The sequence below is a fragment of the Ambystoma mexicanum genome, chromosome 3p, assembly GCF_040938575.1.
Source record: "Ambystoma mexicanum isolate Mex_15411 chromosome 3p, UKY_AmexF1_1, whole genome shotgun sequence".
Classification (NCBI taxonomy): domain Eukaryota; kingdom Metazoa; phylum Chordata; class Amphibia; order Caudata; family Ambystomatidae; genus Ambystoma; species Ambystoma mexicanum.
Window position 1 is genome coordinate 762,046,144 of NC_090925.1, and position 72,089 is coordinate 762,118,232.

At 46.4% G+C, this 72,089-nt stretch overlaps 1 protein-coding gene across 1 annotated transcript; it reads left to right on the forward strand.

Annotated features, from left to right (window-relative positions):
- Positions 1–35,588: 35,588 nt before the first annotated feature.
- On the forward strand, positions 35,589–41,595 carry LOC138580825 (claudin-9-like). The gene has a single exon (XM_069651677.1). The coding sequence runs from the start codon at positions 37,926–37,928 to the stop codon at positions 38,580–38,582; it is 657 nt and encodes a 218-aa protein (XP_069507778.1). The 5' UTR covers positions 35,589–37,925; the 3' UTR covers positions 38,583–41,595.
- The last annotated feature ends 30,494 nt before the right edge of the window (positions 41,596–72,089 follow it).

Genomic DNA, 72,089 nt, shown 5'->3' on the forward strand with positions numbered 1-72,089 from the left:
ATATAGGTGAGAAAAAATGACCAAGGTGGAAAAAGTTGCTAATAGGGTGCTGGGCAATTTGTATTGGGCTATAGCCACATGCTGAAAGAGAATCGGTCTGCTGCCTTACATCACTTCTGTGGGATGCTACTGGCTTTCAGATGCTGCCCAGCAAATAACAGGGGTACACATTTCCTATTGCAAGCTGGTACAGGGTACAACATCGCTGGGAGCTGTTCAGCTTCTGCTTGCAGCCTGTGAGAGCATGGTTAGCTTTACAGTAGCAGCTACTTTTGGCACTCACCGGCCAGCTGGTGCATACAAACCGTATACCTACATTTCACTGAATGCAATTTTACCTAAGGAGATTTAACTGAATCGAATTCACCGAAAATGGTAGGTAAAGTGGTATATATTTAGTGCATAATTGGTGGGGTTCGGGTAAGGGTATAAGTTAGGGTAGAGAGAGGTGAAGGGGGCTGCAGTGGGTCTCCCCCGCATTACATTTAAAAAAGTAGAAAAGGTAAAATGTTAATTTCATTTTTCAGTGAAATAAATTTGGTTGAAATCTCCCTTAGGTCAAATATTTTTGAATGAATCAAATACATACCATACAAACAAACCTATGTGATATTTACTCACCTTTTTTTCTGTCCCCTTTATAGAGTTTTGTAATAATAGAAAAAACAAACAAAAAATAATCCCGTAACCGGAATAAATACGATAAGGTATTAGTAAGACATCTTGTCAGCGTGCACAAAGATAATATTTGTAATCCTTGATAGATAAGAAACATTCACCAGAGTGCTTGCATTTTACCCCTTTACTTTTAGGTTTCTTGAATCCCTCGCATTATTTCTTCAATGGTTGCCTCTTGATGGGCCATTACTACTTCAGTATTGTAGGTTTTGTTTGTTGAAGGCCTGCACATATATTTGGCAGCTGTTAGGATGCCAGAATGTTGCCGTGTGGACTGGAGAGCTGCTGTACCCGCCTACCGATTTAACTGCAACTTAGTCACCTGGTATCTTAGAATTGAATTATATTTAATCTAATATATTTATTTATCCCACGTATTATTTATTCTGTTCTCTTCTGTCTGCAGCTTCCACTTCTACCCCTCAATGCACTTTCCCCCTTTCTCCCTTTTCTTGCACTTGTGCGTTCTTAATGTCACCTGGCCTAGTAAGATCGTATTTTTGTTCTCCCCTGTTCCCCTCCCTTTGCTTGGTCGCGCTCTGAAACACTTGTGTATGAGCGCGATATAAATAAAATATCATATCATATCACATAAGGGCCAAGCACTACTCTGCCCAGGGCCGGGATTTATAATGTAAAACAAGAACATGTCCTGACAGGAAATTGATTTCTAGAAGGAGATAGGTTCCTGGTAGTTTATTCAATGTAGGTTGTTAGAGAGTGCTCTAAGGTGTATACGTATTCCTAGTAGTTGGAATCAAAATTTAGGGTATTGCATTCTTGCAGAAAGATCACATCTGACCATTTATTGATCGTTTTCACCTTGCACATTGCAAATTATTTATTCTGCATTTATTCTTGCAAGATTGTTAAATGTATTTCTAAAACTTAAACATATTTGTGTGTATTGCTTTGCGTATGGAACAAAAATGTTAAAGCAGTATACAGAAAAATTCTACACAAACATAAAAAATCACATATAATTATCATTTACATCAAACAAAAGATTGTTAAATGCCACAGGAAGGAATCTTGTACGGTCACCTAAACATGAAAGAAGCATGTAGACACAGCATTTAACACCTAAAAACCTGCCACATGGCTGCATTCCTTCCTGTGTCATTTAACACTGTCTCAGTGATCGTTGAGGCCTAGGCTGAGGTCCCCAAGAACTAAGATGTTTGAGTTGGGTTAATGGAGGAGTTGGTGCTTTGAAGTAGTTTGTCCTCGGAGGCAAGGCTGGGGCCAAGAGGGCGGTGGATAGATGAGGAGGATGGTGATGGAACTGGTGGCGGACGTGGAGAGCTTGGCGAGTAGGGATTCACAATTGGGGATGGCGTTGGTGTTCGTGGCTCTGATGGTGAGAGTGTTTTTGAAAATTAGATGTTTTGGAATAAGGTGGAGAGCGTGTGTGTGTGTGTGTGTTTGTGTGTGTTTCAGTTAATGTGACTGGCGTAATATGTTTGAGTGTATTTGTGACAATTGGAGTTGGCGGCTAACAGTAAAATCGTCTGTATTTGGCAAATACCATTGATTTTACTGCCCACTCAGTTCAGGGTTTGATGAAATACTATTTATGGTACTCCAGGGGAATACCGGCGGTGGTATTTTAGGCAGGCCTTTTGCATAAAATTAACCTATTTTTACCTCCACCTTGAAGTTTGATGTAAAAAATCCAAACTGACCCCAAATGTTTGAAATCTTTCATTTTGCTGTACAGATCGGAAGCACAGGTGCTTCCTTTCAATAGAGTGAAAAATGTTTTTACAAATGGCCAAGTTTAGGGGTGAAAAAGGTGAGTATCTCCTGACTGACTTCTGTCACCACCGGACCCATGTAATGCATAAAATAGCCAAATTGACCCCTTTGTGCATAAAGAAAATCAACATTAGTAATATGAGCCACTATTGTAGATAATCCATTCCTCCCTTCACATTCTGCTGAAAAATAAAACAACGTTTTTACATCACTGCCATTGGAGGTGGTATCATTGAAATAGCACTAGGGGCCTTCCAGAAATACCACCTCTGCTGGTGGTAAACTTTGAGTAGGGTGGATTTTCCAAAATAACACTGGTAGAGCTGGTAACTTTCTTCAGTAGTATTAAAAATCCACCCAACAGTGAATGCCCGCCTTAGTCTGCAGTCATTTAATTTAAGAATATGTGAATAAGTACACCTTTCTTATGCGCGTTTTTCAAGTGTGCCCACAAACGGTCCAGAAGCCATTTCTAAAACCACTACGTAAGTAGCACCCATGTGTGCTATTCAGGGTGTCATTAAACTATTCTTTTGTATTAACAAACTGGTGATCATGAAGATTATCAGAACATAGACGGAGCATTCGTACAGAATAAACCGAGGACAAACTGGAAGAAGAAATGGACCTTTACTTCCTTGGCAAGTAGGCGCCGTGATACGCTGCTGTGGCGTGTTACATACCAATGGTGAATGGGGGGCAGTGCTGCCAACATTACCGTTCAGGGTCCCAGAACCTGACAATTAAATACATACTGGGCAGTGTGAACATGCCCCCACAGCCTGGACTCCTCTCACTCACTGTGGAGACCCACGCGTGGGGGCCATCCAGGCACATGTGCAACATTGCTGAACTCAAGATGAATGCCTGGCCCCCTTTACACAGAATCTGCGCAGGCGTCGCAGCACTCACTTCCTTGGTGGCAGGCTAGATAGGATTTCGTCTTTTGTAATTATTATTTTTACATGTTGGAGCTCTGGCCCAGGGAGCAAAAGCCCAGCCAGCGGGGGGGGGGGGGGGGGCAATTGCCCCTTTGCCCCCCTTGCCAGTCCACCCCTGCCACCTTTCAGCAACAGCTGATCTCGCACTGAGCTTACTTCATTGTACAGCTGTGGGTCACACAGTGCAAACCATTCAGGTGTGCCATGTCCGTACTGTAGCGAGCCTTCTACGCCCTCCTAAACAGGCACGCCGCTAAGGAGGACCCAGGGAAAGGAGCCTTTTCCAATGGGGTTTTGCCATTATAAAACGTTTCTGTGAATTAGGCCCCAACTCTGCAAAATGTGCCCTTCTTCTAGGTAACAGGAATGACTGGATTGCCCCCCTAAACAGAAGTCAAGGAATTACGAAGACCATTAACCCTGAGGCTCATGCAGCAAGCGTCCCTTCAACAAAGCAGTGTTGTTTGTGCAAGTTGAACTGCGTTTGCATTTTGACAGTTGCTGCGAGGGGCTGTTTTGCAGCAGATGTGAGCCTGCAGGGCCGGGAAGAGGTTGAGCACTCTGACTAGGGCAGGAAGCAGAGACTGGCACTCAAGAGGCGCCCACACTCCACATGCAGAACTCGTTCAGCTGCTCTGTTGGAACGGTCTAAATATGAGAGCGATTGGACACCTTTAAAATAAAGGATTGCATGTCGGCAGCCAGCTTGTAATGAACGGCTGCAGCCCATCTCACACCACTCATTTCATTTTCTGAGATAGATTATTTCAATATATAATATCATTGTTCTTGTCTGCCCTGACCCCAATATTTGTGTTGTAGTGTCTGTGCGTATAGTTTATTACAACCTTTACACATTTTAAAAACATTATTTTTCCTAAATTACACAAATTACTTCTGAGGTACAAAAAGACTAGAATATACAGCTTTACAATACTAAGGGCCTCATCACGAGTTGGGCGGTATCCCGACTGGGATACTGGCCAACAGTATTTGCATTCCCACCTGTTCAGCGGTATTACCCCCAGATCATGGGTTGAGCGGTAAATGTAATTCCCCATTCCCCATTCTGTCCATTGAATCCAATGGGGAATTTTTGGCGCATTTACGACTGGCGGTATTACCGTGTGGTAATTGTGCTGGAAATCAGCATTTTCCTGGCATGTTTACACACAGCTCTGAGCTGGGGGTAAACACGCCATACTCTTGTTTGGGCGGACCCTTAAATGTGGCAGTATTAGCGTTTCCGCCGCATTATTGAACTACCGCCCAACTCGTGATGAGGCCCCAAGTAATTTACAATTCATAACACCTTACATCAACTAAGCGACAAGTAAAAAGGGTAATAGGATGTAAATATAACTAATATATTTCTAAAACTACCCAGGAGTCTTGCTTAATAGTTTCTCTTAAAAGTAGAGTCATAAACATTTTCGCCTAATGCCTGGTGAATCACAATTAAACCTAATTACTTCATCCTTCAAATTGTAGCTCACCAAGGCCTGGCGCAGTTCTTCGAATCAGATTCCAGAGGTTTCTCCAGGAACTGAGGGGGGATATAAACTTCCCACCTTCACCCTCTACCCACCAAAGTACTAAGACAGCAGATCAGAGGGGAATCGCTTCACCTCTTTCCCATTGGAGGCATCCATTGTTGCGCAGATGCAAGCACTGCTGCGCACATTGCTCGAGGCCAGGGGTGGACTGGGAACCAAAAGAGGCCCTGGAAATATTGTTCAAAGTGGCCCCATGTGAGACATTTTCACAAGCCCAATGCTTTTCCTATGAGAACATTTGGAAATACCACACAAAAGAGGCCCAGGGAGCAGAGGCCCACCGGGAAGACAGAGTTAATGATTTGTTATTTATATAGCGCTTTTGCTAAAGGGCTGTACATGGAACATATTTACATACAATTGTCACCCAACCGAAACTGGTAATCATTGATCAACCTCAGAAGGATGAAAGGCTGAGTAGGCCTTTCTGGGATTCAAACCTGTGACCTGCATATCACATACAGATTGCGGCAGCGAGTGCTCAATGGACTGAGCTACCTTCCTACATCCTACAAAGGTCAGTACACTGAGGTATAATAATCACAGTGCCTCGAAGTTGGACAAACTATGTATGAAGCTCTACATAAAGAAGTTAAATACCCATCTGTATTATCACTGCAGAGACAGGTTTTGCTGGGTTTATATTTCAATGACACATGTAACTGTTTTTACAGGTCATGTTTTGGATATTTTAATTGTAGTCTTGAGGATTTGACAGAGCCTGTGACTCCTGTGATTGGTGTAATACCAATCGCTCACCCTTGAGCAAGGACTATGCTGCCACTGACCATATAAAGTAATTGACCCCATTGACTGCAAGTTAAGGTTGAATGGATGTAAACTAAGACCTTGCATATTCATCACTGTACACACCGTTTTTCAAATTATAGTGTAAATTAAATTATAAAGTAAAAATTATTTGCCTCCATAAGAGTGTAACAAGTATGCAAAAGGCAATCAAAACATGACAAAACCTGAAAATGAATAGGACCTTTCGAAACAAAACAGTTGTTCAGCAAAGATGTCTGGTTTCAAACTATTTATTACATTTGTGGAAACCTTCCTACACAATAATGTGTATGAACACACCATGTGCATCTTGATGATAAAGTAATACAGCACAGGAATTCTGAAAAATACTTGTGGGCAATACTGGTTTGCCTTCACAGCAAAAAAGCATCACTTGTTACAAAAGAGAGTTTTCAGTTGTAACTCCATTTTCCATCTCATTAATGATATGATTACCATGAGCATCTAGACACAAAACACAGCAGAAGCTGAACAGATAGAAACCATTCCTTATATCATTGTGTGCGGTTTCTTTCTGAAAGGTTTCATAGAAAAAATGGTCTATTTCAGAGGCTTTTCTCCATGGCCTGCAATTACATCCATGCAGATCAAAATCAAAATCAGCGTTCTGGTTTCTGTCAAGTAACCTGACCGTTACACTGTCCTGTTCTCTAAATTGGTGTGTACGCAGGAAAATAATAAAGATTTCATATTTATAGGTAGCCTGCTTGGCACTTCTCACAGGCGTAGCCAGGATTCTCGAAAAAGTGGGGCCTGAACGTAATGTAGTTGGGCCCACTGCAGTAACATTAACATTTGTAAATGCCCACATAGCCCTGCTGAGTGGGCATTTACAGATTGTGGGTGGGCCTTGCCCGCTCAGGCCCTACCCTGTCTACACCTCTGCCCGCTTCCCTTAGGGAAATGAGTCAAGCCCCTATTCTGCTGCCTCCTCTCATCTGCCAGTTCCACGATCCTTGCTGCACACGGTGTACAATGTATGGTTTAAGAGACTGAATGCAGGAGGGAGACATAATTTAACAGTCGCAACACGCGAAAGCAAAATAGGAGTTGTGTGCATAAGGCAGTGGTAGGAGTGCAGGGAGACCAGATTGTTGTGACTTGGTAGACCTTTTCATGCTTTGCTATGATTTCCGATGCTTTCTTATGCCTTTCATCCCTTGTTATTCCTTTATCATGTCTTGGCATGCCATGTTAGGCCTTAGCATGTGTGGCTTGATTGTTTGTTATTCGTGCCAACTTTACTGACCTACTCACCCTTCCACACTGCTCCCAGATGTCTCACTGTGATTTTACCCACCAGGGATTGATCCCAATGCATCTCACTGAAATTTTACACCTATGTGTCCCGCTGTGATTTTGCTCTTTGGTGTCCCACTGTAATTGTACCCCTCTGGGGTTTTCCTCTGAGGGGTCCAACTGTAATTGTGCCCTCTGTGTCTTTGTTCCAAGGTGTCCCCATAAAATGTTGCCCTGCTGTGTTTATACTCCCAGTTGCCCCACTGTCGTTCTGCTTCTAGTTTTCCGTAAGGGGTTTTTCCCTGGAGTTACTTGTTCCACTCCTGCCTACCCTAGGATGTCTTCTACCATTGTGATGTGGGACCACGCCACACACACAGTCCCGCACTGGGAATGCCAGCCCATCTCAGGTTGCCTCAGGACTTCATATCACACTTAACATAGCAGAACTTAACCACTATGGTGGTATTTCACTACCGGCTAGCATGGACACACTGGATACATTCCTGCACTAACATTGAGAGTAGCCCGCCCTCCTCCAACACACCACCCAAATACTATACAATACGTAAGAAGTACTCACATACAACAAACAACCCCAGACACTGGACCTTACCCCTATGGATACAACAAGCCAGTGCGCACAGCTGCAGCCTTATATACCAGCCAATCTAAACATAAAACACGCAGACACAACCCAACATAACATTCACATAGAACAAACAACCCAACCATTGGGTCTCACCCACATGAATACAACAAGCCAGTGCATGCAACTAGCCATCTGCAACCCAAAACACAAAGACGCCAGTTTCTCCTGGTTCTGGACCTATCCTATCACTCTACCCTCACTAACCATCCTTGTTCTCCTTCTTTCAGAGCTATGTGAGCGCCTGGAGACCGCAGTGAGTGGTATAAGTCAGCATAACATGCTCAATTTGTACGTTCCAACACACAATACTGTACCAGCTTAGTTACCCAAAGATGCCAAATGAGCACCCCTCCCAATAGACATCCAACATCAGAATGCTACAGCTCACCAACCAACTTCACATCACTGTCCCACCCAATACGTCCTTGCAGTATGAGCACATGAGGCTCTCTTAGGACACCAGCACCTCACATACTCTTGACACAGAGCATACACCTACAAAAGAGCAGCATAGAGAGCTTGAGGTACTTCGGCTCTTCACTCATCAATGCAACAGCAAAACCCTCTCGCCCCCTAGCCTAACCCACACCCCTCTCATGTACTTCCACCAGCGCACAGAGAGTCTAAAAATAGCCCTGAAGCACAAAATAAATCCCAGTATACAACATCACATGACACAAGTTATTTAGTTAGGAACCCATTTGCTGTCGTCTCAGATTGTGAAAGTAACAAACATTCATTAATAAATGACTGTCCTACTTCTCCATTGTCTTTGTAACACCAACGTCGGTGAGAATTACCACATTACACTAACCAACCACACTAAAAAACTCATCCCTCTGCTTACACCTCTCAAACTCTAAACAAAACACAACCTACCTATACAGCACAACAAACTGCATGCACTTCACTACTAGACTACATCAACAAAACAAACCACACATTGCCTCGCACAAGAGCATATGACAACTACCTGTGCTTTAGCACCTGGAGCGTTTCAAGTGCCAAATGGAATTATCAATAAAGATCTCAGACCCAAATAACTGGACAGACTCAAAGAATATGGCAAAACACTACTTTATTATGACCTCAATGAAGTAGGGAAACCTGGCGAACAACGATCCATAGTCCACACACTTACGATAATAATTTGATTATACAAAGGCTTTATACCTCAATGTACGTCAGCTATGATGTCATCCTACGTGGCAAATTTCAAAAACCTATTGACGGGAGGGATTGGTTAAGCGAGCATATGTACCTATATATCGTTTTGGTGTTAGTAACATTATTGGATGCCCCTTATCTGGTAGGTACGCCTTGAACTATCTCTAAATGTGTACAATACAGATTAAAAGCAGTATAACAAAGCGGATTGGTTTCTGCAACAATGTATGGCTGTGACAAATCGACTTCCGTGGCACCAGTGGTCCAGGGATGAATATTGGTTTATAAACCATCAATCAGCCCACACCTCTAGTACACCAAAAGGGATCTGAACAGACTGGAAACACAAGTAAATTATAAACCTCTAATTTCGGTAACGTCGACGGAATGGCAGTCTTATCTCTGCAAGGTTGTCGATCGTTGGTTAGTTGCAACATAGCGAAAATACAATTATTACCCAATGATAAAAGGGAATGTCCAGTCAAGGTTGTATAAAAAGATCTACTTTATTATTATTACAACAGACAGTTCTAGCACACTACCAAATACAACCTACCCTGTAAAGGAACACAGAGTACACACAGTTTCACGAAGGAAATGGGTGCACTCTGGATACTGACAGGAGAGTAGTCGGCAAAACAATCAGTCTTAAATGTTCAAGATTTGGTTTCAGCACCAAGGAAGCAAGGGGTCATAAATGTCACTATGGTCCTTCGGAGAAGGACCTTGGAGACAGAACCACAATGTACCTCGTGCTTGAGATGATCTTGATGCTCGACAGCATTGAGTCGGTTCCTGGATGCTTTGCAGCTCCTGCAACAGAGTTGAAGACGGGCGATATCTGCGGGTATCAGGCGGCAGGCAGTTCGGCAAGTGAGGCTGGATGGACGGCTGCTGTGGCACTCCTCATAGCTTCTTCACAGGGCTCGTGTTGTCCTTCACGGTGGTCAGGCCAAAGCTGAGGAGAGTGTTTGCAGGCAATGGCCTTGTCCTTTGTTCAGAGACTTCCTGGCACTTCCCACCTAGGAACTTGCTGGCAGAACCTAGCAGGGCACGCTGTGTGCTGGCTGGGTACTGGTTTTGGAGCTGCTGAACATGTCCCCTGAGTCTGTTATCTCCCTCTGTTCCCTGGGTGAGGTTTAGGGGAGGGATTTTGCTTCTCTCTTGGTCATCCTGGCCTTCCTTCACTGGTGGAAGCTATAAGGCAGATTGTACTCTCAGCCAGGGTCCAAATGAGGCCTTCTTTTTACTCCTTTTGAAGTCGTCAGATGATCTGAGAAACAAAGAGCTCAACCCTCTTTAAAAGCCAAGTGGGCCCGAGTGATTGGTGCAGGCTAAGCCTACCTTAATGAACCAATCCTGGGTCCCCACCAACAATCTTCTGTTATGCGTGAGGTCATAACCAGAGTGCTTTGCAACAGGAAAGTTAACGGGTGACAACATGTACGAAGTCCCACCCATCTTCCTGTCAGTTGTCGATCAAAGTGTCTCTCTGGTTAATTGAGCTCTCTGTGGCTCCTGATCAAAGCCAGGTCTCACTTGAAGTTTGTGGTGAGAACAGACTTTCTGTCTCCATCAATTCACATACTTCTTCCCTCTGAAAGGGGGTCTCCCTGAAGGGGTTGCCTACTGTAAACAATTGTCCCATACATGCCATTCACTGTCCTTCATACAGAGTCGTGGGAGCTTGCTTCAAGTTGACACATCGTACATCAAAGAGGTGTTGGGGTTTCCTGCCCTCTTTTGTCAGTTCTGCGATCAGGCCTATCACAGGCCTGTTTCAATTAACTCTCATTAGAAAGCAGTGCCACCAGCAGAACTTAGACAATAGAGTGGGCGGATCCATGGAGCCTTTGATATTTTAATTAGGCTGGCCATGGCCGGAGAAAGATGTTGCCTTCCCCCTTCCTGAGATGCTTTGATGTACCTGTGGCTGTCACATTCCAGCTAAATGTGGCAGGGAGGACTGCGCCTGTAGGCTGTGTCCCCCCAGAGTACACATGACTATGTGTTTGTTGTGCGTTGAGCAGAGGAAAATGTGTGCGGATTAGCCCCACACATTTTCTGAGGTCGATCTACCATCATTCATTTTCATTACAAAACTTTTTTTTAAAAGCCCAGGCGAGCGCACACTCCCTGTGCGGATAGTCGATTTCCTCATAATAACACTCTGTGGCATAGAGCTTTATGATTGGTTGGCATTCTCTGGCAACCTTGGACTTTCAGCTCATTAGCAGCACATAAGCAAAATGAAACTCAGGTGCAGAGAACAACGTCGGACTACTACCCGCTCGCCCAATTAGTTAATTATCTCTCATTCGTCAGGCCCTAGGCCAAGGCCTCTTCTTTGTAGTTGACATCGCAGACTGTTCTCTTCTTTGGTACTTTTAAGGGAGTGTAGGTACACCACTATCTTTGTTTGGACTTAATGAATAGTGCTTGTTTTCGAGTTCTGAATCACGTGTGAGGAGACCACGATTTTGTCGATTTGAACCTTTTATTTAGTACTATTTAATTCAGTTATTTATTTGTTTATTAAATTTGTAAAGTTCCCAAGCCCACGGGCATCAGGGCGCTGTTGCAATTCAGTTACATTGAATGGTCTCAAAACAAGCATGACAAGAAACAACAAGATTTATATACATTGGGGTCACTTTAGGCAAATAGCCACGTTTTAAGAGATTTTAGGAAGGGCCAATAGGAATTTTGAGCCCTTAGGTCAGGCGAGAGGGAATTCCAGTGGTTTGCTGCCACTGTGGGGAAGCTGGATCCTCCTCCTCTTTCTCTTTGACTCTAGCTAGGGCCAGGTGATGAGCATGCATGGATCTTGCTGGTCTGGAGGTCTTGGCTCTCGAGATTTTCTGGGACAGATATTGGAGAGCTGTGTTGAATAGGTATTTGTGGGTGATGGACAAAGTCTTGAGGATGATCCTTTCCCGCATTGGTAGCCAGTGAGCTTTATTCTTCACAGCAGGGATGCAGTATCTTTTTTGACTGTTCAGGGCTGCTTGGACAGCATTGTTCTGGATTATCTGTAATTTGCTCAGGATTTGTTTGGATGCTCCTGCAAAGAGGACATTACCATAATCCAGTCTTGCACCAATGATTGCTCGGGCGATGGTCAGGCAGCTGACTGGTGAGAGGAAGTGCCTGGCTGCGTTGATGAGTTTAGCCATGTAGGCCGATGTGGAGGTGATTGCATTCACTTGTTTGGGAAGGGAATGAGTGGCATCCAGGTAGACCCCTACAGTTTTTACAGTGGAGGAGATGGGTATCTGTATTTCATCTATGGGGAAGGGGCGAAATTGGAGGGTGAGTTTCATGAGCGTGGCAGGGGAGGCGACTAGTAGGCTATCCGTCTTGTCGTCATTTAGGCGCAAGTGGTTGGTGGCCATACAGGTCTGGATTGTGGAGTAGATTTTGTTGATGGTAAGGGAATCTTCATAGTGGGAGCCTGACAGGGGAAGGAGAATTTGGGTGCCGTCGGCATGGTTGGTGTAGAATATGTCGATGGTGTCCAGGAGGTCAAAAAGGGGTTTGGTCCTTGGGGGACTGATAGATAAAGAAGGAGGAGGAGTGCTGGTTTGCCCTCATCTTTAAATGCATCGAGTTGGCATTTCAGATCTAGTAGCGCTGATTCCATGCCATGGTCAGGCAGGAAACCTGATTGGCGCATCCCTAAGATGTGATTTGTTTCAAGGTATAGCTGTATTTGATTACAGGCTGCTCTGTCTAGTATATTTAGGAGGAAGGGAACTGTCATGATGGCCCGTTATTTATTGGCAGATTGTGGGTCCAGCAAGGGTTTCTTTCGTAGAGGGAGTACCTATGACTGTTTTAAACTCACTGGTACCCGGCCAGACGAGAACAATGAGTTTATGAATCGTGTCATAAATGGCACCAGGGCTTCCGTGCAATCTTTGATGGTGGTGGCAGGGCAGATGTCTTCCTTTCATCTAGTTGGTGTAACATTTCTAAGAATGCTCTATGTTTCTGCTTCCCAGAATTCTCTAAACTGGAAAGGTGGTGAGGGGTGTGTTTAAGTTATAGCGGAAGGGGGAGGTTCGTGGGGCAAACCATGGCTTGTTTCCTTTAAATGTTTTGTTGTAGGAAGCTTATTTTATTGCGCATAGCATTCTGAATGTTGGTATACCAGGTTTCGTCCTTGGTAAAGGTGGTGAGTGGCGGGGTAGGAGACTCTAGTTTTCTAAGGATTTTAAATAGCTCTTGCAAGTTGGAGTTGGCCATGGCTATCCATCTAATTGTAGGTTTCAGCTTTTGCTGCCCTGATGGCCTGCTTGTAGTCTCTAGATATAGTGGCGAAGGTGGTTTTAGGGATGATGGTTGGGTCTTTCCTCCAGATTGCTTCCATCTGCCTTTTTTTCGTGCACATGGCCAGGAGGTCAGGGGTGAACCAGAAGTTGATATGGCTAGTTGGCTTGGGCTTTCTTGGGCGACGGTGTGCTACCATGTTAACTGCCTTGGCCAGGGTACTCGCGTATGGATCTGCTAGGATCGCTGGGTCTGTTGAGTTTAGGTGTTCCAGGTATAGGGGTGATAACAGTGAGGAGATAGATTCTTTGGAGATATGATATGATAGGTTATTATAACATGCTTAATACCCGGTTTCCAAGTGCAGACCAGGGGATCGAACCTGTGGTGCTCTGTGTCGTCTTGCTTCCAAGGCGAGCATGTTGCCCCTGAGCTATCCCCCTGAGGATGTTATGCGAGCTGCAGGCCAGGGTAGGTGGCAGGCTCTGGGTGGCTGGGGATTGTTGGTTTTGCAGGGGGAGAGTGAAGCATAGTACATGATCTGACCAAGGTCAAGGGAGTTAGAGGTGATGGAGAACTGATTGTTCCAGTCAGCAACCCAAACCAGGGTTCTCCCTTTGATGTGGGTTGGTTCTGTGACCCAGTGGATGAAGCCTAGGTCACTTAGAGCAATCGCCGCTGTGGTTGCAGTTGTGTCTAGTGGGTCATGGAGGCCTAAATTGAGGTTGCCAAGGAGTAAGACTCTTGAGGAAGGCTTGATGTTGTTCCCAATCACGTTCATGATCTCTTCCTCGAGTGTGGTGGAAGGTCCAGACTATCTGTAAATGATGTGCATAGTGATAGAGTATGAGGGGGTGGTAGCACAATTTACCGTTAGGAGTTCCCACTTTCCCTCCATTGAGTTGCTAATGGATCTAATTTTGAAGGAGTCTCTATAGATGAGTGCCACGCCTCCGCCACTGCTGCCTGTTCTGTCGCATCTAAGTATGGTGTAACCCTCTGGGAGAGCTAGGGATAAGGCTGGTCCTGAGGCCTGGTTGAGCCATGTTTGAGATTGCCAATAGGTCTAGTTTTCTAGTGGGGATTAAGTCGTTAATGTCTAGTGCATGGGCAGGAAGGGACCTAGCATTGATGAGGGCTCTGTGGAGGAGAGGGGCGTCAAGGTTAGAGGTGGGAGAAGCTGGATCATAGTGGAGGTGTGGGGCTTCTTTCTCCTCGGCCTATTGCCTGTAGGTGTGTCTGCATTGGTGCTATTCGGGGGGAGGCATCCTGGCTAAGGTTACGTTGGTTCGGGTTTTAACAGTGTGCATGTTGTATGGCGTGCGTTTAGGGCAAGCATGTTGGCAGAGGTGTTTAGAGCGGGTTCTGGCTCTGCAGTGGAGTTTTATAGGTAGAATGAGTTACAGGTTTTGCAAGCACACTGCGCACAGACACTAGTTAAAACCAAAATGGTGTAATGATTTTTAATTGACACTAGGGTAGCCTGACACGTGTTTCGAGCACTTGCCCTTCCACTGAGGCTGAAGTCACTTATAATAATGCGTTTCCGCGTTTCAGCAGCGTCTCCGCTGGAGGCTCCAGTTTCGTTTTGCAGCGGAGACGCTGCTGAAACGCGGAAACGCATTATTATAAGTTGTTGCAACTGCAAGTGACAGTGGAGCCCGTAAGAAATCAATAATCAATCACTTACCTTAAATCTTGTTCACATTCAATTTACACCTGACTTCAGCCTCAGTGTAAGGGCAAGTGCTCGAAACACGTGTCAGGCTACCCTAGTGTCAATTAAAAATCATTACACCATTTTGGTTTTAACTAGTGTCTGAGCGCAGTGTGCTAGCAAAACCTGTAACTCATTCTACTTACCTGGCGGCAGAATTGGCAAATCCCGCCCTCTGCACTCACCTGCAGCACTCCTCACTACACCTAAAATTACAGGTCCTTGCGCTGAACCTCGCTTCTTCCCCCCTCTGCCAATGAGTTTTATTGGTACAATGGGTGGTGGGAGAGGGAGGGATTAACTCTTTGCAGTCTTGTGCCCAGTCTGGTGTTCCTTGTGGCAGTAGAGACTGGGGTAGTGGCCAAGGCAGCCTGGTGCTTGTGACTGACTGACTGTGGGAGTTGAGTGGGATGGCAGGGGTGCTGAGTCAGAAGCATAATTGGTGAAATGGTTGTTGGGTGCCATAGCTGTTGCGGGAGAGGTGGGTGCAGATGGGGCACTATTGGGGGTTGTGGTGCTGACTGATTTTATGAGGGGTTTGTGCAACTGCTGTCTGGTGTGGTAACTATTGGGGATGGGGATGGCTTGAGTGTGAGTTTCAGTGGGAGGACTGATTTTGCAATAGTCTTGCAGTGAAGTGTGGAGGTTTTGGTAACTACTTATGTACAGCTCTTGGCTGGCTGTTTGATTCAGTAGGGTAGCTTGTAGGGTTATTAGGCCTTGTGTTGGCATGTTCAGTGGGCCTTTGGTATTGTGAGTGGGGTTGTTCTGCGCAGTGTGGTGTTTAGCGGGGAGGTTTGCGGTCGCTATAATGGTGGGTGTGTAGGCGGCAGGGAGCTTTGGAAGAGCCACAATTGCCTTTTCTAAGGGGGATAGGTATGAAGGGGGTCCAAAAGAGACTTCCAATGGAAGCAACGGTGTGGGACACGGGACAGGGAAGTGCCATGGGCAACGGATACTAGCAAAACCATTACACAATGAGATAATTGAGCCGGCAGTACAAAGCAGCATGTCAGGCTTACCTTTCGCTTGGAGTGGATGAGGGAGGGCATGGTCAGCGTGTTCCAGTGGCAACAGAGGTGAGTAGCGGAGAGCTGCAGAGAGATCCCAAGGCCTTATGGTATACCCTTTGGGGCCGGCTGAGGGGCTGGCCGGCTACGGTGAGCCCATGTGTTTTCTCTCTGAGGCACCCTATCAGAGGGCTCCTCAGGTCATAGTGAGGCACCGGGGTGCATCATATTTTTGGCAGTGGCCATATTTACAGGGGTGCATCATCCGATTTGTCGGAGGCATCTCCAGGCATCTGGGGGTCCAGGGTCACAGCTGCTGTATGGGATCGCAGCAGAGCTGCAGAGAGCTCCCAAGCCCTTGTGGTACGGCCTTTGGGTGCGGCTGTCGTGTTGGCCAGCTCCGCCATCAGGAAAGCCAATGTGTTTTCTCTTTGAGGCACCCTATCAGAGGGCTCCTCATGTCACAGTAAGGCACGGTGTCATTACTCCTCTTGGCCTCTGGAGACCTGGCTGCACTATTTCACACATGCTTTCTGCATTCTTGATTGTCTACCACTTGGCAGCTACAGATGTTTTTTTCTTTGCTTAATCTAAGAGAAATATGTCTCACATGCTGTTAAGAAACACTCTGCCAGGGTGGGTCAGGCTCCACATTCGCAATCCCTAAAGGTCAACGACACTGTTCATACCAGAACCTTCAGGTTCTCCCCTTTCCGACAACACTCAGATTCATTGACTCCTCGGGTATTCATTACTGCCCGAACCCGTTTCCTGGAACGTGTGCGATTGCCTTGGAAACTAGGATGCTTTTCGTCCTGCCGTGATCACGTGCTACGCAAGACGCGGTCACGTGATATGTGTCTCATAAGCCGGTACAGGAAGAAGCCCAGTGCTTCTAGTTGAGTCGTATTGCCTTGTGAGAAGCTTTTCCTGTTACGTCTCTTGGTTTCCTGACCCCTTGCCTTGTTTTACAGACTTTGCCTCTGTCTCATCCTTCTACTTAACCTGTCACCTGGTCTTTTGATTACGAACCACAGTCTGTCCTATGCTTTTGTACCCTGCTTGCTGAACAGACTTTGTTATCGGATTACCCTCGTCTGCTCGGATTCATCTGCCAGTTGCCGAACACCATTTGCTGCACGGACTTCTTTGGATTTCGTTTGTCTGCTCTTGTTGTCATCATTCATTTTGCTACTGAACCACTGGGAGGTCCATATTTCTACGTCCCGCGGTGGCTCACACTTCGTCATGTAAACACCTTGTTTCAGCGCTAGTCTTCAAAGCCCATTGGTTGTCGGGGCTGCATTGGTGAACTCTATACCTACCCGTGGATTTTCAACACTGTCTTCAAGACTACAAGAACAAATCTCCTGCTTCGCTCTAGTCTGAGGTTCTCCAACAATAGGCGTCCTCGTGCCGTCGGGCCCGGTGCCTTTCTGGGACTAGAGACTAGTCACCTTAGCAACAGGCGTCCTCATGTCATCGGTCTGGTGGCTCTTTGGGGACTAGAGACTGGCCACCTTAGGTTTAAAGGCGTCCGCGTGTCGTCGAGTTGAGTTTCCTTCCTTGGACCAGAGCATAATAGTCCCATCTCTACACAGTGGTAAGCCGTGATTCTTCTTGGATATTCTGCTCTGAATATTCTCTTTTGTTTCCAAATTTCTCATTACCTTTTCATTACACTTGGCAGGGGAAGATCGCTATCGTTCTTTCTACTTATATTCTTTGCCCTACCATTTTATGATTAAGGTCAGTCCATGTGTTGTATAATTGCTATTTACGTTCATGTTCAAACTTTGTGGTGACCTGGTCAATCTCTCTATAGGTTAATCTTCACTTTGCACCTTGTTAATCCATCACGCGAGCCAGAACAACCATCCCTGATGGATTGTCGGCATTCCAAACTTACCCCGACATCCCGCTGATCTCCATCTTCTGGTCAATCTTCTACTTGGTGTGTGTAGTTTGTATCTACGCCCAATTGGCAAATTGTCTTGAGGAATTCCACGGCTACTCGATGAGGTCAAGGCCGTCGGATTCCTAACAAATGCATGGCTTATCCTCTTGACTCCCTTCGTGCCTTACAATTATTCCTTGATGTAACATCCTTGATTGCAGTCCAATAGATATTCTTTATTCCTCACACAAAGCTGTTTTCCAGCGTTTCTTCGCTCTGCAGCTCTGGTCTGTCTCCGAGATAGCTTGATTGGTTTCAACACGAGTCAGGCGTTCATCTGGCAATCATGGCTGCCCTAGTCACATTATATTTTCTTCTGCAGCAAGCTTCTATATGTCTTGTCTACCTTGTGTTTCTGCGTATGTACATTCACTTTATCTCTCCTCACTTATTTCTTTGGTGCACATGATTTCTTCATATTGAATTACATGTTTCTCTTATTACTTCAATTACATATTTATTCTTTAAGTATTTGCATATTGTTTTAGTTCGTGTTTATTTCTTCATGACGTCACTCTGCCCTCGTCTAATTTCAATTACAGCTCCTCAATGTCCAAGGGTGTATGTAGACATCCTTCCACCACATGAGTGCGAGGGTACATTCGATATGGTTGTCTGAATGCATAACGTCGTTCATATCTTTGATGCAGTATTGGGACAATGCCTGGTGTCGCACATAGTGCTCGCTTACTGTTATTCCAGTATGACGGAGGGGAGAGGGCGGGAACTAGTGTTAACATGTACACCTGCTCCTCTACAAACCGACCGAAAAATCACACCTACATACAGCGAACAGTTTAAACCGAACTGAAGCTGCCAACAGCACTTCACAGCTCTTTTGCATTTTTTTCCCATTCACTCCTACCAACTTAGCTTATCCTTTTGCTTTTCAGATCCGCCAGAGCGCCAGGGGACCACTCAGGTGGTTATAGTGTGCGGTAGAAACATCCTTTAACATAACATAACATATGTTCATTCATAATCCCGGCACATGGTTACATTTCATTCTGTGGTACCACTCATACCATCATGTAAGCCTGCACATAGGCAACTCTACTGCTGCAGGAGTTGCATAGAGGCTCCTTGGTGATTTTTGTTGTGATCACGTGTTTAAATGGGGCCCAAATGCAGTGTGTAGCCCTACAATTGTATGCGCAATACCCCTAGTCCTTTTTTCCTTTTTCACGCATTTGATGTGTAGTATGTGTGTGTGTACAGAGGAAGAGAGCAAACACCACCCAAGTTCTGATGAGTAGAATTGGTTAATGCAGCTGAAAAACACAAATGCAGCTGAGAAACACAAACGCAGCTAAGAAACACAAACACAGCTAAGAAACATGTACCACCGCTTGACGCAGTGGCTACCTTTGGAAGTGCGCCTCTAGTTCAGAGCCACTGAGCACTTTATTCTGGCGTTGCAAATGAGTTCAAAGGGGCGTTTCTTTTGCTCCAGAAAGTTGCCTTTAAAGTGTGATTGAATTATGAACTCCCCATCTGGCTCTGTGATGGGATGGTTTTACCAGGGCATGTGATTGTCGTGTGGTTTGTGTTGGGATAGTTTGGCTGGTGATCTAATGTTCCTGGCTAATGGGATTGGCCTTCTACTGGGCTAGCTGCTGATGTGCTAGTCCTGCCTAAGAAGGTGGTAGTCACATGGTGACCTTGTCTGGTGATGTTGTGACGCTCCTGCTAGTGATGTGAGAAATACGGCTTGTCACGTGAAGGTGTTGGCTGGTGATGCCATGATCTTGACTAGTGATGCCACAGACTGCTGATGCCACAGTCCTGGCAAGTGATAGCCCTAGCTTAGATCCAACAGTCCAGATTAGCTGGTGATGTGATGCCCTGATGAGCAGTGTGCTGGATATGTGTGGTGAAACAATAGCCCAAGCTAGTGATGTGATGCGTGGCTGCTGCTGTAATGAGGTGATTCAGGTTGGTGGTTTACCGGCAATGATTGGTGCTGTGCTTCACCTGGATGGCTAGTGATGTGATAATCTTGGCTTTTGATGTCATAATCAGGGTTGTTGATAGGAGGGACTTGGCTGGTGATGTGAAATTTCAACTGGTAATGGAATGACGTGCTAGTCCTGGTTCCTGATATGGTAGACCCGCCTAGTGATGTGATGGTGGTTGGTGATGGATTATCCCAGATTGGTGATGTGATTGTCCTGCCAGCTGATGTGGTAGTCTTAAAGAGTAATGTGGTGATACTGCAAGGTGAAGTGGTGAATTGGTCTGGTGATGTGATGGTCTTAGCTATTGATAGGATGGTCGCAGTGTGTTATGGGATTGCCCCTGCTGTTGATATCCTTGCATTTTACATGATATTAATTGGTGTTGTGGTGATGCTGGGTGGTGCTTGGTAAGGTGATATGATGTCCAACTGATTGGTCATGTAAAGGACCCACCTAGCAATGAGATTTACCGGGTGAGGATATACAGTTTGCTGGTGATATGATAGTCCTAGTTGGTGATATCCTGGTCCTGGCTGATAACAGTTTAGTCTTGGCCAGTGATGTTTTAGTTCTGGCCAGTTATGTGATGGTCTTATCTGTTGATGTGATCTTTCTGTCTGATGAAATGATGACACTGGCTAAAGATGTGTTGGCAGTGGATGGTGATATAATACTCCAGTGTCATGCTATGATGGCCCTATCTTGTGAACTGATGTTTTTTGCTGGTGATGTTATGATCTTGGCGTGTTATATGATGGTCCTGGCTGGTGGTGTGATGGTTTTGCACAGATGCGTGTTGCTGACACAGTGGTCCAATTTGGTGATGCAATATCCATGGTGATTAGCTGGTTGTGTAGGGTGAAGAAATTGTTCTGGCTAGTGATTGGTTGATTGAAGCTTGTGATGTGATAACCCTTGCTGGTAATAAAATGGTCCTGAATGGTGATGTAATGCTCCCGGCTGGCCTTACATTGGTCCATGTAATGTAATGGTGCGTGTTGCTGATACAATGGTTTTGACTGGTGGCGCAATGGCCTTGACTGGTGATTAGATGATGGTCCTGGCTGGTGATGTTGTGCCCCTGCAGTACTCTTGTATGGGTGTAGAGAAAAAAGAACGACCGGTGGGGGGTGTCTGTACTTCTGCTCTCTATATGGTAGAGGAGAGGCACAGAGGACCCCAGCCAAGATTCTCTAATACGGTAGCAATGGACGAGCAATCAAGGCCTAGCTTCTCAGGAGGTGATGCGGGCTGGTTCTTAAGTACAGTGTATTCCCCAAGCCCCCACAAAGGAATGTCCACACACTGTATTGGTTAGAACACCGTCTTTATATAATCAATGTTCAAGGTTATGTACACTTATCATAATAACTCACTTTGTACTCAGGAAAATCAACAATGGCAAATATATACAATTCTAAAGTGGTACCACCCTTTGTATTAGATCTTATTAAAGTGCATCAACAATACTGTAACAATGTCACACAGATCAATAGAGTGAAACCAGCAATAGAGAGAGGAGAGAGAATAAGATGGTTGAGCAATAGGCAGAATACTGGCCCCTACCACTAGGCACAGTTCTGTGTGGAGATCCCCCCACCTGGGCAACCTGTAAAATAAAGATATAGCACAAGCCCAGTCCATATATTGTTCTGCAAGTCTTATTCCCTCCTATAATGTTTTTACCCCCCCAATGTACCTGGTGGAGTCGAGTTCTTTGAAGAGGCGTCGACAGATCCTTCTTGAGCGACCCCCTTTCAAGCGGGAGTCACGGATCGTCGAGAGGCGTCGAGAAGCGTCGAGGAACTCGGTGTTCGGCGACGGGGAATCGACGGCCCTTCTTGAATGCCTTCCCTTTCAAGCGGGAGACACGGGGCGTCGAACGTCCGTCGACAAACAGGGTAGAACGGCGTCGATGAGGCGGCAGCTTCGTCCGAGCGGTGCTCGTCGGCGTCGGAGCGTCGGCGTCCTGCAAGGCAGAGGCGTGCGGGGCACCTCGGTGACAATAGCTCTGGACCGCAAAAATTGTGGAGACGGAGGCCCAGCAAGGGCGTCGAGTCGTTCGAGTCTTTGTGGTCTTCGGGTGGCGGGAAACCCACCGGCAGGTTTCTCCTCGGCGCGTTGGTCGTCCTCGACTTTCTCCGGCAGGATAAAGCGGTCGACGGTGCGGACGAGGAAGTCCTTCGATTCGAATGTTCTTAGGCAAAGGAGCGGACGGCTCCGGTCGTCGGCGGCACGGCGTCAAGTGGTTCCCACGGCTGGGCAACACAACTTCGACGGGCCTCCAGCGGTTACACCAACCTGTGATCCCTGGTGGACGGCAATGGACTTCGACAGCGTCGATGTCCGGCTGCTTCACTTCGATCTCCTCTGCGATCCCGTCTCGGGTCGGCAGCCTTTCGAGGGTCTGTCTTCCAGGGCGCTTCGGCGAAGGTGGAGCGGTGCTTGATGGTCCCTCGGAGCACGGGAAGAGGGCGCCTTACCAGGTCCTCTCTCGGATCAGTCTTCGACGATTTCGGAAGCCTCCGGATCGGTCGAAGCAAATGCCACAGCAAGTCTTCTTCCAGCTGGACGTCGAGGATCAGCAGTTCCAGTTACTTTTAGAGTGGAGACTCAGCTCCAGAACGCTTCTGAACGCTTCTGAACGTTCCCTGAACCACTTGAACAGTGGTGAGAGGTCCCCAGATATACTATTCTATCTCTCATCCACACTGCTGGCACACACTCATCAGCCAATCATACAGAAGGGCATTCATGCAGTCAGTCAGCCAATCAGGCACACAGTGCATTCAGGCCACACTCCTCCCTTTCAGACACTCACAACAAGGAATGTGGATTGGGACAAGTACCCAGCCATTCAACACTACACACTGCATTCAGGCCAGTTTCGGGCAGGGCTGTCTCAGTCTTTGTCTCTCATGCCAGAAACCAGACAACCACAACAAGGAGTGTATATTGGTCACACACTCCATTCACCCAGGTCCCACCCACAGGAGGTACCCACAACATACAGTCACTGGGAAGGCTCCAGTCAGTCTAGCTGGGCCTTCACAACAACACCATATATGGAACTTCCACCCAACAGCCAGTCAGGGGGAAGGGACAGAGTCAGGGCTTCCCAGGACTTTGGGAAAACAAGGTAACAGGCAATAGAAAGCAAGAGGCCACAGGGGCCATCTTGTTTCCTATCAGGAATCAACTGATCCCAATGGCAGGGCCTGGGTATCCCAAAATGGAGGACACCCAGAGCACCTGTCAAATTCAGCATGGAGCTGCCACCAGCCCATACCCTGCTCTGTGGGCCACCCACAGGTGCCCAAAAACATACACTAGGGGCACAGGGTTGTACCCCCACCCATGGATGCCATAAGGGTATCCCATGGGTCTGTTCACCAAACCAAAAGAGAGAGCTGCACTGCCAGGAGTCCCACATGGACTCCTGGGCAGAGAACATGACAGAACACACGATAAAAAGCAGTAAAGGACAAGGATTCAGAGGCCCTGTCCCTCTGATGCATTTCCAGCATCACAGTCGCCCCCCCCAGACTGAGGTGGAGGGTGTCTAATCTCCCACGGGATAGACACCCTCATCCAGACGGTCAACATACCTTCTGGAAAGGCCATCTGCATTATCGTGACTCCTCCCTGGTCTGTGCTCTATGGTGAAGTCTAGCCCTTGCAGGCTAATGGACCACCTGAGCAATTTCGGATTCTCACCCTTCATTTGCATAAGCCACTTCAGGGGCTTATGATCTGTTTGGACCTTGAAGGTAGACCCCGTAAGGTAGGGCCTAAAACGCCTAAGGCTCCAAACTATGCTAAAACACTCCTTTTCAACAGTAGCCCACCTAAGTTCTCTACCCTTGAGTTGTCTACTGATGAATATGATAGGATGTTCTCTCCCTTTGTCATCTAACTGGGACAAGACAGCTCCAATTCCGGTGTCGCAGGCATCCGTCTGGACGATAAAGGGTCGGCTGTAGTCAGGCGCACACAACACAGGTGCCCTACACAGACTTTCTTTCAAGCCATCAAAGGCCCTCTGACAGTCTTCGGTCCAATTAACCTTCCTAGGCTGTTTGGGTGAAGTTAGAGCTGTCAGGGGTGCAGCTATGGTCCCATAGTCTGCCATGAAATTGCGATAGTACCCAGTGAGGCCCAAAAAGGCTCTCACCTGGGTTTGAGTAGTGGGAGTCTCGCAGTTCTGTACATCCTGTACTTTACTGGAGAGAGGTTGGATTTGACCCCCTCCTACCTCATGACCAAGATAGGTAACTTTCCCCTGAGCTATCTGGCACTTGGTGGCCTTGATAGTGATGTTAGCCCTTTTCAAGGCCTGCAACACCTTATCCAGATGTGTCAAATGCTCTTCCCAGGTGGAACTGTAGACGGCAATGTCGTCTAAGTAAGCCACACAAAAGGCTTCCAGCCCACTGAGCGCATGGTTGACCAATCTCTGGAAGGTGGCAGGGGCATTCTTCAACCCAAAAGGCATGACCCTAAACTGGTAGAGTCCCTCAGGTGTTGAGAAGGCCGTCTTTTCCTTGGCATGGTCCGTCAGAGCTATTTGCCAATAGCCTGAGGTAAGGTCAAAGGTGCTCACAAATTTGGCAGCACCTATGGTGTCCACGAGCTCATCAGCCCTGGGCAATGGGTGCGCGTCAGTTTTGGTGATGGCATTGACTCCTCGGTAGTCCACACAGAACCTCCAATCCTTGGTACCCGCCTGGGAACTTGCCTTGGGGACAAGGACCACTGGACTGGACCAGGGACTGGTTGAGGGTTCAATAACACCCAGATCCAACATCTTGGCGACCTCAGCCTGGATGTGGTTCTTGACGGTATCTGACATACGGTAGCACCTGCTTTTGACAGGCACACTGTCGCCAGTGTCAATTTCATGCCTACACCACGGTGTAAGGCCTGGCGTCAGTGAAAACAAAGAGGCATACTGTTGGAGTAAAGCCCTGCAGGCCCTCTGTTGCTCTGTTGTCAAATCCGGAGAGAGATGTACTCCCTCCACTGAGCCATCCTGAGGGTTGCTATGCAGCAAATCAGGAAGGGGCTCACTCTCATCCTCTTCTTGCCCTGAAGATAGCAAGAGACATGAGACCTCTGCTCGCCGGTGGAAAGGCTTGAGCCTGTTGACATGGAATATCTGAGGGGCTACCCCAGAGGCTCCCATGTCAACCAGATAATTGACTTCGCCCATCTTGGAGATGATCCTGAGGGGTCCAGTCCACTTGTCTGCCAAAGCTCGAGGCTTGGTAGGCTCCATCACAAGGATTTCCTGTCCCGGAGTCCAATCCACTTGCGAGGCTTTAAGGTCATGCCAGTACTTATTCAATTCCTGGCTGGCCTTGAGATTTGCTGTTGCCTGACCCATCATCTGTGTCATCCTCCGTCTGAGGCCTAACACATAGTCCCCCACTTGCTTGGCGGGACCTGGAGGGGTGGCTTCCAAGCCTTCTCGGATCAAGGCGAGGGGCCCCCTCACGGGATGTCCAAAGAGTAACTCAAAGGGGCTGAAACGAACACCCTCTTGAGGTACCTCTCTGTAAGCAAACAGCAGGCATGGCAGGAGGAGATCCCATTTCCTCCTTAGGGGTTCTTCCAAAGCCCCTAGCATGCCCTTGAGAGTTTTATTAAATCTCTCGACCAGACCATTGGTCTGGGGGTGGTAAGAGGTGGAGAACTTGTAGGTTACCCCGCACTCTTTCCACATGGTTTTCATGTAACTAGACATGAAGTTGGATCCTCTGTCAGAGACAACCTCCTTGGGGAATCCAACACGGGTGAAAATGCCCAGGAGAGCCCTGGCAACCACCTTGGCAGTAACAGTCCGAAGGGGTATTGCCTCAGGGTACCTGGTGGCATGATCTACCAAGACCAGGATGAACCGATGTCCACCTGAAGTGGGAGGGTCAAGGGGACCGACGATGTCGATGCCAACCCTCTCAAATGGTGTGCCAACCACTGGCAATGGCTGCAGTGGGGCAATGACACTACCTCCAGTCTTGCCAGACAACTGACAAGTTGGGCAGGTCCTGCAGTGGGACTCCACCTCTACTCCCATCCGTGGCCAGTAGAAATGGGCAGAGAGCCTCTGCTTAGTCTTCTTGGTCCCAAGATGACCAGCCAAGGGCACCTCATGCGCCAACTGCAGTAGGAAGGGCCTGTAAACCTGGGGTACCACCAACCTCTTGAGGGCACCAGGTTCAGGCTTAGTGGGCTCACTAACAAGGAGCTCACCCTCCCAATAAATTCGGAATGTCCTAGGCACTTCTCCTTGTGCCTGGGACAGGGCCTGTTTCCTCAGTCCCTCGAGAGAGTGGCACTCTCTCTGTCCCTTACAGAAGTCTGCCCGGGAGGGTCCCCCTTCAGCTAACAAGCATTGAAGGTCGGGATGATCCTCCGGGTTGAGAACCTCTCCCACAGGAGAGTCTTCTGTCTCTTCTCCCACAGGAGTTGAGTTTGGATTTTCCACTGGACCCAGCCCGTCCGGAGCATGGATCCCAATGGGTGCTGTCGGAACAGCAGGAAGAGAAGGTGTTCCCTCCACAGAGGTGGCCTTCTTGGTCTTCCTTCTTCTTGCCTTAGGCCTCGCCTTTGGCTCGGGTACCTGACTCACAGCCAGACCCGGTGTCACCTGTGACCTAGTGACTGCAGCAGCAGTCATGGGAAGACCATCCGAGATCAACCCCAACTCTACTAGATCATTTCCTAACAGAATGTTAGCAGGGATATTGTCCTGAACCAGGACAGGAAGCTTTGTTGTCTTGTCTCCAATCATGAGTGTGACTAAGGCTACAGGTGATAATTTGGGAGGCCCACCAGCTAACCTGGTGGTTTGCAGAGGAGCACCTACATAGTCCTCTGGCTTGAGCAGGGTCCTGTCCACCACTGTCATGCTTGCCCCAGTGTCTCTCAAACCAGTAGAAGGCTGGCCATTCAAAAGGACACTTCTCAAAAACCTACGGGTGTTCTGTGGGATAGTCGCCAGTACTTCTGCATACTGGTCCCAGGCCCCAAGGGACACTAAGGAAATCTCTACCGGAGCACCAAAGGTGATCCCGGTAGAGGAGGGGAGGACAGTGGCCTCCACCTCAGATACGGGGTAAGGGTAGGTCAGGCTGACAGCCTGTACTCCGAGTGTCTTACCTTTACACTAGGAGTCACCCCTTTTGTGATCCAGAGCCCCACAGTCCCAACAAGCGCCAGGAGTGCGGGTACGGTACTGGAACCACGGGGAGCCTGCTTTGCAGCAGGTGGACCACTACTCTTATTCCCACCCACAGATGACTTATCCCCACTAGATTTTTGGGTCTTGGGAGAGGAAGGTTTAGGTTTACCCGACTGTGACTGCTTGTGGGACTCCTCAGCTTTCTGAGAGGCCCCCTTTTCTTTGTCCTTGTCCTTCCCACTGGAGTCCTTAGGGGACACCCGGTGGGAGACCCACTTGTCAGCCAACCTAGCCAGCTTAAAGGGGTCCAAAATGTTCTGGTCAGCCACATACTGATGCAGCTCTGGTGAACAGGCTTCAGAAAAATGCTCACAAAACAAGAGGTGGGACAATTCAACAAAAGTCTTAACCTTGTATCCATCTATCCACCCCATCATGTTCATGTGCGCAGCACTCACCCAGTCAACCCAAGACACATTCTCTCTTTTCTTAAAATCCCTGAACCTTCTAAGGTATTGGGTAGGTGTCTTGCCAAACTTGGCAATCAAAGCAGACTTCATACACTCATACTGACCCCTTTCTTCCACACTCAGCTTCAGAATACAGTCATATCCAGTTTGAGGCACTCTGCTTAACAAACACTTAGCCCAATCTCTTTTATCAACATCATGAATTGCACAAGCCATTTCAAACGCTTCAATCCATTGGAGGATATCTGAACCCTCCACAAACACACCAACCAAATCTTTCATAAACTTGGTGGCTGGGGACCTGACACTCTCACTGGTTTTAACTGAAGTCTCCACTCTAGCTCTCTCTAGCTGGATTCACTGACATTCATTGTCCTGGCTCTTGAGTTCAAGGTCCTTATTTCTGAGCTCCACTTGTTGAGCCAACTCCTCTTTCTTAAGTTCAGCATCTATTTCCAACTTGCGGTATTCAAAGGCCAATTTCATCCTTAATAACTCAAGCTCCAAGGAATTGCTGGGGTTTGGAACAGAGGCAGCAGGAATGGCGGCATTCCCAGAAACAGATTCAGCAGAAACCCCAGGGGCAGAGTCCTCATTGGTTGCATTCCCCCCCTCATCAAGAGTTTCACCATCAGTCCGGTAGTCCACCAGGGCAGCTATCAGCTCAGCCCTAGACTTATCCACAAAGTCTAACTCCCTGGCTTCACAAGCACTCTGGAGAGCCTCCAAGCTCATCCGAGTCAGTTTGCCATTTGCAATAGACTCCATTGTTTGTAATGCAGTTATCTTGTACACAACTAAACCTTAATTTAATAAAGTGCGGATATCCTTTGTAAGTGGCACGGTTATACACTGATTCTTAAAACCATAAGCATCCCACCGCTGCCACCAGTGTAGAGAAAAAAAGAACGACCGGTGGGGGGTGTCTGTACTTCTGCTCTCTATATGGTAGAGGAGAGGCACAGAGGACCCCAGCCAAGATTCTCTAATACGGTAGCAATGGACGAGCAATCAAGGCCTAGCTTCTCAGGAGGTGATGCGGGCTGGTACTTAAGTACAGTGTATTCCCCAAGCCCCCACAAAGGAATGTCCACACACTGTATTGGTTAGAACACCGTCTTTATATAATCAATGTTCAAGGTTATGTACACTTATCTTAATAACTCACTTTGTACTCAGGAAAATCAACAATGGCAAATATATACAATTCTAAAGTGGTACCACCCTTTGTATTAGATCTTATTAAAGTGCATCAACAATACTGTAACAATGTCACACAGATCAATAGAGTGAAACCAGCAATAGAGAGAGGAGAGAGAATAGGATGGTTGAGCAATAGGCAGAATACTGGCCCCTACCACTAGGCACAGTTCTGTGTGGAGATCCCCCCACCTGGGCAACCTGTAAAATAAAGATATAGCACAAGCCCAGTCCATATATTGTTCTGCAAGTCTTATTCCCTCCTATAATGTTTTTACCCCCCAATGTACCTGGTGGAGTCGAGTTCTTCGAAGAGGCGTCGACAGATCCTTCTTGAGCGACCCCCTTTCAAGCGGGAGTCACGGATCGTCAAGAGGCGTCGAGAAGCGTCGAGGAACTCGGTGTTCGGCGATGGGGAATCGACGGCCCTTCTTGAATGCCTTCCCTTTCAAGCGGGAGACACGGGGCGTCGAACGTCCGTCGACAAACAGGGTAGAACGGCGTCGGAGCGTCGGCGTCCTGCAAGGCAGAGGCGTGCGGGGCACCTCGGTGGCAATATTTCTGGACCGCAAAGATTGTGGAGACGGAGGCCCAGCAAGGGCGTCGAGTCGTTCGAGTCTTTGTGGTCTTCGGATGGCGGGAAACCCACCGGCAGGTTTCTCCTCGGCGCGTTGGTCGTCCTCGACTTTCTCCGGCAGGATAAAGCGGTCGACGGTGCGGACGAGGAAGTCCTTCGATTCAAATGTTCTTAGGCAAAGGAGCGGACGGCTCCAGTCGTCGGCGGCACGGCGTCAAGTGGTTCCCACGGCTGGGCAACACAACTTCGACGGGCCTCCAGCGGTTACACCAACCTGCGAACCCTGGTGGACGGCAACGGACTTCGACGGCGTCGATGTCCGGGTGCTTCACTTCGATCTCCTCGGCGATCCCGTCTCGGGTCGGCAGCCTTTCGAGGGTCTGTCTTCCAGGGCGCTTCGGCGAAGGTGGAGCGGTGCTCGATGGTCCCTCGGAGCACGGGAAGAGGGCGCCTTACCAGGTCCGATTTCGGCAGCCTTCGGATCGGTCGAAGCAAATGCCACAGCAAGTCTTCTTCTTCCAGCTGGACGTCGAGGATCAGCAGTTCCAGTTACTCTGAGAGTGGAGACTCAGCTCCAGAACGCTTCTGAACACTTCTGAACGTTCCCTGAACCCCTTGAACAGTGGTGAGAGGTCCCCAGATATACTATTCTGTCTCTCATCCACACTGCTGGCACACACTCAGCAGCCAATCATACAGAAGGGCATTCATGCAGTCAGTCAGCAAATCAGGCACACAGTGCATTCAGGCCACACTCCTCCCTTTCAGACACTCACAACAAGGAATGTGGATTGGGACAAGTACCTAGCCATGCAACACTATACGCTGCATTCAGGCCAGTTTCGGGCAGGGCTGTCTCAGTCTCAGTCTTTGTCTCTCATGCCAGAAACCAGACAACCACAACAAGGAGTGTATATTGGTCACACACTCCATTCACCCAGGTCCCACCCACAGGAGGTACCCACAACATACAGTCACTGGGAAGGCTCCAGTCAGTCTAGCTGGGCCTTCACAACAACACCATATATGGAACTTCCACCCAACAGCCAGTCAGGGGGAAGGGACAGAGTCAGGGCTTCCCAGGACTTTGGGAAAACAAGGTAACAGGCAATAGAAAGCAAGAGGCCACAGGGGCCATCTTGTTTCCTATCAGGAATGAACTGATCCCAATGGCAGGGCCTAGGTATCCCAAAATGGAGGACACCCAGAGCACCTGTCAAATTCAGCATGGAGCTGCCACCAACCCATACCCTGCTCTGTGGGCCACCCACAGGTGCCCAAAAACATACACTAGCGGCACAGGGTTGTACCGCCACCCATGGGTGCCATAAGGGTATCCCAAGGGTCTGTTCACCAAACCAAAAGAGAGAGCTGCACTGCCAGGAGTCCCACATGGACTCCTGGGCAGAAAACATGACAGAACACACGATAAAAAGCAGTAAAGGACAAGGATTCAGAGGCCCTGTCCCTCTGATGCATTTCCAGCATCACAATGGGTCTTTAGACTTCTGTGTGGCATATGTTCAGTCAGTTCCTAGAGGCAGGGTGATTTATTTTTTTTTCCTTTCATGCTTTCCTCTTCCCCAAGCTCTCTAGCAGGGCTAGCGGAAGGCACGGGCCACCTGTGCAGCTGCCTAGGGAACAGCTCTACAGGGGCCTTTGCAGCCCCTACTCACCTCAAGAGTGGGATTAGAAGGCTGATGGATCCTGGAAAACCACTCCCGCAGCACCTGGCATTCAGTGTATTGTAGCCATGAATGCAAATAGGTAACTAACTCTGTCATTTGTCAGCACAACAAATATATCCACACTGCCCCCACTCCCCCTATCATGGACTGATCATTCAGCAATCTTCTTCTCTGTACCGCTGACCACCGCGGCCCATGTCCAAGGCCACTCACAACCACCACCAACCCCCACACATCTCACTCTGCTATGGAATAAAGTTGTTATCACCCCAGATATAACCAACTCCCTCCTCACCTCTCTCCCTACAATCTGCCTCCAGGAAGGACCACCCCATAAAAATCTTCAACCTCTGGCTCTCACATGCCCTTACACCCCTCACCCCAACAAAACAGACCTCTCAGAGACCACGACCCACACCCAGGTGGTTCACCACCAATCTCGAATCACTAAACATCTACAAGCACTGTCTGGTATGCAGTGGCGTCGCCAAGAATCAAATTTAGGAGCGGCACAGAGGGGGCCAAAGACAAAAGTAGGGGGGGCATAGACAAATGTAGGGGGAGAACATGGTCACTGCTCGTCTTAGGTAGGGGGGCACAAGGGGGCACAGGGTTTCACAGGAGGGTCCCTGCCCCCCCCCAGACTCCTCCTAGCGACGCCACTGCTGGTATGGACCTGGAGAACCATCCCTACAGCCCAGAACAAGACCGCCCTAGCAAGACTAACCAGAGCATACAGACTAGAAATCAGAAAACCCAAGACAGCATTCGATGGGGACAGAATCTTAAACTCTTGCAACCCAAGCAAGGAGCTGCATGGAATAATTTCAAAATTCAACTCCCCATCTTGCTCTAACCCACCCCCACCCATCCCCCAATCCCTATGAGACACTTTATCAGAACACTTCCACAATATCGCTTTCGACAGACTCTTGTCCCCGCTCCCTACCCACCCACAGCCCGACCCTTATCAAACCCCCCCTTTGATACAAACCTTCACCTCTTTCTCTCCCATCTCACACCAGGAGTTCCGCTCGCTCCTAGCACAAAGCTGCCCATCAGACTCCCCTGAGGGACTCTGCCTACCCACCGTCCTCAAAAACATCCTAGCCTCAACCTGTGTAGTCAGTATTGCACGCTCAATCCTCAACCACTCCCTAATATCAAGAACCTTTCCGGAAGCCCTAAAAACCTCCTACATCAAACCCCTCCTCAAAAAACCAACACTTACCCACCCCTCCTCCAGAACTAGCGGCCAATCTCCAACACCCGCTTCATGGCCAAACTCATGGGCCACACAGCATACACAAAGCTTGGCCTTTTCACTGAAGCCAACAACCTCCTGGACCCTGTGCAATCTGGCTTCAGAATGCTCAGAGGAACAGAATCCTCTCTACTCTCTGTCTCGGATGACCTAAAAAGAACAGCTGATGCAGAAGGCTGTACTGTACTCATCCTTCTTGACCTCTCGGCCGCCTTCAATACCATTGATCACACTATCCTCCTAGACAGGCTACACTCATTAAGAATCAAAGACACAACCCTCACCTGGATCTCTGGGCCTCTTTATGAGTCCGGCGGTAGCCGTGCTGGAAAAACGAGCAGGCAGCCGCCGGACCCGTATTACCATTCCGCCTCCGTGATTGCCGGAATCACCGGGGCATTACAACCCCGGTGGCCCGATAATTCCAGAGGCGGAATTCTGTAAATCCCCATTCCCACAGAGCCAGTGTTTCCTTGTCCGCCTGCAGGCGGGTGGTGTTAAACCCGCCAGGTCAGATCTGGCGGGAGTGACACCTCCCGCCTGCAGGACTCTGAATTAGCCAGTCCAGAAACAACGGTGGTGGTGGTTTTACCACCACCGTTCTTTCCGGACCCGCAGGGTCGTAATGAGGCCCCCTGTTTTCATCTCTAATCGCTCACAAATCAAGCTCCTCCATCCGTTCACCTGCACCTCAGATCCAGTAACAAAAGGGGTGCATCCCTATCTCCCCTGCTCTTCAACATCTATCTAAACCCTTTGCCTGCACGCATCCGCTCCCACAACCTTACCTGTTACAACTACGCAGACAACACCCAAATCATCCTTAAAATCCCCAAATCACCAGGCTCCAAGCATCCAGATCTGTCATCATGCCTGTCGGATGTTGACTACTGTATGACGACAAACCACCTCATCCTCAATCCTGCGAAAACTGAAATCCTAGTCTGTGGGAAAACCACGCTCCTCCCCCAACCTATTCCCTGGCCGCAATACCTAAGCCCCCCACCGGCAACGTCCACCTCGGTGAAAAACCCTGGATGCACACTGTACATATCCCTCTCCCAAACAACTCTGTATGTAGAACCTGTTTTTTTCCATCTACGCATCTTCGGGCGTATTTTCCCTTACCTCACCTACCCTCACTGTTTTTCCGCCATCATCTCCATCATCCTCTCCCGCTTAGACTATGCAAATTGCCTTTACCTAGGTGCACCAGCGTTTCAGCTAAGGAAACTGCAAAGAATCCAAAACGCTTCTACCCGCCTGCTCATTACCCTTCCACCCAGAGAACACATCAGCCCCACTAAGAGTCCTCCATTGGCTTCCTATTGGTGGATGCACTACCTTTAAAGCCATATGCATCACCCACCGGGCCATCCACAACACCGGTCTGGAACGCCTTCAAGACAAAATCACTTGCTACCAGCCCTCAAGGACTGTCAGATCTTGCACAGCATCTTTCCTAGAGGTACCACATTACAACTCCTCCAAACTGGGCAGATCCTATTTCTCCGTCCAAGCGCTGATCAGCTGGAACTCCCTACCCCTGCACATTCCAATATTGACTATCAGCTGGAATTCAGAAAGGCCCTCAACACCTGGCTTTTCCCTTCTGTTGATACCGTCCCCCACACTACGCTCTCGATAGGCGCACAGAAACGTTGACCCAAACACAACACTCCTATCCACCAATACCCCACGGATGCCGGTAGCTTTCGCAGAGGTACACCGTAACAAACTATCATCCTCCCCTCATCCCACCCTCCCCTTCCTTCCGGTCTCCTCTCCCACTTCTTAGACTTTCATTGCAGGGAGACCACGAATAGCGAGAACATCCAATCGCATTGGACCAAGAAAAAGAACACTGCAGTCAAACTCATCCAAGCATACGGCACTTACACCTCACACCACGTCTGTGGACACAGGCCACAGGCACGGTCACCAATCCATGCACCCTAAACTGCAGCTATGGCTATGCTATCCGGTCTAGAAGTACACATATCCGTGCACATTGACACTCCTGATGTATCTCAACACCTCTTCCATTAGTATACAGCGACAACCAACAAAATAAAATGTCGGTCTAGCTGGGCCCACATATTCAGCACTAGCACTCTATCCTAAACCACCAACAGCGCCCACCCACATGCCTGACCTCCGGGCTGCTTACTGGAGCTTAGCCAACCCACCTAAGTCCGAGCCTGGCAAAAATGCATCTTTTAATTTAAACTCTTAGAACCTCCCACGCATGGACTGCCGTCGCCGAGGGCGTTCCAACCACGAAGCGCACTGAGGCCATACAAATGGGGAAAGGGCGCTACATAAATACATTACAATGCAATATAATGTCAGCAAGTCTCTATGAATTGGCGTTATTGTGTGCATGATAGGAGTTGATGGATGTTTTTGGCATCTGAAAGCATCCGCACAGCTCCAGTCGGCTGCCGAAGGCCCTCTTTTCTCCAAACAATTAAACCGTCTCAAAAAACCTTCTTGCTCCCTTTTTAAATTAATTATCTGTTTTTCTTTGCCTTCTGTTACTTTTATTAATCAATACAGAATGGGGAATATAAGGTTTTGCTTAACATATTTCTATAAGGGTTCAAATGTTTTGTCGGGCTGCTTTATTATACATTTGTCCAACCATAGCTAAAAAGATACATGGCAGGGACGGGCCTAAATTGCTGCCTGGGCTCAAATCCCGGCTTCACCACTAAAGGGTGTGACTTTGGGCAAATCATTTCTCTTGCTGCACCTGATCTGCCAGACACATGTCTGTATCAGCTTATAGTGCACCGTTTTTGAAAAGGCTACAATGTGAGTTTCATTAGACGGTAGTATTGCTCTATTATTATTCATTAATAATAATATTGATAATAATAGGGATCATTCATAAGCAGATCACAGAGTTATTTGTAATATAAGTACCCACCATGGAAGACTGCTGGGGAGGTCGTTTTCTGCAATGTCACTCCTAACCAGGTCAATAGGAATGCTAATTAATTAGGCCCCTCACACATTCGCACTCCACGCTTCCCCACCTTCACCTGTCCATCCCCGACCCCAGCTCTCTTTTTTACTCTCCCCCTTAGCCTTTTGGTTCCTTCCCTTCCTGCTCTCCCTTTACTACCTTTCAATTCGCCCCTCGCTCCCCCTCCCCTCCCTGCCTCTCTCATGTAATTCCTTGGCACCCCCTCCCCCCCCTGGCTTCCCGGTCCCTCCTTCCTTCTCACCCCATTCCTCCACCCGGCCTCACTCCTCCACGGGGCCGGCGGCTTCCCCCTCCCATCCGCAGAACAAAGGGAAAAGTGAGAAGCCCAAGGAACAAAGCACAAAGGCCTGAATAGAGACCTGCCTTGAGGGACACAGGGCGCCAGGGTTCCCATTACAATTGCGTCAGCAGTACCGGCCCGCTCCCTCCTAGGCCGCTCCCAGTAGCAGGTGCCTTTATAAAGTGCCGTGGGAGAATAAACCGCCGCACTCGGGCACCTTGGAGTGGCAGCACCTGTACCTGTGGGACGAAAGACTAGCCGCGTCCTCTGGCAATGATGAAACCCTGGAATGGAGGAATATCCATGGGCCACGGCCCTTAACTAATGAGGCCAAAGGCAACCGTCGCTCCGACTCTCAGCCCCTGTGACTGAAGACTATCCAAGAGCACTGGCACTGACCCAAGGCAGTGGCGATAATCCAACTGCTGAACCGCTGAGACCAAAGACTAGACGGGAGCATAGGCACTGACCAAAGGCACTGCCAATCATCCAATTGCTGAATCGCTGAGACCGAAGACTAGATGGGAGCATAGGCACTGACCAAAGCTACTCACAATCATCCAATTGCTGAACCGCTGAGAAGGAAGATTAGACAAGAGCATTGGCACTGACCAAAGGCACTGCCAATCATCCAATTGCTGAACCGCTGAGACCGAAGACTAGACGGGAGCATTGGCACTGACCAAAGGCACTGCCAATCATCCAACTGCTGAACCGCTGAGAAGGAAGATTAGACAAGAGCATTGGCACTGACCAAAGGCACTGCCAATCATCCAATTGCTGAACCGCTGAGAAGGAAGATTAGACAAGAGCATTGGCACTGACCAAAGGCACTGCCAATCATCCAATTGCTGAACCGCTGAGAAGAAAGATTAGACAAGAGCATTGGCACTGACCAAAGGCACTGCCAATCATCCAATTGCTGAACCGCTGAGACCGAAGACTAGACGGGAGCATTGGCACTGACCAAAGGCACTGCCAATCATCAAATTACTGAACTGCTGAGACCGAAGACTAGACGGGTGTCTTAGCACTGACCAAAGGCACTGCCAATCATCCAATTGCTGAACCGCTGAGAAGGAAGATTAGACAAGAGCATTGGCACTGACCAAAGGCACTGCCAATCATCCAATTGCTGAACCGCTGAGAAGAAAGATTAGACAAGAGCATTGGCACTGACCAAAGGCACTGCCAATCATCCAATTGCTGAACCGCTGAGACCGAAGACTAGACGGGAGCATTGGCACTGACAAAAGGCACTGCCAATCATCCAATTGCTGAACCTATGAGACTCAAGACTAGACAGGAGCACTGGCTGTGACCAAAGGCACTGCCAATCAACTAATTGATGAACCTCTTAGACTGAAGATTAGATGGGAGCATTGGTACTTACCAAAGGCACTGCCAATCATCCAATCGCTGAATTGCTGACACTAAAGACTGGACGATAGCATTGGCTCTAGCCAAAGGCAGTGCCGCTCATCACATTGCTGAACTGCTGAGACTGAAGGCTAGACGGGAGCATTGGCTGTGACCAATGGCAGTGTAGATCATCTAATTGATGAACCTCTTAGACTGAAGATTAGATGGGAGCATTGGTACTTACCAAAGGCACTGCCAATCATCCAATTGCTGAATTGCGGAGACTAAAGACTGGACGGTAGCATTGGCTCTAGCCAAAGGCAGTGCCGCTCATCACATTGCTGAACCACCGAGACTGAATACTAGACGGGAGCATTGTTCCCCAACCACTGGGATCACAAATCATCCACGACTGACCCCAATGCTCAACCATTGCAACTGAAGTCCATGCGAGTCTTCACCTTCAACCACTATGATCACAGACCAAGCATGACTGACCCAGATGCTCAACCATTCCAACTTAAGTCCATAACACAGTCTTGGCACTCAACCACTGCGATCACAGACCAACTGCAACCAATCCTAATGCTCAAACATTGCAACTAAAGTCCATCATAGTCTTCACACTCAACCACTGGGATCAAGGATGATCCACGACTGACTGTAATGCTCAACCATTACAGCCAAAGCCTATAAGAGACTCCTGACCATCAACGACTAGAATCAAAGCAGATCATCAATGTTGACCATCGGGGACCAGATATTTGTTTCTGCCTAGAAAGAAAGCGAAGGGCAAATGGAGCTGGTGTCCAATAGAGAAAGCCTGGGTCCTTCATCAATGGACGCTTGCTGCACTCACTTGCTTCTTAGCCCCCAACAGAGATGACTTGTCCCGTTTATTTCATGTAAAGGCCCATTTGCTTGTTCTCTCGTTGACCCTCAGGTGAGGACATCTAGATGTATGTTTGTCACGTGAACCTTTCCTACAAATGCTGGCTCACTCATTGGTTCCGAGCTGAGAATCCTTGAATCCATTTTAACAAGCCCCTTGGCCACCCCTTTGGTCACTTCTTAGTGTACTCCCCTAGCCCCGCTCATTTCTCTGCCCTCAACTGAGACTCAGTAGAGCCTTCTAGATCAGTGCACCCAGGAGCACCCTTGTAAGATCTAATTCCCTTCAGAAGACACGTCAAGATGCCATCTGCCGGGCTTGAGATCATGGGCATCTCCATCAGCATGGTGGGCTGGATGTGTGCTGTCACTGCCTGCACCATCCCGTTGTGGAAGGTGACGGCCTTCATCGGCAACACCATCGTGGTGGCACAGATCATCTGGGAGGGCCTGTGGATGACCTGCATCGTGCAGAGCACCGGCCAGATGCAGTGCAAGATCTACGACTCCATGCTGGCGCTGCCCCAGGACCTGCAGGCGGCGCGCGCTCTGACGATTATCTCCATCCTGGTGGCCGTGCTGGGTCTCTTGATCAGCATCATTGGTGCCAAGTGCACCAACTGCGTGGAGGATGCGGGTGCAAAGGCCCGGATCATGGTGGTGTCTGGTGTCTTCTTCATTGTCTCTGGCCTTCTCTGCCTCGTTCCCGTCTGCTGGTCGGCCAACTCCATCGTCCAGGATTTTTACAACCCATTGGTGGCAGAGCCCCTTAAGCGAGAGCTGGGGGCCGCACTCTATATCGGCTGGGGGGCCAGTACCATGCTGATTCTGGGAGGGGCTCTGCTATGCTGCTCTTGCCCACCCCGTGATGACCGTTACCAACAGCGTGTAGGGTATTCAGCTGCCTCTGCCCGCTCCACAGTCCCGCCGGGAGGCTTTGACAAGCGGGACTACGTATGAGCATACATAGAGCTGGGCGAGCCCGGTGAGGGTTGGGCTGACCCGGGTCAAAATTGTGGCTATGGCCTGACCGTGCCTTTGGGTCAGTGTCTGCTCAAAGCAGGGGCCAGCTACAAGCCCCACCTGCTACCCGCCCCAAACGGGAAAATAAAAAAAGTTTCCTAAAAAAAATAAACAAGGAGAGTGCTGTTGCCTGACTTCCTGTCCCATCCCCTTATATTGGCTAGGTGGGACAGGGAGTCTAAGTGTTTTCTGTTGTGGGTGGCATTGGCAGAGCAGTGACTGGTGGCAACTTTGAAGCATGGTGCTTCATAGGGTAAGTGCTTCCACTCCTCGGCTCTGCCCCCCTCCCCCCGTGGCTCCATCCTGCTTTCTCTCCTCCCTTCCCTGCCCCACTATACAGAATCCCCCCACCTCGTGTACTGCAAGTCCTCTTTTTCTCCCCCTGACTTGTGCCGCCATCCACAATGCCCCACCTCACGCAAGTGTTGACAACCCTCTTTCTCCCCCTGCCTCGCATCATCATCCTCAAAATACCAGTGCAACCCTTTCATCCTGTTTTCTCGCCCCCCAGCAACTTTTTCCCTTCATTTTCTCTGCCCCGATTTCCTTTCAACTCTTTCCTGGCCCTCAGCCCATATTTTTCACCCTAGCCCATTTTCTCACCCCATCCCCTGACCTCAGCCTTCCAGTCCCTAGCCCCTTTTTTTCCCCATCTCTGTTCAGCCCATTCTCTCTGCCCAACCTCATTTAGCCCTTCTTCTTGCCCAAGCTACTTTTGTTGCCCCCAGCCAATTTTCTCGGCCCTCAGCCCATTTTAACCTCTTGTCTTGCCTCCTAGACCCCTATTTTTGACTCCCGACCACATCCACTAAACCAGCAATTCCCCTGGCTCAGCTCGTGTTTGGCCCCAAGAGCCAGGCTCGACTCCCTGGCTCGGCCCTGCTATGAGTGCCTTGGCTCTCTCAGCTCTAAGTGTACAGAGGGTAGTAACGGGACCAGGAGGCCAGGGCAAATTGTGTTGATGTAGGGGGCGCCACATTTAAAAGGGAAACATCCCATTGTGGATTCATTGTGTTTTTGGAAACGTTTCGTCATCCCCTGATGAAGGCTCGTTCGAGGGGGAAGGAGGAAAAAGACACATTGAGTAAAAAGAGGCAAGCCAAGGGAATTATATTTGAAGCGATCCGTGGACATAGAGGGCGCCATTTTCCAAGCTGCCCCCACCCCCTCAGGCGCCGGTACGGCGCGGGACACCGGCAGCGGTTCTGTCCGTCCTGTAACGAGAGCCCTGCTCGTATAGTTTTTCCGTTTGTGTGGCGGGCATTCAACTCTCAGGAGCAGGCGGATTCTGTTGCAAGTGCGGGGGAGGGGAAAAGGGAAGGGCTGGCACCTAGATTATGAAGGTGTGTTATTATTGTTGTTGGGAGCAGCGGGGGAGGGGTGAATCGGACACTTTGCTCCACATGAGACCCGTGGGTCGTTAAGGTGCTCCTGTTGCAAATTCTTTTATCAGTGGCAGGGCCTTGCAGGTGATTCATGGCACATTTCCAGCTCAAAGAGCCCACAAAGCGCCAGTTACCTTGCACATCCGTGAGCATCACAAAGCGCCCTTTTAGAGATGTGTTTATATCCCTGGTGTCTACTATCGTGGCATGCCACAAAATAAAGTTGCATTAAGTCACTAATCAAATGTTTTCAACATCTTGATTAACAACGAGCTGGAAGTTTATGGCAAAGAAACTGCAAATCTGTCTTTGTTGATTACACAATTTCTATTATTACATGTCTTAAATCACTTAAAGCACAGCGGGGTTAACTAGATTTGTCAGGTTGGCATTGTCTTGCATTCTGGGACTTATAGTTTACCATTCGGGATGTGAAAATTAAAGCCACAATTATAGTCTTTTGGCTTAACGTGTTTCTATAATTGATTGATTGTTTATTTGTATAGCATCTATACCAAATGTGTTTCAAAGGGCTTCAAGGAGGGAGGGAACATGGGAGAAACAAAATTACATTCTTACAAGTCCTTGAAACAATTCAGAATGTGAAAATAACTATCGTACTAGGCCAGGCACCATTTCTGATAGCGCAAGTGCTGAAAGATTTATGGAGGGGAGGGGGAGGGAAAGAACATGAGAACAAACAAGCAGTAACATTAATGCATGATGACAATTGAATGTAGTGCAAGTGAAAAACAAGAGGAAGGGGAGGATGGACAGACAGGCTGCTATCCAAGGTCAAGGGACACATGATAGAGTAAGTGCCAATGGCATGAGGGACAGGAAGAGGGGGGAAGAGGGGAGAGGGGTGATAGAGGGGGGACAAGACATGCAGCCATCAAGCATGTCTAAGCAAGGATACGAGGTAGCAAAGTGCAGAGAGGGAGAGAGACCACACCAAAGGATTTACATGCTGTCATGTGGCTTTTTTATGCAATATCTGTTTTTTTTTTTAAGTAAACCCTATAAGACATTATTACTGCAGATCTTGAAATCCCACTATTTGAGTCAAAGTTTGTGATCCTGCCCCCCCCCCCCCCTCCTATTTGCTTGACCATCCCACTTCCTCCTTTTTGGATGCAGTCGAGTACCACTAGTTCCTTTTTTCCACTTCCACCACGGATTTGTGGGGGTATTATTACACATGTATGTACTAGGCGGGGAAGGGGGCGGGCACTTAGTGAAATTAATTGGGGCAAGTAGGACTCGCAAAGTTACCCGACGGAGGCATCAAATGAAATCGTATGTAAAGGTCTCCACTTAGCCTGACGGAGATTACGCCACAATGCCTGCTGGGATTTGTAGTCGTTGGCCCCTGAGTGCCCCGATAGCATAGATGCGGGTGTAGAGAACGTAAAATGTTCCCTTTAGTATTTTGCTTATCTTGTCTTTCAGCAGAATTGTAAAACGTGTTTAAAACTGGTATATTTGTTTCTGTTGTGTTAATCGTGTTAAATGAAATACTTGACTAGTAGACAATGAATAGAATAAACGCTACTTAAAATGTGCATAGTTCGACATGCAGATATTATTAAAGATAAATTAACCGCACAAGTACTGTGTGAAATGTTCAGTGCACGGCCATGTCCGAACGTCTCCGCAAGGGGCGCTGTAAGAGCGGGGAGAACCCTTGTTATTGCCCCCCATTAACCCAACGGCTGACTGGGATTGGAACATGTCACCTTCATGTGCCCCACACTCCTCTGGAGCAGGTGCATTAGCCGACCAAGCTATCTCACAGAAGGGCGCAGAACAATCAGTGCGCACGAGCAGTGTCCGAGTGTGGCATACATACATGTGCTGTTTTCCCTCATCAGAACACATGATTTGCCGCGTTACCTCTGAATGTTCGTGCACCGGCTGCAGAGAGCTGGGTATGACCTGCGGGACTCAGGATTGCATGCTGGCAGGAAAGGCTTCAGGTGCAGTGGCTTCTGCAGGGCGCAGCAGGACGTATTGGCGCCTATACTGCTGGTTTTCAACATGTTTTATTTACTCTTTCTTTTCGCACTGTTTACGCAAAACGGCTTTTGCCTCAAATATGACCCGTGTTACATTCCACTAGACAGGCACTCGTTTTTATTTCAGCTTCCCTGCTGGCACCCTCCTACCTCAGTCTGCCCATCGTCTCCCTTATTACCCTGTCACGTGCTGTTTCATCCCTTGCAGCGATTTCTCCTCTATCCTTAAACCCACCCTCCCCTGGGCGGCTTGTCGCTGACCCCCCTTTTAATTTCCTCCTCTCCGCTGACAATCTCTGATTGACCAGCTCGCCCTCCTCATGTCCCTTGGCTCCCATTCTCTCTCTGGCCTGCCCATCTCCAATTTCACTCCTCCCGGACATCTCTCCCCCAGTCCTAATCGTCCCTCTTCTCTTTCTTTTGGATATCACCTCTCTTCCTTCTCTAAACCCTTGTCGCTTTTTCTTTCTGGTTATCTATCGCCCAGCTGGCCCTATGCTATCATTTATTTCTGATCTCGACTCCCTTCCTGCTTCTATTCTCCCCTCTGCTTGCCCCTTTTTCTTCTTCCTGCTTCTCTTCTCCCCTCTGCTTGCCCCTTTTTCTTCTTCCTGCTTCTCTTCTCCCCTCTGCTTGCCCCCTTTTCTTCTTCCTGCTTCTCTTCTCCCCTCTGCTTGCCTTTTTTGTTCTTCTTGCTTTTATTCTCCCCTCTGCTTGCCCTTTTTCTTCTTCCTGCTTCTCTTCTCCCCTCTGCTTGCCCCTTTTTCTTCTTCCTGCTTCTCTTCTCCCCTCTGCTTGCCCCTTTTTCTTCTTCCTGCTTCTCTTCTCCCCTCTGCTTGCCCCCTTTTCTTCTTCCTGCTTCTCTTCTCCCCTCTGCTTGCCCTTTTTCTTCTTCCTGCTTCTCTTCTCCCCTCTGCTTGCCCCTTTTTCTTCTTCCTGATTCTCTTCTCCCCTCTGCTTGCCCCTTTTTCTTCTTCCTGCTTCTCTTCTCCCCTCTGCTTGCCCCCTTTTCTTCTTCCTGCTTCTCTTCTCCCCTCTGCTTGCCCCTTTTTCTTCCTCCTGCTTCTCTTCTCCCCCCTGCTTGCCCTTTTTTCTTCTTCCTGCTTCCCTTCTCCCCTCTGCTTGCCCCTTTTTCTTCTTCCTGCTTCTCTTCTCCCCCATGCTTGCCCTTTTTTCTTCTTCCTGCTTCTCTTCTCCCCTCTGCTTGCCCTTTTTCTTCTTCCTGCTTCTCTTCTCCCCTCTGCTTGCCCTTTTTTCTTCTTCCTGCTTCTCTTCTCCCCTCTGCTTGCCCCTTTTTCTTCTTCCTGCTTCTCTTCTCCCCTCTGCTTGCCCCTTTTTCTTCTTTCTGCTTCTCTTCTCCCCACTGCTTGCCCCTTTATCTTCTTCCTGCTTCTCTTCTCCCCACTGCTTGCCCCTTTTTCTTCCTCCTGCTTCTCTTCTCCCCCCTGCTTGCCCTTTTTTCTTCTTCTTGCTTCTCTTCTCCCCCCTGCTTGCCCTTTTTCTTCTTCCTACTTCTCTTCTCCCCTCTGCTTGCCCTTTTTCTTCTTCCTGCTTCTCTTCTCCCCTCTGCTTGCCCCTTTTTCTTCTTCCTGCTTCTCTTCTCCCCTCTTCTTGCCCCTTTTTCTTCTTCCTGCTTCTCTTCTCCCCTCTGCTTGCCCCTTTTTCTTCTTCCTGCTTCTCTTCTCCCCTCGGCTTGCCCGTTTTTCTTCTTCCTGCTTCTCTTCTCCCCTCTGCTTGCCCCTTTTTCTTCTTCCTGCTTCTTTTCTCCCCTCTGCTTGCCCCTTTTTCTTCTTCCTGCTTCTCTTCTCCCCTCTGCTTGCCCCTTTTTCTTCTTCCTGCTTCTCTTCTCCCCTCTGCTTGCCCCTTTTTCTTCTTCCTGCTTCTCTTCTCCCCTCTGCTTGCCCCTTTTTCTTCTTCCTACTTCTCTTCTCCCCTCTGCTTGCCCTTTTTCTTCTTCCTGCTTCTCTTCTCCCCTCTGCTTGCCCCTTTTTCTTCTTCCTGCTTCTCTTCTCCCCTCTGCTTGCCCCTTTTTCTTCTTCCTGCTTCTCTTCTCCCCTCTGCTTGCCCCTTTTTCTTCTTCCTGCTTCTCTTCTCCCCTCTTCTTGCCCCTTTTTCTTCTTCCTACTTCTCTTCTCCCCTCTGCTTGCCCCTTTTCTTCTTCCTGCTTCTCTTCTCCCCTCTTCTTTCCCCTTTTCTTCTTCCTGCTTCTCTTCTCCCCCATGCTTGCCCCTTTTTCCTCTTCCTGCTTCTCTTCTCCCCTCTGCTTGCCCTTTTTCTTCTTCCTGCTTCTCTTCTCCCCTCTGCTTGCCCCTTTTCTTCTTCCTGCTTCTCTTCTCCCCTCTGCTTGCCCCTTTTTCTTCTTCCCGCTTCTCTTCTTCCCTCTGCTTGCCCCTTTTTCTTCTTCCTGCTTCTCTTCTCCCCTCTGCTTGCCCCTTTTTCTTCTTCCTGCTTCTCTTCTCCCCTCTGCTTGCCCCTTTTTCTTCTTCCTGCTTCTCTTCTCCCCTCTGCTTGCCCCTTTTTCTTCTTCCTGCTTCTCTTCTCCCCTCTGCTTGCCCCTTTTTCTTCTTCCTGCTTCTCTTCTCCCCTCTTCTTGCCCCTTTTTCTTCTTCCTGCTTCTCTTCTCCCCTCTGCTTGCCCCTTTTTCTTCTTCCTGCTTCTCTTCTCCCCTCTGCTTGCCCCTTTTCTTCTTCCTGCTTCTCTTCTCCCCTCTGCTTGCCCCTTTTTCTTCTTCCTGCTTCTCTTCTCCCGTCTGCTTGCCCCTTTTTCTTCTTCCTGCTTCTCTTCTCCCCTCTGCTTGCCCCTTTTTCTTCTTCCTGCTTCTCTTCTCCCCTCTGCTTGCCCCTTTTTCTTCTTCCTGCTTCTCTTCTCCCCTCTTCTTGCCCCTTTTTCTTCTTCCTGCTTCTCTTCTCCCCTCTGCTTGCCCCTTTTTCTTCTTCCTGCTTCTCTTCTCCCCTCTGCTTGCCCCTTTTCTTCTTCCTGCTTCTCTTCTCCCCTCTGCTTGCCCCTTTTTCTTCTTCCTGCTTCTCTTCTCCCCTCTGCTTGCCCCTTTTTCTTCTTCCTGCTTCTCTTCTCCCCTCTTCTTGCCCCTTTTTCTTCTTCCTGCTTCTCTTCTCCCCTCTGCTTGCCCCTTTTTCTTCTTCCTGCTTCTCTTCTCCCCTCTGCTTGCCCCTTTTCTTCTTCCTGCTTCTCTTCTCCCCTCTGCTTGCCCCTTTTTCTTCTTCCTGCTTCTCTTCTCCCCTCTGCTTGCCCCTTTTTCTTCTTCCTGCTTCTCTTCTTGCCCCTTTTTCTTCTTCCTGCTTCTCTTCTCCCCTCTGCTTGCCCCTTTTTCTTCTTCCTGCTTCTCTTCTCCCCTCTGCTTGCCCCTTTTTCTTCTTCCTGCTTCTCTTCTCCCCTCTGCTTGCCCCTTTTTCTTCTTCCTGCTTCTCTTCTCCCCTCTGCTTGCCCCTTTTTCTTCTTCCTGCTTCTCTTCTCCCCTCTGCTTGCCCCTTTTTCTTCTTCCTGCTTCTCTTCTCCCCTCTTCTTGCCCCTTTTTCTTCTTCCTGCTTCTCTTCTCCCCTCTGCTTGCCCCTTTTTCTTCTTCCTGCTTCTCCCCTCTGCTTGCCCCTTTTCTTCTTCCTGCTTCTCTTCTCCCCTCTGCTTGCCCCTTTTTCTTCTTCCTGCTTCTCTTCTCCCCTCTGCTTGCCCCTTTTTCTTCTTCCTGCTTCTCTTCTCCCCTCTGCTTGCCCTTTTTCTTCTTCCTGCTTCTCTTCTCCCCTCTGCTTGCCCCTTTTTCTTCTTCCTGCTTCTCTTCTCCCCTCTTCTTGCCCCTTTTTCTTCTTCCTGCTTCTCTTCTCCCCTCTGCTTGCCCCTTTTTCTTCTTCCTGCTTCTCTTCTCCCCTCTGCTTGCCCCTTTTCTTCTTCCTGCTTCTCTTCTCCCCTCTGCTTGCCCCTTTTTCTTCTTCCTGCTTCTCTTCTCCCCTCTGCTTGCCCCTTTTTCTTCTTCCTGCTTCTCTTCTCCCCTCTGCTTGCCCGTTTTTCTTCTTCCTGCTTCTCTTCTCCCCTCTGCTTGCCCCTTTTTCTTCTTGGCGAGTTCATTGTACATCTTGACTCTGGTCCCTCTGCTTCGGCTTTCCCTCTCTTATGGATTCCTAGCATCATTGTCCATGTCTCTGGGTCTTCTTTGGATCTTATTTTTTCCTGCGTCTCGTTTGATACTTCTATTTCTTCATGTCCTATTTATTCATCTGATCATTTTCTTCTTTCTTTCTCTACTCTCATTTCCTCTCCCGCCCCCCGGCCCCTAACGCCTCATCCTATTTTAATATGGCTATCTATGCTCTTTTGATACTTCCCTCGAAACTTCCTTGGCCCCCCCTCTTAATTCCTTCACACAACTCTCCGCTGACTCCGCTGTTGCCCCCCTCTCGTCTTCTCTCACTTCTACACTTGACTCTCTTTATCTTGCACAGTCCTTCACTCCTTCTCGTAATCCGCCTCAACCAGTCTCTCCGTTTCTTCCTTCGCAAACTTGAGGGCTGTTGGAAAAAAATCTCAGTCCTCTTCTGAATTTGACCAGTTTTTTCTCTTCACGTTTCCTATTATTCTCTCCTCCTTTCCGCTAAAAAGCTACATTTTTCTTCACTTACTCTTTCCCTCTCCCATCACCCTCATCGTCTTTTTCAACTTCTTAATAATGTTCTTTCTCCACCTCTGCCAGAGCCTTCACTCCCCTGTTCTCGATCTGCTTCCGATGTTCTTCACTTCCCCCTCCCTTCCCCTTCTCCTCTTCGTCTCTCTCTGCCATTTCTCCCTTTAATGATCTCAGAACTTCGCACTTTCTTTATCGTGCTCATCCCTCTCCTAATGATCCTATCCCTTCTATTCTAAAACCGTCTGTTTATCCTTAGCTTCTTCCCAGCTCTCATTAATCTTTCTCTTTCTTCCATTTTTCCCTCCTCCATTAAACACACCACTATATAGCTCACTGTATTACTGATACAGCGAGCTATGTACCTCTAATTGTATGTGTAACTACGTAACTATGTAACCTATGCCTCGCATATCCTTTACTGCTGCGCCCTCTTACCCTCGGGTCTGGTGCGCATTATAAATGAATAAAACAAATAAACAAACTATCATCCCCATCTTGAAGAAACCCTCTCAAGAACCCCTCTTTCACTTCAAACTTCTATCTGATTCCCCTTCTTCCTTTTTTGGCTAAAATCTTGGAGCAAATTGTCTACTCTCAAGTTTCCTAATTCGTACGTGTTCATTCTCTTCTCCCACTGTTCCAGTCTGGCTTCTGGCCTGCTCATTAGCCTGAAACTGCCCTTTTGCATGCATCTGATTTACTTCTTTCTGACGTCATAAACTATCTTCTGTACTAATTGTTCTAGATCTCTGCAGACTTTCACACAGTGAACTAAGCTGGTTCCGCTCATATCTTTCTAGTCGTTCTCACTCTGCCATGGGATCATGACGTTCGTCCCCGAACCTCTCTCATATGGTGTCCCCAGGTCTTTGTCCTTGGTCCCCTCTTATTCTGCCTCTATATCGGAGGCATTCAAACTGTGGGGCATGCTCGTCGCCCAGTGGCCCCCTCACCCATTATGGAGGAGCCCAGGATCTGAGAAGCCAGCCCAGTGAAACACTAAGAGCTCCCTCATCTGCTTTGTCCAGCTGAGGGAGTGCTGAAACACTATTTCCCTTTGACAGTTCTGTTCCCCAGCCGCACATGCCCAATGAGCCATGCAATGCTCAGGGCGCTTTGCTTCGCTAGCCTTGCATAGCTCATTGGAAATGCTGGCTGGGGAACTGCATGTCTGTACAAATGAGGGGGCACTCCTGCTCCTCCTCGACAATATATACAGGGCAGGCTGGAGCAGGGCGTTCCAGCACCCACACGCAGGCCCCTGCATGCTTTTGCTTCCCGATTCCTGTTCATGATGCAGGAGCTGGAGCGCTGGGAAGAACACTTCAGGACAGGGACAAAAGGTACGTTTGTTAGTTTATTTTTTATTTATTGATGTGTATGGATGCGTGTATGCTTGTGCTATGAGTGAGTGTATGGTGATGGGTGCTCGTGTGAATGATAGAGTGCTTGCTGTTTGAATCGTTGTGAATGTGTGTGTGTTTGTGTTCGTCCGTGGAGCTGCTTTTGGTGAGTGGGGAAGGGGGTTGCACAACAAATGCATTTTAAGAATGCCTTTGTTGCACAGTCCTCCTACCCACCTGCCAAAATAGCTCTCCTTCTGAGGCGCTGTGCAGCTCAGAAGACACGGCTAGTCTTTTTTTACTGGACATCTATCATAGATGTCCAGTAAAAATACCATGCTTTCCCCCTGGGCACCCCGGCACCTTTCATACACACATAATCACTTTGATTGTGTGCATGTGTTAAGTGCTGTGAGGCCCAGGGGACAGGGATCATATCTTTTTACTGGACCTCTATCATAGATTCCAGTAAAAAAAAATACCATGCCTGGAACACCCCCAGCACCAATTGCAAACTGTTTGGCTTTTTAACCAATGTTTTGTAAAATTGTGCTCTAAAATGCAACCTTTTAACCCATTATTTTAAACATAATTTCTGAGGGGAGACCCCTCCCACCCCCAAACCTCTCTTGATTGGCTAGTGCTCCCTCTCTGCGCTCAGTTGCTCTGGCATATCTGGGAGAAATAATTATGCCCTTCCACTTAAAAAATTCACCAGCTGCCACTGGCCCCATGGACTGTGCTGGGAGCGGGGTGGGGCGAGTCCAGGGACTGTGGTGGGAGCAGGATGGGGGAGCCATGGAATAGTGGCGAGAGCAGGGTGGGGAGAGCCCAGGGACATAGGTGGAAGCAGGGTCGGGAGAGCACAGGTTCTGTGGTGGGGTGGGGAGAGCCCGGGGACTGGGTTAGGAGTGGGATGAGGGAGCCCAGAGACTGTGATGGGAGCAGGTGGGGAAGCCCAGGCACTATTCCCGGAGTGGGGTGCAGTGACGGTGCACGATAGTTCATAGCCTTTTGGACTTACTGTCCATTTGGCACTTTGGGTGGGGGGGGCAGCTTGCCCACATTTTGCTCAGGGGGAGCCCAGGCCAAAAATGTTTGAAGACCACTGCTCTATGCAATTCCTCTTTCAATCATTTCTATGCCAGTGATTCCCAAATCTTTTTCTCTTTCTATGACTGTTCTGAGGCTCTTCACTCTTGAGTCATTGCCTGTCTCTCCTCTATTCAATCCTGGATGTCCTCCCATTTTCTACAATTGAACCCCTCTAAGACAGAAATTCTCTTCTTCACCCACCCACCTCTCCTTGACTCCTCCTTCTCCCCCTCTTTGCTTTCTTTCTCTTGAAGTGGAATAAAAAACCATAGGTTGGTTCGAAGGAAAGACCCCTGCACAAGAAACAGAGGCGTCCAGAAATGTGAAAAATGACTGCTTTTATTAATTCAAAAGCAGGGATAGGCATACAGATTTCTGCAGCGTCCAAATGCACTCTCAGTTCATTACAGGCTGGTAGCAAGGTTTTGTTCCACCATTACATCACAATCAAAAAGTAAAATTTCTGGTCCTTGGGCGAGCTGGGATTGGATGAACAGTATAGCCAGACGTAGATCCTATAGGGGATAGACGATCTGATTGGCCTGGCCATATCGGGTTGCTACACCTGGCACCACCCACAGGAAGCCAGTGTGAGTCTTCTGAACTTAGGATATTTACCTGCATGTCAGAACAATAATGGGTGGAAAGAATGGCTTCAGGGTCCCGCCTGTTTCCCAGCAATGGTACCACCTCTCTAACTCCTCTGGCCCTGAGCAAGATCATTCCAGCCTCCAGCTTCATGCTGTATTACATTTTTGCATCTTCTGTCTTCAGTTTGATGGGAGCAACAGTTTCTGCTTGCCTCGGATGAATGGGCCTTGTTCCCCAGGTGACCACGTGTGTAGGGACCGCAGAACTGAGCTCTCTGCTTGCATTTATGAAGTGTCAGCTCCCAGCACTTGCAGGTGTTCTATCTTTTATGTTGGCTCGAAACACTGTCTCCCAGCGTCCTTGACAAGGTTGGGCACAGCGACTGCACTGCGAGCCCTGCTTTGCTTTTTCCTGGGGAATCAGTGTGTGAGGCCTCAACCTGTGTTTTGAGTTTTTTCCAATGCCTTCCAGTCATTTCAATGCAGCGGTGGCTTCCATCTTTATTTTTATTATTTTTTTTATTTTTTATATTGTAAAACTTCAGTTCAAAATAAAATCAAACTTTTGTTACATTACAGTATCCCAAAGTTCAGCTAATAAGCTCCAGTAAGAGTGCATATGTGGGCTGCACCCGAAAACATGACGTTAAAGTGCATTAGGGTATTCAAAAAGTCCTTGCACTTGAGTTTGAACATGTTGTTGGTAAACATTCTTGTTGTTCAGGGACCAAAATCATATCTAAAAAGTTTATTATACTACATGTGATCATGATGTTTCTCCCAATCGAGACAAGTTCCCACCAGTCGTCTGCATCATAACAAATTGGTTTATAGGAACCAAGATGTAGTTCACGAGAAATATTGAGCCCTGTGCATGCAGTTATAAGATGTTTTCATGACTCGGTTTCTCCTGTCATGCAAAACCTGCATTTGTCGGACTCGATGGATTTGTCTCGTCGTCGCCAGAGAGTTTCTCTTGTGGCGAGGGCGTTTATTCTGAATTTCAAGAATTGGATCCGATGATGACGAGAGGGACAAGATGATAAATATTTCGGAAGAGAGTGTAATTTCAACATGTTCTTAGAACCTGGTAGAGTGGATTTAAGAGATGCACGATGTTCAGAGGTTAGAATCCAGTCCCAAAATTCAAGTTTTTTTTTGTGCATGTTGTGGGCGATCGATTAATTCCTCGATACTGATGTTGGCAGCTTCCATGATATTTGTCAAAACAGATTGCCATGATTGAAGTAAGCACGATTGTGTACTTACGTTATCGTTACTAAAGATTTCATATGCTGAGACTTGTAGACCAAGCTTCATTTTCCTCAGAGAGGATAAACTTTTCCAAATTATTGTCATATGAAGTGAGCAAAAGGCTAATTCATATCTCAGGGCCATCATTGAAGTGTCTTTTGAGAGCCCCAATGCACTTTTCCAGAACCTGCCTTCAAGCTTCTGCCATAGCCGATAATCGAGGTTCCATCCTGACTCTCCACCAAAAGTTATAGTGGGAATGAACTTCTGCAGGTAAAATGTTATTAGTGGTTCAATTGAGAATTTTCCATAATCTTTATTGATTTTTGCACCTTGAATGCCGAGTGTGTTTGCTCCTTCCAATAGGTCATTTGTCCAGGCCGATTCACAGATGGAATTGTTAACCATTATTCCTAGGTATCGTATAGATGTTACGATGGTAAGCGGGACTTTCTCAATGGCCCATCGAAAGTTTTTATCCCTCCGTGAGACAGTTTTGCCAATACACATGATCTTGGTTTTTCCTGTATTTAGTTGCAGATCATTTACTTTTAGATATTCATTCAACTTCGACAGCAGAGTTTGCAAGCCTATTTGAGTGCGATCAATCAGCACAATGTCATCAGCATAGACGAGGCAATTAACTGGCCTTGCATTGATCTTTGGGGGAAAACAGTGTGCAGCGTCCAACCATTTTGGTAGATCAGAGATAAATATTTTGAACAGGTCGGCCGCCAATGGACACCCTTGCTTGACGCATGTATACGTGGGAATTGGGTCAGTCAGGTCACCTTGAGAGTTCACTCTTACTTGAACAGAGGTGTTGGAATGGAGCGCTATAAGAGGATCAAGAACCTGAGATGGACAATTCCACTCGCTTAGCTTAGCCCACAGTTTTTCGCGATGAACTGCATCGAAAGCTTGTTTCAAATCGACAAAGGCAAAAAAGATTTTTGTTTTCGCTCTTAGGGCTTCAAGTTTTAAGATGGTTAGTATGGTCAGATTGGCATCAACACCTACATCTTTCGTAAAGCCTATTTGTCGTCAGTCCACTTGTTTCACCTTATGTGCCCAAGCAGTCAACTTCATGCGAAGAAACTAGCCGAAAATTTTGCCCATGGTATCGAGCAAGGCTATTGGACGATAGTTCGACGGATCATCTCGGTTTCCCTTCTTATAAATTGGTACCACTATTGCCTTAGCCCAGGACTCAGGTGTTTTCCTCAAGATTGAAATTCGACGGAACAGAGATTCCATAAATTTGGCCCAATGATGCTTGTGTTTTTTTAGCATGATGTTGGATATTTGGTCAGGTCCTGCTGCCCTCAAATTTTTTAGCTTTTGAATTGCTAATTCAAGGTCAACATGTGATGGGGTTATATCCCATTCTTTGTTGGAGGGCAGACAGTGAACTTGGGAGATTTGATGAGGTTGTTCGTAAGCCTTTGTGAAATAATCCACCCATGAAGAGCTTGAAATTGCATTTGAGATAACTGGGCTAGTTTTTGTATATCCTTTGTTTAGGATAGCCCACATTTCTCGGGAGTTCTTTGTGATAATTACCTTTAACATGATTTCAGCTCTGTTTTGATCGATTATGACAGAGTGGGATTTTAGCCAATTTCTATATACCTGATGTCGAGCCTTTATGCTTCTTTGAATGTCAATTTGATTACCATGTGTTTTTCTTAGCATTCGTAGGTCTTTTCTCATTAACCTTTTGGCTGCTGCTATTTCAGAACTGTAAAGATTTTTCGACATAAGGCCGTGGGATTTTGAGTTAGCATATTGTTGAGAACCTGCAAACAACAAAGGAACATATTCCACATCATTTGAGTCTTCAAGATGCAACGCTATTTGCTGAATTTTTGTGCCGGTAGTTTTCAGCCGATTTCCGGCTGCGTTTATGGCCAGTGGCATTTTATAAGGCTCTGGTTGTGTCAAAGTTTCAAAATCCAGAGATAGACGAAGCAAATCATGATTGCTTACGTCTTTCTGTACTACTTCAAGTGAAACAACTCTTTCAAATAGATTACGAGAGACCCAAATGTAATCAAGTGTGTTTCTAAGTAGAAATCGCTTCCAGGTTGTCTTGCAGGGTTGGTCTCCTTTTGTGTTGCCATTAATCATCTGACAATTTCGCGACAAAAGTGCTTGTGACCATAGTTTCCCTCGTTCTGGTACTTCGTCTTCAGATATAACACTATTTTCCATCGTTTGATGGTTAAATCGAAACCAGCTACAGTTCCGATTGCCGCATATGAGCACAGAAAGATCTCGATAATTAAGGAAAGCGTCGTCAATCAGAGTTGTTATCGATTCGATAAAGTCCATGGTTGTGATCATTACCGGGTTCCAATAGCTGTTGATTATGAGTAGATGGCTGTGTGTTCCAGAGTTCATCTTCTCAATTCGAATTATCGTACCCTGTACAAACGGGTTAGGGTTGACCGCTTCGAGGGGAGTCATCCAGTTTTGAATTTTTAATAAGGTGATTAGGCCAGAATAAGGTCGACCCTTGGTGTTTTTTTTGGCTGGGTTCAAATGAGTAGTAAAACCGTCTCGATTGGGAGCATTGCGTAGCCATGTTTCCTGAAGGCAAATTGCGAAGACCCCATCGAGCGATTCTGTAAAGTTATTAAACAGATGAGAGAATCCGCAAGTGTTCCAGGAAAGTAACTTTAGCTCCATCCGTGTCGCTCATTGATATTGGATATCGTTATTAGTGCGCTGGGTCTTCTGTCTGGATCCTCTATTACTCGGTTTGTAGTCTGTGTCATTTTGTGGCCTGTGGAAAAAAGATAGTGACTTCCGTAAGGATGTTCGACAGATTGAACTTTGAGGTTTTCCTGAGGTTGATTGACTAGTCGGAACTTCTTTTTGGATTGACAAGTCAGGTTCGAGGGTAATATCGAATCCATATACTAGCAGTTCTTCGACTGCTTGCAGTAAGATGTTTTTTACCGCAGACGATGTTATATGTAGTAATACTTGGTCAGTTGTTTTTTCCGTTGCGTACTCCACAATCTTGATGTCATCTGTGGTTATTGTTCTGAGTTGAGGAACGCAGGCAAATAGTTTTAAAACATTAGCTCTGTTCAGGTTTACTTCGTTTCCATCAGAATAAATGTTCTGGAGACGCAGCTTCCATGAACTTATTGTAGATTTTGTACTTAGGTTGTCGTGTGCTCTTGAGCGAAAGTGTGGATCATTTTTCTTTTGATTTGTTGTTAGCTTCGGATTTAGTTTAGAGCTGGCAGGTGAAAGCAGGACCTTTGAGGTAGTAGGACTTTCCCTCCTTCGGGATTCCCTAAAGTGACGTCTAGTCACATTTTGTTTCAGGAGGGATTTCTTCCTTGCCTGGTTTCCTTTGTCATTTGGTGCCAAAGCTGCAGAAGAAAAGTCGTTGTTAATTTCGCTTCTAATAGAGTACGTAGATAAGTCGCATAAATCAATGGAGCTAACTTTGCTGGCGCAATCCGAAATTTCAGAGTCCGTGTTCAAACGACGGCGTTTAGTTGGTAATTTAGACAATACTTTTTTTTGATCAATTGCTTGGACTGGCCCTTGAGATTGTGTTAATTCAGCATGTGGTTTAACATTGTCCCCTACAACAGACTGTTTTTTTTTGGTGTTGTCAAGGTTCTTATGAATTTTTTGACGTTTGTGCGCTTATTTTTTTGTTGTGCATCTTTTGATCCAGATTTAAATGGGAGTTTTCCATCGTGCTTTGGACCGTTCATATGAGTTTTGGTTAACTCTAGAGTTTTAGCTTGGCCACTGAAGATATCGAACGAAGTGGGCTTGAAAATCACTCAACTTGCGGGAACCTCTTGAATCTCATTAGTATCCTTCGTAGGAGGGAGATCATTTTGTGGTCGGTCAACGCTTCCGCTAATGCTTTCGACTGCGCTGGGAGGCTCAGATACAGATTAAGAAGATTGAGTTTGAGGTAAGGCAGGGTGGACCTCATTCAAAATCGACACTGCAGAATTAAAATCAGAGGTTATGACATTTGGTAGTCTTGCATCCCCATTTTGAGTAGCTAAAGTATTTGGGGCCGTGACAGGAGGGACGAGGGTTTGAGTTTATTTTTATAGCTGTTCATGTTAGTTGCTTTTAGGTTTCTGCAAGCAGTTCACGTGTGTTCTTTTACACCGGACTAATGCTTCTACGTGTGTGTTCAGCCATGTTGCCTCTTCATGATTACTTTGGTGATGTTATCCAGTTATGGTCTCTGGGGCTGCTTCAGTGGGTGGCATCTGTGATCTTGGAGGTATGCCAGGGTGGGGTTTGAGGCCCCCTTAACAATTCCCCGCTGGTCCAGACAGTCTGGACCCAAAACTCAAACCCCTCCCACCTATGGATGTCTTGTGGTTCCACACCCCTGCCACCTCCCTCAGGTCGCTTGAGCTCCTTCTGGGTTGGTTCATGTTCCATATCCTCTCCTCCTCTTCACCCTGCTCAGCTTCAGTGACCTCTTCTCGCTCCATCCACTTCTTCCTCCGCTGTGCGTCCAGTTTGGGCAATCCATTCACTTCTGTGTCTTTCTGGGGCACCATCAAGGCTGCTGTGCTCAATGGAATCAGGGTATATTCTTCTCCATTTGGGTGGCACCTGCATGTGAGCTTCAGGCCCAATGTTGGTCTGCGAATATTGTTGCCTCCTTGCGTGCCATGTACCCTTGAGATGTGTCTGTAGCCTTCTCTCTCTCCAATCCGTAATGAACCTTCATCCTGGCAATGTAGTGGTATTGTTCTTTGAGGGCAATCTGGTCAGGGGCCTGCCTTGTTTTCTACCATTGTAAACATCTTGAACTGCTTGCCACTTCAAGATGCTTCTCTCTCTGCACCGTCTCCACTGGAACTGCCAGGAGCACTTGTGCAATGCATCCCTGCAGCCTCCGACCCATTCCTCTCTTGCATACTCCTGTCTAAATACTGGTAGCTGGTGTTTCTTGCAGCATTCAGGCAGTTCTCCCACCTCTCTTCTTCCACTCTTGAGGCACTAAAATTCCCCTTATGTTACAATTCCATTGTCTGGGCCTTTCAGTATGTATTGTATCAGGCCATCTGCATTCCAGCAATCTTCTATCCTTGTCCATGTTTTCATCTAACTCCCCTCACGGGGCAATACCTTCCATGCCATTCATCGTAGAATAGCCTGCTTCCCCTGGAACTGCCACAGAAGTCTTGTAGTTCCTCATGGCCTGGGAAGTGGGATAGGTCACGTGGCCGCCCTCCCCTGAAGCCGCCCTCCCCTGAAGCCTCCCTCCCCACACGCCTCCCTCCCCACACAGATCACGTGCTGGTACTATATAGTTAGCGGTGGCGGCCAAATTGGTCATAGAAGCACTCATGTTTTATTTTTTTTAATTGATAATGACGCTCTATTGGAGCTGCTTCATCTCTTTACGACACTAGTAAGGGGTGAGATTGTTACTGCAAAAATGTAGGGGACATGTTTGTTCAGGTGCATAAAGCAGGAAAACAGATTGTCCTTGTTTACACTCCTGGGAGGGGACAGAAGTAGAGACAGCAGAGTACAAAATAATCATAAACCGAATGTGTTCCAGCGGTGCAGTTCCACAAGTTGCAAGTGCGTGATCACCCATTATTGTATTTAGGTGATGCACACCGGGTGACCCTTTCCAACATGAGCAGAGAATGCTACTTGATGAGGCCCCAGTACTTATAGTGCAAGCCATTAGTCCATTGTTAATGGTTTCTATTTATTTAGTTTTTTCCCTTTAAAAGTTGCCACCCCAAATTCATTTTATTCTCTATCCCAAATTATTTTCTCTTGACCCTTTCCCCCTTTGTCATTCACTTGCACAACACGTATAATGCGATTTGCTCTACGTCCAGGAACCTTGAGTCAAAGTGCTAAGTAGTAAGATGGTCAATGTATGAAAACAACATTAATATGAGGGGATACAGGGGTTGGGGAGCACACAATCAGAGAGCTTTTCTTATTTCCCAGCTTGTGACATTCGGGCAGGGCATTAGGTGGGTCCCACAGGCCCTCCTGGCGATAGGCCTTCTTTCTTTGCTCGTGGGCTCTGGGGCGTGGGTCACTTGCTCTGTTTTTCATCTGGTATTTGGTTAAACGTCCCCCTGCGCCTGAAACACAGAGAAAACTGGGTGAGTTTTTCAAAATACATATACATTTTCTTTCTCACATCCTATCATTGCCTAAGTAATTGCTACTAATGCTTCTTTCTTTTACTTATCTACTCCCTTCATCCAATTCACATCTCCCATGCCCACTACCCCATCCACTTCTGCCCTTAATTTCATGCATGATATTGTTGCTCTCCAAATTCCTCTGGACCATGGACTGTGCCACTTTTTTTTTCCCGCATGAGAGAGACAAAGAACACAACAAAAACAACAACATAGTCCTTTTCCTGCCCTTGCCACCTCTGTTCTTCTGCTGGGTACATCCTTACGCTGAACTAATTTCTCCTGTAGAGACCAGATAGGGACAAAAAGTCATAACAAAGTAATGTGCAGAATATTACTCCCTTTTAATGAGCTCTCTCTTCTCCTGTGTATGGTGCCTTGGCCTTGCTGCTGTGTGACTCCTCCATGTGATAAGCTGACATTTTCTGTGTCTCTGTGCTCTGGGCCAATGTGATGGTGACTGCTCTCATGTGATGTCCAAGATGCTTTCTTTTTCCCAATAACGCTGAACATGTCCCTTGGGATTGCTGTGTTTGTTGGCAGGCCTGCATGAGCTGTCTGTCTCTTGGCACTTCCCCATGTCTCTCTTTTTTATGCTTTGGTGTACCCGCAGAACATAGCTGCTACCTCTGTAACCTTTCTTTTCTTTTATGCTGAAGTAAGCACCAGTGATGGATGAGTACATGCAGGTGTGAGATATGTGTACACATGTTTGCTTAACATCTCTAGCACATACAATTCTTTGTCTTCACCACATATATTTATTTATACATTTCACATAAAATATTCCATTTCAAATCATAAACAAACACAGGGTATATTATATATTTACATTTTGTACACTGCATAAAAGGACACTTGTATTCTCTTCTCATTGCTGGCCACCTTCCGAGTGCCAGGCTTCATCTGTGCCTCTTTACCTGTACAGAAAGATGCACCTAGTTGAAACCCCTCTGCTTCTCTTTCACTTTCTGTCTTTTACTCACCTGCGGCTCCTTGTCTTTCCCTAGAGATGAATAGGGGACCCCCCACTCTCCCTTCACTTCCACCAGTACTTACCTGCCATCCCTATTCACCTACCCCTTACTCCTAAACGTACCTACCCCCTCAAGTGTTGCTCCTTCTGGTTACATTCTTATTCTACACCAATGATAGTATATAAGAGAATGACCTTCCTAACTTTATGACACATCCAGGGTCCATTAATAATATCCAAAATGTTGTATTACTTACTTTGATGTGCTGCTTCTTTACTGGCAGGGGTGTTCTTATTTTGCACATCACACTCCCCCCTGCAGCCCCTCCTTCCTGGTTTTTGTCCAGTGTCCATTTGAACACCTCATTTTGATGTAAAATTCTTCATCTTCCTGATTCTTTTTTTAACTTTAAATACTCCTTCACTTGATATTAACACGCCTCCAGCTATCAAATGAGTCAGCATGCCCCTTCATCAAGAGCTGTCTCCCTTCCCCACTTTAACTCCCTTGTCCTTATCCCGTGTGAAGTCACTCTGCCACCCCTCCTCACCATCACGACTCTTGGGCTGGCTCATAGCTGTCTGTCATTGTGCCTCATCTGTGTGTGCCTTTCATGTTGACTGCATGTGAATTTCATCTGGAGCTATTTCCCATTCTAGTGGTGCGCTCCTGTGCCTCCTCTAGCCATAGAATGCTGACATACATGGTGTAAAAAAGGCCATGCCCTCCTAGAATGGGCCTTGGTGCCTGCAGTGGTCACATTTGTCTATGATGTGCGTTTAACACGCGGCGCATGCGCCTGCCCCTGTCCCTGTGTGATCTTTGGCATACTGTTCATGTGGTTTTGCACTGTACTGCAAAGGGAGTGTCTTGCCCCTCTCTTCCCTTGTCTTTTTTTTTTTTTCTTGCATCCTTGAAAAACATGTCCTAATCTTACGCACGCGTTCTTTCACCGCCTCCCTGCTATCATCGCGTGCACAGTTGAACTATGTGCATTTGTATCCAAGGCTTCATACTTGGCCAAATTGTCTTGCAATGCTTCTAACTCCAAATGTGGTTTCCCTTCTTAAATCGGGACTGCCTCTCTGTGAGGCTGTCTCTTTCCCATTAAAGGATCCCACGTATTGCAAATGAAATAACTTGCAAGGGCGAAATGAAATATATAACAAAATATTCTCCAATGTGTCTCTAGGCAGTGCTCACATGGAATGCTTGAAAAATACCTGGCGCACTGTCAACTTTCAGAACAGCTGCTCCATTGTGCCTTGAAAACTAAAAAGCTGCTAGTTGCGACCAAATCAACTGTTTGTTAAACCAGAGGATATCCTCACCCCATATAACCTCAGAACACTAATCCATTTTCCATTATCCATAAATACCCAATTTCATTAAATATCCTGATAACACACTCTCTTTTCAATGCGCTCTCTTTATTAAAGACCATCAACCTTAAATTCCTTCAAGTAAAATGTCCACACGGATTGTCCCCAAGTTACCTCCACAGTCAAAACAACATTATTAGCCATATATTTCATGAAAACCTTACTAGAAATAACCCATCAAATGAATCCTGTCTCTGGGTCAGTATTTAAAACAATATTTTTTGCTCCCCTAACAATGTCAGTCAAAAATCACTGTGCTCACTGTATACAAGGTTTTGTTTCATCCCGGTATAGGTAGGATTTACACATTCTTTGCTTCGACTTGTCCACCAATCTACACTAGGCATATGCACGCCTAGGTATACATACATCACCTCTTACTCATTCCTAAACATTCTGGCCCAAGTCTCATGCCCTAATACTCTGCTTCTCCCTGCGTTCACTATATGCGCCCCTGATCACTAATTGGCGACAGGAGGTTCTGCAGTCTTAGATGCAGACATTACTGAGTTTAATCCTGCAAAATACGGGGAGTGTACTGTAATACATAGAAAAATCCTGAAATGCCATTTTCTTCTTCAACAAGTGGTTGTCCTAATGAATTGTTCAAAATCATATCAAGAACATGCAAAATATGCTGGTGTTGGCACATATGTAATTCTTTATGCCAATATAAATGTGCAAACTTGTGTGTTAAGCGCCTAAAATCACACCACTAAAAGGGATTCATTCTTCCTCACTTAACTTACTCCATAACCCAATTCTCTTTTGCTCCCCAAATCACATCCCATAAGCCCCCTGCAATCTATTCCAGCCACCCAAAACCCCATCTTTTCCAAAGCTTCCCTTCTCTGTGCCTCTGTCATTTCTCTAGTTACCTCCTAATCACTACCAGCAAACTGTGGCTCCTTTACCTTGCACTTTACAATCCCTTGGTACCATGCGTTTTTCCCTCCTGCATAAAATATTTGTATTGTCATCATTTGCCATGTAATAAAAGCTGACTTTCACAAAAAACTCTTCTCTTACTATACTGAAATGCCTATTTGTTTTGCTTCTCTCCTACTCCTGCTACTCAAACACGTTACTCCTTTGGAGCTTAACCCCGCAAAGCATACTTCAGTTACCGACCAAAAATGCTCAATACATTTTTGCTTGCTTAATTTTAAACCATCTCGCCCCAAAACATAGGCTGAAAGATCAACTGCATGCACTGTCGCTCGCTGAGCTAGAAAGTTAGCTTTGTCTACCTGAGCTTCCCCCTCCCTCATTGCCCATTGCTGTCACACTGCCTGCTGATAGAGACATGACCTCCTTCAATCCCTTTATAAAACTCTCTGTTCTACGTGGGAGGTTTGTGCCTCTCCGCAGGCACCACAGTCCATTGTGACTTGAGACACAATAAAAAACACAAATATGAGACGAACAGCCGCGGCACGAACAAGAGGGAGAGAATAGGAAAAAAGGACACACACACACACACACACACACACACACAATTACTATATTTCCCAGCACACACTGTATATTCAAATGCACCCAAAACACACACACACACCACTGTTCAAATGAACTCAAAACACATACACACACACCACGAGCCGCCTTAACTTTGACCTCCGCCCTAGGCCAGTCCATCATTATTCCACATTCTTCTCAAGCCCTCCCCAATAGTGCTGCACCCTTCATTTTGCACAGCTTAAATCCCTCAATGTGTTGTCCATTTACCTTCAGCAACCACTCCGTGCCCCGCCATGGGTCACAATCCATTTCTCAATTGCCATAAATGTTGAACCAATTCTCTCAAAATCACAACAAGCCTCTCCGGCCCTCCAGCATCAACAAGAGTGCACTTCGCGCACTACCCCCTGTGTTCTCTGTCCTCAAAGGCCACTGTACAAGTCTTTCATGTGCTCCTCGAGCCAATTCAAGCCACATATCACTTAAATAGAATCCACTCCCTTCTAAGCATTGTAAGTCCTATTCACCAACTTCACCTGTGACGTCACAAACCCTCAAAAGAAAACCGTAATGGTCCAAAATATACCCTCACTTCCCTCAACATAGGCACAATAACAGCATAACATGAATACACGGCCGTCTTCCTGCCTAACAGGGTAATACAAATCAGGTGGTCCCTCTTCCATACCGCCACATTATGGGAAACCATCGCCAAGAGATAAATTAGGAAACCACCTTCTGTAATATAAGCTAGCTTCTTCGGATCTATGTGTTCACTGCGACCACACACAATTGCGACAGCTGAAAATGCCGACTTTATTTTTCATTAAATCCCCTTTACACCACATAGATATGCGGGGGGAGACCCCTGCAGCACCCCATATTAATATAATATCCCATACCCCCCCACGTATATATGTGGTGTAAAGGGGGTGTTTAAAAAAATAAAAGTCAGGCATTTCGGCCGTCGCAATTGAGAGCGACATTTTTGCCCATTTCCGCTTCTTCCGCTAAATGCCTACACACAGGTAACCATACATAATCATCCATGAACCAAGCTGAATTGCCTAACTCACAGGCAATCCATTTTCTTTTTCCTTCAAATATTTTTCTTCCATAAACTAAGGTAGCACCTAGATTTACAGGTAACCCCTTTCTTTTCATATTTCCTTTCTTTACAACAAAACAACAAACAACAAACATAACTGTTGCCCCAACCTCCCTCCCACCTGTATTTATCAGATTTCTGGGCCCATACTTACAACAACCCTGTGGGACTGCTGAAGCCCTTGGACTGGCCGTCACTCCCACAGCCTGCCACCCCCACCTTCTGATCTCTGGACATTGCACGGGGAGCATGCAGGAATGCAGGGGAGACTGCATTTGTCATCGAAGGCATTAGCAGCCATACTCTGTTGACAAATTGAAGTGGAATTAAAAACTAGAGGTTGGCTCAAGGGATATCCCCGTGCCCAAGAAACCAAGGAGTCCAGAAATGTGACAAATGACTGCTTTTATTAATTCAAAAGCAGGCATAGGCACACAGATTTCTGCAGCATCCAAATGCACCCTCAGTTCATCACAGGCTGGCAGTGAGGTTTTGTTCCACCGTTACATCACAATCAAAAAGTTAAATTTCCGGACTTTGGGCGAGCTGGGATTGGATGAACACAACCCGCACCTGTGCATGTTGGACCCAGTCATACCACCTCACATGGGACAAGCACACCTTGCCATCCCCCGGCTGATTCATCCAGCCGTTTTCATGCACGAGTCCATCAATGACGTTGAGACAATCACTATTACTTTTAAAAATCTGGGCTTTTGCTACTGCAACCAACAGTTGCCTCAAGCTCCACACTTACACAGCAGCACCCATCTTGTCTAGCCAGCAGTGCCTCTACTACACCCCACCATCATGCCGCACCTTGCACTGGTTAACAGTGTAACCATTGCATAGTTCAACTTGATACCAAGTCATTGCACACAGGTATCCATCCGTTCACTACAGTAGCAATATACATCTTGAACACATTGAGAAATTACTCTGACTATTTTGAGATCGCCAACCAGGCCACGCAGATGCTAAAAAGTATGCCTAGCTAACCCAGCCCCTCCATTACACCCTACCACCAGCCTTGAATACAAACATCAAAACTTCCTAGCCTCCACACACCTAGCATACGTGCAATAACTAATTGGTCCTTACCTTCCCCTTCTTGCAGTGGCTGTTCAGCTTCCTCACTGAAGGATCAGCAACTATCTTGACTTCGGTAAGAACCTCAGTCTGACTACTCTCTAGAACTACCTTAGCATAGTTCCTCCGAACTAACCGCCTCCCTCTTCTTCTCCTCTCCTCTCCATCCCCTCCTTGGTGCAAACAATTGAACTATGTATGTAATTAACCAGTGGGTTGTTATTTAATCTGCTCAATCTTAATGAATGTTTTCGTACACCCTTAACCATTACATCACCTTTACCTCACCCTTACTATGAACATATATAACCTACATGACAAATGCATTCATGTATTCAAACTGGTGCGCCGCAATAATAAATAACCATGTGCCTACATGTCACTTTACATTTGCACATCACCACGCACGCACACACAGCCTTGATAAAGACTACGGTGGAAACACGTGTTGGCATTTTTCTCATGTGACCAGCACCACATGTGCCCAGTCAACCACTAGAACTGAACGTGCATAATAAATCAAGACTCTGCAACAAATCTGGGCGTCCTGACCCCCTTTCTTTCAAACATCCATATCCACGATATGTGAATTAAATCCAGCGCAAAGCCACACAGGGTCTCCTACCTTCTCTCGTTTCTACAACCTTTGGGAATCAGTGAGCTTGTCCCAAGCGAACCCTGTACCCGGCAGCAAGCAGGATCAAATCAACCCTACAATCAGACACACCACAGCGCCAGGGTCTGCCTTTCCTCTAAACTCAAACTTTCTGCAACAAAGTTATTTTACAGTTCCAGGTTCACATTGTGCCATTTAATTGGGGTGATCTATGACCCAGTGACCTTTTTCGCGGTTATCTGCTTGACCTGGCTACCTTTTTCACTGCCAGCATGCTTCTCTTCACAGTCCTGCAGCTGTGGAACCCCCTTTGGCCCAGAGGATGGTGGACATTGCTTTGTGGGGCACTTTAAGGAATCCACACTCACCTTTTTATGATTCCTGCTCCTCATCTTTTTGACCTCTCCAGGAAGAATCCCGTTCAGGGTCTTAGCATTATTCTGGAGGCAAATTTATACTGCAGCCTCAATACCAGGCAACAGAGGCAAGTGGAGTTGTTTGTTTATTTATTTATATAGCGCAACCTGGCCCTAAGGCATCTGGGCGCATTGCTTAGTGACATAGGCGTAGTATTACAATTGCACACACAAGTGGTTACAGAGGCAATATCATTTACAGATATATACAAAAATATACAGTGAGTAGTTGCACAGTCAACATATGAAGAAACGTAACAAGGCAATAGGTTGACAGTTGCAGGTGATGCAAAATAGGACAGGAGGTTGTATAGATTACATATACGGTCGGTGGCTTGTTGATGTAGCATAGGGTGAGCAGATAATAGTTGAGCTAAAAAATAGTGGAGACAGTGATTAGTGTGATGGGAAGTGATGAGAAAAGCATCTGTGTTTCTTATTCCTCTTTCGAGAGTATTCAAGTTTTGGAGTATTAATTTTTTTTGTTTTATAGTTTTTATTGAAGTATATCATGTTCAGCTATATATTCATTATATCTACGGCATAATGCAGTAATCCATTGACTACAAAACCACTTAATGATCAACAGTTAAACAAATGTTGCTATATATAATAGTTAAGAAGATTCAGCTAGAGTACTGACTAGCAATAGAAAGATTGTAATAAGGCTTACTTAAACCACAATGAAGTATAGCCATATGTTATGCGCAACTTAGTGTGGAAACAATTCTGCATCCTTATATGTTGAAATGGGGGAGGACAAACGCATGACAAACACATGACAAACACGAGAAGATGGGAGAGATTGGGGAAAGGGGGCTAAATAAGGACGAGAGGCACTTTTGCGATTAATATAAATATTCAATAACGTATCAGGTGTAATATTCATATATTAACAGATATTTGGAGCATCCAAGGAGTGTTATACATTAGGCAAAATCACCTTCCATGTGTGGTTGCATTAAAGTGATGAAGATAACAAATGAAAAATGACCATTTAGCATTGTATTTAGGTAAAGCATTGAGATTGTTAGCCATGCACAATTCCATCCGTTGTGTGAGACAAATGTTATTCCACCAGCTTTTGATGCACAATGAACGTGAGTTTTTCCAATTAGCAGTTATACTTTTCAGAGCGAGAGAAATAAAGAGATCATATAGCTTAGCAGCACCTTCTGGTAAGTCGGTGTTAATAGCGAGGTTTCCTAGAACAATATTCATGAAAGAAAGTGGAATGTCTGTGAAAAAAATAGCTCTTAGATATTTCCACACTTGTTGCCAAAACTTGAAAGTATAGGGACACCAAAAGAACATATGCATAAATGATGCTGAGGGAGCTCCACATGACCAGCAGTTGTCATTGTTATTAATCTTGGATAAACGTAGTTTAGTAGGTGTAATGAATGCTCTGTGTATAAAGAAGAAGAAATGCTGAGATATATTCGCCGGGGTGGAGATATGTTTAATTCTAGAAAAAATCATAGTCCATGTGTTATCATCTAAGGTGTGGCCAAAGTCTTCTTCCCATTTGTGACGAATTGTACATAACTCTAGTGAAGTGCTGAGAATGTTGTAGAATTTTGAAGCTTTAGTGTCAGCGGGCATTGTAAGTTGAAGCAGTCTAAAGGCATTCGGTGTTAAAATATCATTGGAGGAGGTATGAAGTGGATCTGAGCAAGAGTTAACTAATTTGTTATAAAAATTGTATTCTGTATTGGGAATGGAGAACTGAGTTTTAAGCAGGTGAAAAGAAAGTATGGTTGACCTGTTAGTGATTTGTTGTATGAATCTAATGCCCTTTTTCAACCATGATTTTCTGTTTAGGGTTCTGTTATTAATCAGAATCTTACTATTATGCCATAGAAAAGGGGACAGGCATTTTTTTGGAGAGTTTACATGTGGGAATAAGAATAATTGAAGTGCAGATATTGTGGCTCTAATAGGGTCTGAAATGATCATTGAGGAATGATTAAATGTATAAATAAGGTCTGTTATTTCAAATGGGCACACTAAGTGCTTTTCTGTGGTACACCATGTGGGGATATCTGATAATATTGGACAGGTGAACCAACTTCTAGATTGTTTTAAGAGAAAGGCAGTGTGGTATGCTTTAAAATCTGGAAACCTAACTCCTCCTTTATCGTAAGGATCCTTCAGTTTTATCAAGGCAATTCTCTTACTTTTGCCCTCGCCCCAAAGGAAATTAAGTAAAATGGAGTAAATAGATTTATAAAAGGAGGGAGAGATTGGCACACACAGGAGTTGTAGATAGTATAGGATTATTGGGGATAACATCATCTTGATGGTATCAAGTCGTCCCCACCAAGACAGATATAAGGGAGACCATCTGGATGTTAGTTCCTTTAATCTATTTAATAAAGATTGCGTGTTAAGTTTTATAGTTTCTTGGATAGTAGGAGCAAATCTTAAACCTAGATATTTAATGGAAGAACTGCTCCATTTGAAACCGAAGGTGTCGATGTCATGTTTAAGGCAGTAGGGATTGAGTGGCATCATTTCAGATTTGTCTTTATTAAGTTTATAACCTGATACTGAACTGAATTGAGAAAGCACTTGAAGTAAGTATGGGAGGTATGTTTTAGGGTTCTTAATGAGGATGAGGATGTCATCCGCGTAAGCGGCTATTTTAATGGAAGATGTACCACTTGGTATCCCAGGGATATTTTTGTTAGATCGGATTAGTTCTAATAATGGTTCTAAGGAAAGTATATATAATATGGGTGAGAAGGGGCAGCCCTGTCTGGTGCCTCTTTTAAGGGAAAAAAATGGGGATGATAAGCTGTTAATACTTAATGAGGATTTCGGGGAGGAGTAAAGTAATTTAACTAGAGAAATGGACTCGTTGCCACAACCATGCCAGTGTAGGGCTTGAAACATAAAGTCCCAGTTGACCCGGTCAAAGGCCTTTTCTGCATCAAGTGCTATAATGGCCGAGCCTTGTTTATCTTTTCAGTTTTTGTTTGATATATGGATAGCGTTTAAAAGTAGGCTAGCGTTGGAAGAAATGTTACGACCTTTAACATAGCCAACCTGATCCGGTTTTACAAGTGAAGGAAGAGAAGATTCGATCCTATTGGCTAATATTTTAGCAAAGATTTTGCTTTCTAAATTGATAAGTGAGATAGGGCGATAATTTCCAGGTAAGGAGGGATCTTTATCGGGCTTGGGGAATAGTACGAGTAAGGCTTCTGAGAAGGAACCTGAGGAGGCTTTCTGGGAATAAAAGTAAGAGAATAGTTTCAGGAGCTTAGTAGTTAGAACTTGTGATAGGCTTTTGAAGAATTCAGTAGAGAGGCCATCAGGGCCCAGGGCCTTTCTAGGCCTTTCTAGGCCTTTTATTGCTCTGTAAATCTCTAACATAGTAATTTTGTTATCAAGATCGGATAAGTCTAATTGAGGATATGAGGATCTGTCTATGTTATCGAAAAAGGATGAGATGGTGTTATGGGGAATAGAATTTTCAGGAGTGTATAGGTTAGTATAGAAATCTTTAAAACAATTTAGAATATCCTTAGGTTGGTGCTTAATGGTACCAGATGAGTCTTTAATATGGGAGATAAGAAATTTCTCTTTTTTCGTTTTCAAGTAAGACGCTAATGTTTTTCCGGCTTTATTGGATGTTTGGTAAATTTTTGTTTTATATTTGAGAATAGTTCCGGCTGCTAGGTTTGTAAACTCCTTATTTATGTGGAAGCGAATTGACAGTACTAGTCGGAAGTTGTTATGGTTGAAGTCTTTATAATAATTTTGTTCGGCGGTAGTAAGCTGAGAGTAAAGGTCATCTAGATGTTTTTTGCGTAGAGCTTTCATTTTTCCAGAGTAAGACATTATGTGACCTCTTAAAGCGGCCTTAAAAGCATCCCAGTTATTTACTACCGATGTATCGCAGTCTTGATTATCAGCATAGTATTGATGAACAAACGCCTCAACAGATATAATAAATTGAGGATCTTGTAAAAGAAAATTATTAAGCTTCCAGCGGGATGATGGTTTATGCACGTCAGAAAGACTAAAAGAGGCACCCACAGGGGCATGATCTGAAATGATGATGCGGTCTATTTTAGAGTCGATGATGGTGCCTGTCAGGTTTTTAGTAGTGAAAATATAATCTAGGCAGGAGAGAGTATTATGTGCAGAAGAGTGGAAGGTGTAATCAAGTTGGTTAGGATGAGAAATCCTCCAAGTGTCAATAAGGCTCGTTTCAGCTAGACATCCCAAATAAGACTTGTGAGATTTGTCGCTTTTGAACACGCATTTCGATTTCCTATCAAGAAAAGGGTCAAGGATTTGATTCATATCTCCACACATAATGAGATTTGCAAAGTCATTTTGAAGTATCATTTTTTTATGGCGATCCAAAATTTGGGGTCAGGATTAGTGGGTCCATAAATATTCAGAATAGTGATACACGTAGATTCTATTTTTAGTTTAGCCCAAACCCACCTTCCTTCTGTATCAGCACCTTGTTCAAGAACTTTCCAGGGTAGGTTTTTATTAATTAGAATTGCTACACCATTTTTCTTAGCAACAGCAGGGCTGGAGATGATTTCTTTAACCCATCGGGATTTCAGTTTTAGTGCTTCTTTGTTAGAGAGATGTGTTTCTTGTATACATGCTATTGAGGGGTGGAATTTGTTAAGATGAGAAATGACCTTACATCTCTTAATGGGGTTATTACATCCTTTCATGTTCCATGTGACGCATTTGAGAATCATTGTAACATTTCAAAGCTTATGATAATAAAGCCGTAACCTGAGACCATGTAAGAACAGATAATAGGTGCAAAAGAACAATATTTTGAGTAACATATGCCAGTGGTAAGACACATAAGGAGGACACAAAAGGTAGAGGGATGAGGGATGGGGAGACTGATCATGACCAACTTCTTGAAAACTTAAAAATATGGAATAGAACACAGATCAGACAGGATAAAAGAGGCTAGGGGAGAATAAAATTGTAGGAGGGTGTGACACCCCCTGAGTCGTCAAAAAGGAAAAAGAGCGACTCAGGATGGAAGACGAACATCACAAGGCCATCCGTCCCACATTTGATATATATGTGATAAATCTGGCATTATATTAAAGATTATACAGTAAATGAAGGTAGCAAAAACGTTCAAAGAGCAAAAGAAGAAGAGGTACTTGCAATAGAGGATGTGTCCATATTCTCAGATTTGATGGATTGTATAAATGTTCTTAGTTCTGCGGGTTCATCAAACATTATAGTGCGGCCTTCATATGTTATTTTAAAGGAACCGGGGTGGTATAAACCATAACGTATATTGAGCTGTTTCAAGGCTGGATGGAAGGATAAGAATACTTGTCTTCGCTGAGCTTTGCTTTTAGCTACATCCTGTGATATATAGATCTTATTGCCATTCCATATGAGAGATTTGCGTTCTTTAGCAGCAGCTATGATGAGCTGAAGTTGGGAGTATTCTAGTAGATAGAAAATCAGTGTTCTGGTTGGAGGTCGATGAGAGGTTGAGGAGGTTGCTTGGCCAACTCTGTGAGCGCGTTGAATATTGAGCTTTAAATCAGGGGGTAGGTGAAGCAGAGTTATTAGAAATGTTTGCAAAAAGATAATGGCGTCAGATCCTTCTGTGCCCTCTGGTAGACCTGAAATACGGAGGTTGTTTCTCCTACTACGATTTTCCAAATCTTCATTGTGTTTTTGAAGATCCTTAATTGACTTTTCCAGAAGTGCTACTTTAGGAGTAGTTTCTTCCACTAGACCTACTCTTTTCTCAACCTCATCCATTCTGTTCTCAAATCCTTTCCATCTATCATCCAGCTGTTGTAGTTTTAGATTTGTGGTCTCTATAAAGGGTTTGAGGGATCTAATTTCAGATAGGATTGCTTCTATGGCAGGGTCTGAGATGCTCATCGGAGGAGGAGAGTCACTTTTGGGTCTTTTGAGGTTGGAAGCAGGCATAATAGGTTCTTTGGTAGTGGATGAATTGTTTTTTTTATTAGCTGCCATGTTATTAGTTGTGATAAGTGTATATGAGAACAGTTGCAGAGCGTTTGGTTATAAATATTGATGTTGAGCTGTTAAGAGACGCTGGTAATTGTTAAGACAAAAGCAATTGTAAGTATCTTTTCCAAAGAGATCTGTTTAGCAAAAGGCTTGTGGTAGTCAGAAGTATAGAGACTCTTAGCTCCTGATATGTGAGACTCTATAACCGAGAGTTTACAATTATTATATCCATATTATAAATGTAGTACTCCTCCTGCTATAGGAGGTTAATAGGAGCACTCTTAGATAATAAGGCGTAAACTCAGGTACATATTATTAGTACTACCAGTACTACCAGCCTTGTATCAATAGTATGCTTCCAATTATATGGATAACCAGTAAAAGGTAGGTGCATTTAAGAATTATGGAAGTGCCGGGTTTTTGGTATATTGCAATATGTTGCATTTAAAGTTCATAGATAGTGAGGATATAAGTAGGTCAGATATATACCGTCCATAATATAGAAGAACAGCAAGGGATGTGCCGCTGTTATAACTCGAAATGCATACTGTCCGCTGGAATAATACAATGTGCTTTTCCAAGTTTTACTTGCCACAGAAAGCTTAAAGAATAACAGGAGGGGGTTCTTCAGAATGACTCTTGAGAAGAGGTATATAATGGGAATGATATTATTGCAGTCAGTACCTCAGTGTTGCTTCCGTTTTTCTTAATATTTTTAAGAAAGTGGAAAAAAAAAAGTTCTGCTTTCCTTTCTATTTTTTTTTTTTCTTTCCTTCTTTTGCCCTCCTTTTTATTTATTTTTACCTCCCACTCCTTTGTTAAAGGAGGTTTTGGCATTCAGGGCAGTTGCACGCCTTCACCAGAGGCGGCAATGCAAATGGGGGAGGGCCGACCAGGCCACAGCCGGCGCGTCGTAGTGGCCGTGACGCCGGCACTTACTTCATGTGCTGTGGACTGTGGAAGGCGGCAGCCGCGGTCATCAGGATCGAGCTTCCGGAATTATGAGGAACTGCGACGAGTTTCGTTGAGGCGTTCCAGGTCGGGGTCCGGAACGCTGCGCAGACAGGGAAAGGTAGGTAAAATACTTATTTAGATATTAAATGCCTTTTTTTTAGTGTTCTGTGGGACGGAGCTACCCAGCTACGCATCCGTCTTCATCGGCGCCAAGCCACGCCCCCCTTTGGAGTATTATTGAAGCGGTGGAAGGACGGTTCTGTTCTAAGGGTCAGCGGTAGAGTGTTCCAAAGTTTAGAGTCAAGCACAGGGAAGCTGGTGCCTCCTGCTTTCTGGAGCTTGAACCTGGGGACTTTCAGACAATGAGCTTGTGCCGATCTAGTTGGGCGTGAAGTGGTATTGCGGGTGAAGTTGTTGGCTAGGTATCTTGGTGCCTGTTTGGCCAAACACTTATGGGTGAGAGAGAGTGTTTTATACTCTATCCTTTGGGATACGGATAGCCACGGGATGTTTCGTCTCAGGTCCAAAATGTGCTGAGATCTTGGGATGTTCAAAGTTGCTCTCAATGCATTATTTTGAATCACTTGAATCTTATTAATGTTACATTGACTAGTGCCCAGATAGAGTGCGTTGCAGTAGTCAATTGTGGATAGCACTAGCGCCCTGGCCATGGTTGTGCAATTAGTGGTGGTTAGAAATGGTCTGCAAGTATTGATAAGCTTACAGGTGTAGGCAGTGGATGAAGAAATAGCATTGATTTGTCTAGTCAAGGTGAGTGAAGAGTCTAAGTAAATGCCTAAAGTTTTGACGTCCTTGGATACTGTAATGTTGTTGCCGTCTATGTTGAACGATGTGTAGAGTTTGCCAATATTGTTAAGTGTGGATTTGGAGCATAGTAGTAGTAATTCAGTCTTGTCTTGTTGAGTCAGAGTCCATATTTA

Coding starts and splice junctions, on each gene's coding strand:
- LOC138580825 (XM_069651677.1), top strand. CDS start 37,926: ATGCCATCTGCCGGGCTTGAGATCATGGGCATCTCCATCAGCATGGTG.